This window comes from Trachypithecus francoisi, unplaced genomic scaffold (assembly GCF_009764315.1).
Source record: "Trachypithecus francoisi isolate TF-2019V2 unplaced genomic scaffold, Tfra_2.0 Lachesis_group14, whole genome shotgun sequence".
Lineage (NCBI taxonomy): Eukaryota > Metazoa > Chordata > Mammalia > Primates > Cercopithecidae > Trachypithecus > Trachypithecus francoisi.
The window spans coordinates 11,145,567-11,217,655 of NW_022681459.1; the positions used below are offsets into that span (position 1 = coordinate 11,145,567).

The 72,089-nt window shown below is 35.3% G+C and overlaps 1 long non-coding RNA gene across 1 annotated transcript; it reads left to right on the forward strand.

The window, feature by feature from the left end:
- The first annotated feature begins 7,070 nt into the window (after positions 1-7,070).
- LOC117096673 lies at positions 7,071-46,075 on the forward strand. Its single transcript, XR_004442582.1, has 3 exons — positions 7,071-7,275; positions 26,226-26,368; positions 45,795-46,075. It is a non-coding gene; the product is annotated as an uncharacterized LOC117096673 (long non-coding RNA).
- The last annotated feature ends 26,014 nt before the right edge of the window (positions 46,076-72,089 follow it).

The window sequence follows — 72,089 nt, forward strand, 5'->3', positions numbered from 1 at the left end:
GCTGGGAAGTCTCACAATCATGGTGAAAGGTAAGGTGGAGCAAGTCATGTCCTGCATTGATAGCAGCAGGCAAAGAGAGAGCTTTTCCAGGGAAACTCTGCCTTATAAAGCCATCAGACCTTGTGAGACTTTTTCGCTATCATGAGAACAGCATGAGAAAAACCTAGCCCCATGATTCAATTACCTCCCACCAGGTCCCTCCCACAACATGTGGGAATTCAAGATAAGATTTTTGTGGGAACACAGCCAAACCATATCCCATGGCAATGTCAGGCAGTTACTCTGCATGGTCTTAAAAGGGGAGTCATGAATAATCCAGCCCTTGTTTAGCATCTCATCAAGAAAACAACCATAAAAATGGGCAACCAGCAGTTCTCGGGGCTTCTCTGCCTAGGGAGTAGCCATTCTTTTAGTCCTTTGCTTTCCTAGTAAACTTGCTTTCACTTTATGGACTCCCGCTAAATCAGCTTTGAATAAAAATCAGTGTGTTATTTAGAACAGAATGGATTATTTTATTAGAGAGATTTCTCTGAAAGAATTCTTCTTTTTCCTGTAGTCTCTTAATATACAAAAGCAACATTCTCAAGAGTTTTCTGAGTTGTTTTATACTTACTTGCCACAAAGATTAAGATTATTCTCTTTAAATGAATCTTATGAAACTCTCTTCTTTTGAATGAGTTTTTTTCTGGCTGCTTTAATTACCATGAATTTAGTGTCTAAAAAATATGAGTGGATTATCTCACAGTTCTGTAGTGTCTCCATGGGCTTAAATCAAGGTCTTGGGAAGACTTATTACTTGTTGTAGAATTTAGTGGGGCATGCATTATCTTGTATTTTACAGTTTCTAGAGGTCTCACACATTGTTTGGCTTATGACACCATTATTTTATCTTCAAAGTCTGCAGCACTGCCTTTCTGTGACCATTCTTGTGCAGTCACAACTCCTCTGACTTCCACTTCCACTTTTCAGGACTTCTGAGTTTACATTGCACTCAGTTAAATAAGAAAGGATGATCTCTCTAGTTAAGGTCAACTGGTTAACAACCTTAATTTTATCTAAAACCTTAATTTCTCTTCCCCGTGTAAGCTAATATATTCATGAATTTGAGGATTAGAACTTGCACTTCTTGCAAATTGATGAAATCCTTATGTGCATTTGTAGTTAAGAACAGCTTTCAAGGTAATTAGAATATGAAGTCAGGCTTTTGTTTTGTTTTGTTTCCTGGCAAATCCTAGGATTGAAAGAAAGAAAGAAAAGGGAGGAGATAAAGGGAAAACAGTGGATGATTCTTACACAGTGTCACAGTTCATGGAAAATTGAAAAGACTGTCTTTGAAAGAGTCATTGACCTTAACTATTCATTATTTTTCTCCCATCTCATTTTGGTATAATTAAATATAACTTCTTTTGCTGTATTTGATGGTTTTAATTTTGTTAATATTGATTTTCATGTGTATGGTAAGACAAATTTCACCAAATTTATGTTTAATTATCCAGTACTTCTTTCAATGCTGTATTTCTTATTTTGTTGTGAGTTCCTTGAAATAATGTCTATAACTTATCCATCTCCATGTTTGTCAAGGCTGGCACATTAATGATTATGTTGCACATTACAGATGCTCCTTGAATAGTTGAGTGGATGGAGGTATGAATGATTGCCAATCAATAAAGTTATTGCCATGTCATTTTGTCTACTAACAAGCCTTTAAAGCTTTGGTCAATATTTAACACTGATTACAATTGCATTTTTCTTTTTATTTTACAAGCAACATTTCAAATTGCATTTATTTTAGAATAACTTAGAAAATGTTAAGCCAGCCATATTTATTTTGTATTCCAAGTTTATAATCTAAATGGAAAAGAAGAAACTAAAAAAATATTGCTGACTTTGAGGACAGTTGCCATATGAATTTTTATAAAATTTATTTTATATTACCTCACTGGGTGATCACCTTTTGTTTCCAGTCATTTAGTACATAATTTTAACGTCAAAAGACCACACTCACATGTAGGAATGGAGAAGAGTAATAGCTGCCAAATTCTAATGTAAAACTGAGATGCTTATGGGATCAGGCAGCAACATTATTTATCATAGCATATCCAATTGAATAGGAAGAATCTGCTGAGACCATTCCACCATGTCAATTACATAGTCAAAAGGGGGTATCTCAGACTGGAGAATAATTAAGCCTGGATGAGTTAGGCATTGGATTTCAACAAAGGTTCATTATCAACCCAATAGCTGTTCTTTGAAAAGGGATATGTCTCTCAGTTAGTCAGACCTCAAGTTCAGAACTCCAAAAGGGGGTATCTATAGCTGCTTCCATTTTTCTTGGTTAGGAGCAAAAGAGATAGAATTTGAACTGCCAGACTGCCAGACCTTAGAGACTAGAGGCACTTGTATTAAATCCAAACTACCTGCTGGTTGTAAAGGGCAGAGGAGTGTGTCTCACTTGTGTAATTACAACTTTCCCCTATTGCTTTATTGGGATAGTCTACTCTGGAGCTTATGAGACGGAAAATAACAAGCAACTAACATAACACATCAATTCCTAACATACACTCAAAGACAGAAGCAATGAAACACTACAATAAAACATTTAATTATTTTTTTCTCCGCAACAATTTTTGCTCAAAGCCATTATTTTATTGTTTTAGAGATAAACTCACAGCTGCCACAAGATCCTGTGATCCTGTTATTCTCCTGTTGTAATGCAAAGGTGGAACTGAAGTGGCAGAAGCTCTCCAAGAGATCACTTAAGCAACAGAAGAGTGAGCGTGCTTGTACGCTGTCTTGGGCACACATGCTCTCTTTCTCTCCTTTTTAACTACTTGACACAGAGTTTTTATCCCTGTGCATCTGGAGTAACCAGGGCCCAAGGGATTATTTACTGTGCCCTGTCAGATCCTACCATGGTTCCAGCCTACATTTCTTGGCACCTTTAGCCACCTCTGTACCCACTACCCATAAGAGAATGGATATTCGTGTGCCAGTATCCAAAAGAGCCATAAGAATTAACATCCTTCTTTGCTTGAAATTTCCAAAGATGGGCTATGATATCCACAGTGAGACCTTGGACTCACCCCTAATTTTTAAAGTAGTAAAGTCCTCTGTAGAAGAGTAGCGAGAGATCAGGTGAACATGGAAAAACTTGTATCTGTGTCAGTGAATGAGACACATTTCCTTTCAGGTTGAAGAACAGCAGCTGAGCTTCCCAAAACCATGTTCCAGCTGTAGAAATTAAATAATCTTTCAATTCTCTTTAGAGGAGAAAGTGAAAACCAGCAGCAACAATTCAGCTCCTTGTATTAATGCTACTTCCCACATAACAAACATCTCAATTCCTCCTTAAAGAAAAAGGAGGAGAACCACATATTACCAATTAGCTAAATGATTTAGTCAGTATGCTTGCTTACCAATATCTATTAGCTAACAGGCCCTTGTTTTTTTTTATGACAAGATTCCACCTTCTTTACCTAAATTGATTTTTTAATATTTATATTTATTTTTTAAAATCTGATGGTAAAAACAAAGTTTATGAATCAGAGGTTAAAAATATGATTTACTTATAGAATATCTTAACACAGGTTCTGCATGTTTCATTTCTACAGAAGTAATCTGCATATATAGAAGGCATCTGCAGTACAGGATTGGAGCTCCACACTTACAAAATCTCCAAAGTTATATGGGGCAGTATGTACATATTTTTTCTTCCCTTCTTGAGAAAGAAGAGAAAGCTTTGTTCTCAATGTAAACAAATCCCCTCTGGAAAGTGCACAAAAAGGTCCCTAAGTTGCTTCAACTCTTTAAAATGTAAATGAATGGGTCAGAAATTGATTACCTGTTGTTATGTAAATGAATGGCTCTAGAGATGATGAATTTGTAAATTTCCCTAGGGTTTTTATCTTAATTTCCACGACTTGTTTGTCTCTTCCTCATTTTTTTTTTCAACTTGGGTTGCCAGTACATTTTGCCTAGAAAGTCATGATCATGCAAAAATGTAGAAACAGTCACATTTTGTTTTAACACAAATTGATCTCTATACTGATGGTGTTATATTTATGGCAAATAATGATTTTCTCAGTACATAATTATTAAACATGTAGTAATGCTAATATACAGGATAAGGCAGTAAACAAGGGGGGGGAATATCTTTGCCCTCTAGACATGGGGAAAACAAATAAGCAAAACAAATGGTAACTTAATAATAAAAGCCAAGGGAAAAAATAATCAAAGAAACATTGAAATCATGGGGAATTTGGGATTTTCGAGAGGATGTTCAGAGAAGTTCACATTAATGAGAAGATAGTATCTGAATGAAGAATCTAAAAAGGAGAGTGTGAACCTTGACAATGACAGAGAGAAGACGATTAGGGAGCAGGACCAGTGAAAGCAAAAGCCTTAAGCTGGAATCATGTTTGGCTATTCAAGAAACAACAAGGATAATAGCATAGCGAGGACAGAGAAAGTAGAAGAGAGACTGGCTATGACAGAGAATATTCACAGTCAGGTCATTAAGTAAATTAATTTAATATATAATTGAATGCTAATATATTGCATATGTTACGCGGTAAAATTAGGAAACGTATCATGGAGAGATTGGAAATTGGATTCCTTCTATTAAAAAAATACATTTTATATACACAGAGTAAAGATTGCAAAGGAATTTAGGCAAAGTGTCTGTGGCTAAAATCCCTAAGATATTACCAAATTTTATCCTTTTTATCTTCAGCAGAGATAATTAGCAGAGATAATTAACATGACTGCCCAACTAGAATACATGTCTCTCCCTTTTTTATAATTAGGTGGGGACATAGCTACATTATCACAAAAGGCAAGTATGTAGTATTAAGTAAGCTTGAGGCAAATGGAATGGCCTGTCCCTCAATATTGTCCACCACGCTGAATCTAAAACACAAAATTGCAGGTGCTCCTGCTTTCTCTTTTCTGCCCTTCCTCCTTTTCACCTTTCTTTCTTTCTTTCTTTCTTTTTTTTTTGAGACGGAGTCTCGCTCTGTCGCCCAGGCTGGAGTGCAGTGGCCGGATCTCAGCTCACTGCAAGCTCCGCCTCCGGGGTTCCCGCTGTTCTCCTACCTCAGCCTCCCGAATAGCTGGGACTACAGGCGCTGCCACCACACCCCTCTTCTTTCCTCTTTTGTTTCTTCCTTTACTCTTTCCTCATTTTCTCCCACAAATGATTCATCCACGTCTACATGTCAGGCACTTTACAGGGTGTCTGTGATTCAGCTGTAAGTCGAACCAGAATCTCTCTTACCCCAGTGGATCTTATACTCACATACATGAAGAGATTATTATTAAAAAAGTTTCAGATATGAGTGTTACATTCCAACTTGTATAACAGGTAATGAAGAAGTATCATAAATTAAAATAATAATAAGGGAAATATGGCCGTGTAACATAGTGCTTAGAAAAAGTTCCATCACTTTCTGAAATTTCAAAGCCATATAACATTAAGTCAGTTACACAAACTTTGAAAATTTTAGCTTCTGTTTTAAAAGAATATAAAGGGAATGATTCATGTAGTTGGCAATTGGGTTTATAAAAAATTTTAGCCAGTCTAAGGATGATAACGATGATGCATGTGAAGTTTATGTAAAATGCTCTGAAACAACATTCTCTGAAGCATAGTGAGAGCTTAATGAATTTGAGCTATGGATATTTTGAATTACTAATTATTTGACCTTGGCAGAATCATTATGGAAGATGTCCTGAGGATGCACTGATGTGCTGAGAATTTGAGAGTAGGAGTTTAAAGTAATGTTAGATTCACAAAGAAATAATAAAATATACAAGGCCACATGTCTAGAGATCACAGACTTTTAAAAATAATCCGTGCTTTTAAATTCATACTCTGTTGTTAACAAATTCAAATGCCTTCACAGGAGGGGTAAGAACCATGACTATGTGAAAAGCTGAGCCATCACCTAAGTAATAATAGTTTTAAAAAATTAATAAGAATAATAAATAATCAAAAGCCTAGAGTCAACTTCCACATCCTAATTTAAAGATGAAATTATAAGGAGACTTCAAAAATTCATGGAAAAATTGACATAAAATATAAAAATAAAAAATATAAACTATTTCTCAACAGAAGCTCCATTAAGTTCAAAACACTTTTATAAGTGATTCCAAACATTTAGTCCCTCCATAAAGAAATGACAATGCTTGGAATTTAACCATGTCAATGCAGTCTTTTAAAAATATTATTACATAAATAAATGGCTGTTCTTTACATAATTTTAAAATTAGGAAACACAAAAATTGTCAGAAGGACCAAATCAGACTGTAAAGTGGATGCCTAATAATTTTTTGTTGAAATTCTCACAGTATTGCCCTTGCTTTAGGAGAAGAATGAGCAGGAACATTGTCATGGTAGTGAAGTTTTGTTGAGTGTTTCTCTGCTAAAGCTTTGGCTAACTTTCTCAAAACACTCTCATAATAAGCAGATGTCATTATCCTTGGCCCTCTGGAAACTCAACAAGTAAAATGCCTTGAGCATGCTGAAAACCTGTTGTGATGACCTTTGCTCTTGACCAGTCTGTTTTTGCTTTGACTGGACCACTTCTACCTGTTGGTAGCCATTGTTTTGATTGTACTTTGTCTTTAGGATTGTACTGGTGAAGCTTTGTTTCATCTCTTGTTATATGGTTAAAATAATTGCTTCAAGATCTTGGTCCCACTTGGTTTAAAATTTCCACTGAAAGCTCTTCTCTGGTCTGCAGCGGATCTCAGTGTAATTATTTTGGCACCTATCAAGTAGAAAATGTTCTCAATTTCAATTTTTCGGTCAGAATTATGTAAGCTGAACAAGTTGAGCTATCTATGGTATTGGCTATTGTTTCTGTTTTTGGTCATCTGTCTGCTTCAATTAGGGCAGAAAAGGGATTAATTTTTTTCCTTGCAAATTGGTGTAGATGTTCTGCCACTGCAAGCTTCATCTTCAACATCATCTCATCCCTTCTTAAAGTTTGCTATCTGTTGTAAACTGCTGATTTATGGGGGCATTGTTTCTATAAAGTTTTCTCTCTTTTTTTTTCTTCCACAGAATAGAAAATACGGGAAAATTTCCCACTCACTTTATGAGACTTTTATAACTTTGGAATCAACTTTATGGGGACTTCACAATTCAGGAAAATTACAAGCCATTTTTATTAATGAATGCATGTAAAATCCTACCTAAAATATGAAGACATCAAATGTACCAATTTATAAAAGGGAAACTGTGATGGACATTACCCAGAAACTTTTTATAAGGTATTAATGATGTCATCATTCTTCCACCTAAGGATTACCATAAATTTGTGTTTGTTCTTTCTTCAATTTTCACATAATTCATGTTGCTCTGATAGGGCTTTTTTTCAAACCGGTGTCCTCTCCTTGGTGCCTCAAACTAGATCATATTGAGACAAGTTAGGAAAAGTTGCAACCGGCTGGGTGCGGTAGCTCACGCCTGTAATCCCAGCACTTTGGGAGGCCGAGGTGGGCACATTGTCTGAGCTCAGGAGTTTGAAAACAGCCTGGGTAACATGGTGAAATTCCGTCTCTACTAAAATACAAAAAATTAGCCGGGCGTGGTGGCAGGTGCCTGTAATCCCAGCTACTTGGGAGGCTGAGGCAGGAGAATTGCTTGAACCCAGGAGGCGGAGCTTACAGTGAGCCGAGATCACGGCTCTGCACTCTATCCAGGGCGACAGAGCGAGACTCCATCTCAAAAAAAGAAAAGAAAAAGAAAAAGAAAAGTTGCAACAAATTAGTATAAGTTTATTTTGGTACAAAAAAATGTTTAAAATTGATACTTTTTAAATAATACCTGTTTTTTATGAACATCTTGAAGAACCCTAGTTTGAGAAGGAAAAAAGAAGTATTACATGGATACATTCACTCAGTTAAAAATAATGACTATTAAGCAAAGGTTCTATGAGAAAGGTACTATTAATTTGTAACAATAAAGAGCCTATAGATCATCTTATATTTTTAAAACTGAGGGGACAACAAGAAAGTTTACTATAGAGCTATTATAGCACATTCATGAAAAAGAGAATCAGAATTTAAAAGGACAATATTGGCAAAGATTACTTATTATACTTCATGTTTGTGACCAAGATTTAGCAATAGAAAAGGACTCTTACTTTACCTAAAACTTTTAATGCTCAGAGATCTTGACTATGTTATATTGCAATTTTCCTAAAGACGGCCAAGTAAAACATTTGTAGGGAAACATTGTACTCTGGTTTCAACTAAAGTCAGAAACACTATACTTCAGTAAAGCATACTTTAATTAAAATTTAAAGAATTATTGAACTCTCCCAATATCTGATGGATTAAATTTGGCAAAAGTCAGAAAGTATTCGGCATGGAAAAAGCTCCCTTTAATGGTCAGATGTAATGAGGCATTTTTTTTAAGTGTTTTAGAATAACCCCTGGGAATACCGTCACTAGAAATACCAACTGGAGTATTTAATGAGTAAGCAAATGCCACATTCCTGGGTACCTACCAAAAAAATCTCACTTTCAGAGATGCACAAATTATGCATCTTATTAATGTACGGAAATAGATCTACAAATGGGCAATCAGAAAAAAACTGAAAATCCTCAAAAAGCTAAGTTCTTAGGAGAAATGAGTATATTGGGGGCAATAGTAAATAACTCCTTAAAAGAGGTAAATACAGTCCTCAAAGCAAAAGGGCGAGTCTGAGAGCAAGAGCCCCAAAGAAAGACGCCCGAAGGAAGCCATAGATATAGGAAGTGACTGTGGGTTTAGATGAATGGAAAATGAACTTACCAGTTCACAGCTATGTCCTTCCCAATTTGGGAGATTAAGGGCAGGAAGAACATGAGAAACTCTTTTGAGAAGCTGCATAAGCTGACATTGAGGATCAAGGATTTCAAAAGCTTTGAATATAAAGAGATGAGAGTTTTTTTTTGTTTTTTTTTTAACTATTATTCTGGTCTGTTGGTTGAGCTCTGAGGTTAGCATCTTACAACACTTTAAAGTAAAACTAAAACAAACACATTATTTTTAAAATTGGCCATATCCGGAGCCCAGAAAAATATTAAAAATAGTAACGTGTCCTTTAGGACACCTCATAAAAATTTGGGGAAGAGATATATGGAAATAGCTTTTAAACACTTGGCAAATAGAATAGGTTTCAGTTACATCAGATTATAGTTTTTAGTCTGACAGTTTGTGTCTGGATATACAATGGATTAATTTCATTAAGTTTGTTGGAAGAGTTATTGAAACAACAGGTTTCAATTATTTTGTTCTCACTGAAATCTGGTTCACAAAATGGACCACTGAAATGAGAAAAATTGCTTCCGTTTATTTTAATGTGATTGCCTGAGCTGAGGGCATTTTCTACATATATATGTAGAAAGTCAAGTAGTTGCTTATGAATACAGCATTACTTTTCAACCATTCTATTAAAATAACATTATCTTAGATTTCAATAACATGTAATGTACATGTATTACACACATGAAAAGTCAATTCACGTGGTCACTCACACTAAGGTGAATGAAGATATTATTGTTCTCTGCATGTGATGCCCAGGGTATCACATGAAAATGTACAAATTGTCATAAATGGAATTTCCCATCACTGTCTTCTTAGCATAAAAATGATGTGGTGATTATGGTGGTAAACATAATAAAATTGTCAGAGATCTAATTTGACATATCACTAACCATTTAAGGTACAAAATAGCTGTTGATAAGAAATTTGGAAATGGATATAGCATGATCATAATACAGTAATTACAAATACTGCTACAAATTACAATTTTTAGAATTTAAGATATTTCATTAACACGAAACAGGCTTCAAATGCCTACTGAACTGATAAATCCCATTACCAACTGATTTGTTTCAATATGATGTGTTCATTGCTTCTATTTGGACCCGTTAATAACTCACAGAGCTAAGAAGTATGGGCTTTCCTTGCATCTTTATTGTACTCAAACTCTTTATTCCCTGGAAGATAGTCAAGTTAAAACAATATTAATTTAATACCTATTTAAATTTTGCTTTATAACATTTTCAGTGTATATGAGAAGGTAATTTCTTTATGGACTCTGAGTTAAAATGAAATTTTAAGATTTCTAAGTTTATTATTGTTATTTCAAAAATTACGATTAAAATTATGCCATAGAAATCAAACTTAAGAATCATAATGTTCTAATATAAAAAGAAGGAAAACAAGGGAATAGGTGATTGAGCTGACCATAGAATATCATACAAGTGGAAAGTAAAAGCTCATGGCAGTGTAGAGATAGAACTTGTTAAAGCAGTTGCAGTTCTGTGTGTCATCTTCTTAAATAGATATGAGATTGGAATTCACATGTTAGTGATATTCATTTCTAAAAATATCACAGAACACCAAAGTTAGAAGATTAATTTGGTTGTGATCCCAAGTTCATTGAATAGTATTTTATCTTACTGTGTGTATAAGTAATATGATAATGGTGATGGTCAAAATAGAAACCTTACTTGATGCCATGCATGGTACTAGTAAGATATGAGCATTATTTTATGTAATTCTAACAATCTTATGATGCAGTTATAACTATTATATCATGCTTTTATTTATTAATTTAAGTGATATTTATTAAGTAAATTTGGTCTGCAATTTTATAGATGGTATAGCTATCATAAATTAAACCAATAAGCTCCTTGGAGTTGTAGAGTTTATTCAGGTTTAAAAGTGAGCAAAAACACACAAAAATAGTAAATGAGAAAATGGAGAAAATAGTGTTTTGGAATAAGTCAACAGATGTAATAGGCAGACATTTTTCTAAAGCAGTAATATTTAAACTGATTTCTGAACTTTTGAATCAGTCATCTGCACAAAATGCTTGTGGGGATAATTTCAGGCAAATGGAACAGACTGCAGTTATCATGTTGTGAAAAATAAGTGTATATTTTTGACAAATCAAAGATACAGGGGATAGTAAGAGAAATCTAATGTCTGGATTACCAGAAGAAAAATACAGAATGTAGAATAATTTATAGTTAATGAATAGATAAAGGTTCAGAATGTTTCTATACTAATGAAATAAATGAAAACAATAAAAATATAAGAAATCCACAAAGCTCTAAGCAGCATGAAATATGTAAATCTACCACTGTTATTTCTGCAGAAAGCAAAGGCAAATAGGAGATATTTTAAAAGCCAGAAACAAAAAGATAAAAAATTCTAATGCTGAAAATGCTGTATACTGAATGGAGTCTTCCATGTAATAAAAAAAACTATCTATAATAATACTCTTTTGTAATTAAGGTAAAATGTATACATTTGAAAGCCAAAAGAGAGAGGGAAGAGAACAGAGAGAGAGGATAAGAAGGAGAAGGAGGGAGAGAAAATTAGTAACCAGCATAATTATACTGAAGGAAATACCAGAATGTACTGTTCAGGCAGGTGAAAAGTTAAAGATAAATATTCTATGTTTAAATACATTTTGACTATATAAAACCAAAAGAGCAATATTATTTAAAATGTATCATATAGACCTAATTAAGGCACAGCAAAGTAATAGTATATTCTTGTAGAGGGGGAAAAGGAGACTAAAAGTGCAGTTCATTGTTTAGAGAAGAATAAAAAGTAGTCAGCAATGTAAGACTCTTATAAGTCTGAGATACTTTAATGTGTTGAAGTTCCTCATGGAACCATTACTATAAACGGTAATAAATACTGTGTATAACATCGAAACAAATAGAACAGAAGCAGAAAAAACAAAAAAAGATACAGAATAAGGAAATCAAAGGGAGAAAAAATATATCATTAGAGAAACAAATAGAAAGCACTTATGTTTATATATAATTACGTTATATACTTATATGCATAAATATACATGTATACACACACACATATATATATATAATTACATTAATTGGCCAATGAAAAATACTTTCAAAATAGAAAAAAAAACTAAGTTATTTAGAAGAGAAACACTTAATCATAACCACAGGAAATTTGCAAATAAAAACAATGTAAAAGAATATTCTAATCAAACATTAACCTATATTAATGCCAGATGAACTAATTTTAAGAATAAAATACATTGCTAGAGATGAATGAAATGTTTAATATTGATAATAAAATCAATTCCTAAAAGGTTGTAAGAAATATATAAGAAGTTAATAATACTATTTTAAAATGCAGACTCACCAACTTACAGAAAACCAAGGGGAAATAGACAAATCTACAATTTCAGCAAAACATTTCTTAGTAGCTAATAAAAATAAAATAGTAACAAATTCAAAATGTCAATGTATGGTTTTTGTTCATAACTTAGTTGATAAATCAGTAATAAAAGATAACTAGATTATCCTTACAAACTTGGAAATCAAAGACTAAACAATCCATTACCTATAAATTCACAATAGAATTAGAAAATATCTTTAACTGAATTATACCAAAGTAATACAGGTGATGACTTGAAGAATGCACAAAAGCAGTATAAAGACAAAAATACATAGCAGTAATGACCAGTAATATGTGCGCAGCGTAAATGAGAAAATTAATCTATCCTATCTATCTCAGAAAGTTAGGATTAAAAAAACTGACCTGCAAAATGCAGAAAGAAGGAAATGATATGATGAAAGCGAAGTAAAGAAACAGGGAAAAACAAAGCACACAATGGAGAGAATGAATAAAACAAAAAAAAAATAGTTATTTGGAATGGTTTTAAAGTGTATAAAAATCTGGTGTGGTTAAATATAACCACATCTTTACCTCCCATTTTTTTCCTTCAGAAAGAGCACATCTAAGGTTTTTCTTTCATGGGATTAAATTAGTGACAAGATTCTCTTTCTCCTTCCCTCTGTCTCTTTCTATCTCTCCAATACCTGTGTTTTCTAACCCTGTCTTTTTCTACCTCACCAATACCTATGTTTTCTAAATGGAACTGGCACTGTTTTGTGCCTGAAACCTTCTCATTTTAAAAATGCACTGGTGATGTATCCTATCTGAGCCACTAATACCTGGAAGCCAGATAGGAGAATGCAAAAAAAAGTTATTAATTGATTGGTGGACAGTGAGTAGGGAGGAAGGAGATAGATGGGAATGTTAATTCTAGTTAATAAACATGAATTCTGGAAACAATGACAAATAGAGAATGCTTTGGTCTGGCTTTGTTTCATGCAAGGGTTAGGCCTGGTTTTTCCTTTGGATGTACCTTATGCTTGCTGAGCAACTGCGGTTCATAATTATTTCTCCTCCTTACAGAGAAAGGCTTAAATTAGATTTTTCATGAAGTGATTTCTAGGCCTAAAGCTCCATGAAATAAGCTAAACTCATTTTTAAGTGTGTACAGCATGTGCATGTTGAGTGTCCTCAAATTACTAGTTATATTACTATGGCCAATTATACTTGGCAATTGTGCTTAATTGAAGGTGAAAGCACATTAGGTTTTTAATTTAAAAGCCATAGGTAAAACCACTCTAAAAATCCTATTTGGATCTCAGACCTGGTGATGCTTTTCTCTATAGACTGGGATTTTACGGTACATTAACCTGTTCTTTCACATAATTAGAACAATAACCAAATGAGCTGTTGTATTAGGTAATACATGATAGCAATTCCATTCATCTCTACTAAGATTTACATTATGAACATGAAACCACCTTTGGAGAAATGTAGAGAAAAATATATGCATAAAACATATGTGGTGGCTCATGCATGTAATCCCAGAACATCAAGAGGCCAGAATGGGAAGATTGCTTGAGGCCAAGAGTTCGAGATCAGCCTGAGCAATATAGTGAGATACTGTCCTTATCAAAAATAAATAAATAAATAAAAAATAAAATTAGCTGGGCATGGTGGTGCACCTGTTATCCTAGCTACTGGAGAAGCTGAGGTGAGAGACTTGCTTAAGCCCAGGAGTTCCAGGTTACAGTGAGCTATTATGTCACTGTACTGTAGCTTGGATGACAGAGCGCGACCCTATCTACAAAAATAAAAATAAAAAAATGCATAGGAAATATTTTTTCCTCTTGAACACTTTCAGTAAGATTGTGGTTATACAAATCATCAAAACATCAAAGACAGGAACTGTTAGTTTCTGTAGACTCCCTTTTCCTTATTTCCTGCAACACTCCATACTTCTACAATTTGCCACATCCTGTTTCTAAAATAGTTCTCACATCTGTCTCCTTCTCTCCAACACTGCTGGCTCACTATGGGTCAGTTTCTATTTCCAGTGTCAGGTCCCTCATATTCATCTCTCACACTGTTGATAAAATCGTCTTCACCGGGTCATACCCTAGTTCAAAGGACCTCTAGTAACCTTCCAATTTTAGGCTAACTCCACATGCTTGGTGCCATCTCCAAGCATTGATCCCTTTGGTTTCTGTCCTCAGATGTATTTCTTACAAGCATTGCGTTTCTTTTTTTTTTTTTTTAACTTTTGTTTTAAGTTTAGGGGTACATGTGAATGTTTGTTACATAGGTAAACACTTGTCACAGGGGTTTGCTGTACATATTATTGCATCACCCAGGTAGTAAGCCCAGTACCCAATAGGTATCGTTTCTGTTCCTCTCCCTCCTCCCACCCACCACTGTCAAATACACCCCAGTTTCTGTTGTTTCTTTCTTTGTGTTCTTAAGTTCTTATCATTTAGCTCCAACTTATAAGTGAGAACATGTGGTACTTGGTTTTCTCTTCCTGAATTAGTTTGCTAAGGATAATAGCCTCCAGCTCCATCCATGATCCCTCAAAAGACATGATCTCATTTTTTTTTATGGCTGCATGGTTTTCCAATCATAATAGGTGTTAATATTGCTCAGGTTGTGACTATTATCAACCCTAGTTCTGCATATCAAGGAGAATACATGGAAAGGCAAAGATCTTGCACTAGCCTATTTAATTTTATACCTGATGAGATTGTAGGATCCAGGAGAAACTCATATTAATATTTGATACGGGCCAGGCGTAGTGGCTCATGCCTGTAATTCCAGCACTTTTAGAGCCCTAGGCGGGCAGATCACATGAGGTCAGGAGTTCAAGACCAGCCTGGCCAACATGGTGAAACCCCATCTCTACTAAAAACACAAAAATTAGCCAAGCATGGTGGTGCACGCCTGTAATCCCAGCTACTAGGGAGGCTGAGGCAGGAGAATCACATGAACCCAGGAGGTGGAGGTTACAGTGAGCTGAGCTTCCACCATTGTACTCCAGCCTGGGAGAGAGACCAACACTCCATCTCAAAAAACCAACCAACAAACAAAAATACTTGATATCATTTGACTGTGTCCCTACCCAAATCTCATCTTGTATTTTAGCTCCCATAATTCCCACAGGTTATGGGAGGGACCTGGTGGGAAATAATTGAATGATGGGGGCAGTTTTCCATGAAACTGTTCTCATGATAGTAAGTAAGTCTCACGAGATCTCATGGTTTTATAAGGAGTTTCCCCATTCATTTGGTTCTCATTCTGTCTTGGCTGCCACCATGTAAGATGCACCTTTCGCCTTCTGCCATGATTGTGAGGCCTCCTCAGCCACATGGAAGTGTGAGCCCATTAAACCTCTTTATCTTTGTAAATTACCCAGTCTCAGGAATGCCTGTATCAGTGGCATGAAAATGGACTAATACAATACTTAATATCAATACTGAAAAAAACAGTGATTCCTGCTTCTGGGTAACTGTCTCATATATATTTCTATCATCTGAAAAGAAGTCAAAATTACTGTAAGTCAAAACTCTCTTTGCATACTCTTTTCATCAAATGCATTCACTGAGCTCCTTAGGAGGGATGAAGTGCCTCCCAACATCTCAGAAGCAGAATAATGAAACATGTTGCTTATACGATTTTCTCTACATCCATCCCATACACATACACAAGAGAACAAAAACATCTCAGTGGTTTAACACTATGTGTTTCATTTCTCATTCACGGCACACTTCAACGAAGATTGTGTATTTCACATGAGTGGCAATCCCTGAAGTAATAACCTGGTTTTACAGTCTCCTTACCTCTTTGATGCCACTGTTTCCAGCATGTGACCCCCATGGTCACCACAGACAGAAAAGAAAGAATATAAAATGTCTTTGAAGCCCAGTGGAAACTTCAGACTGAACCTGGGTATTCTATTAGGTTGGTGCAAAAGTAATTGTGATTTTTGCTATTGCTTTTCATTGCAAAAACCGTAATTACTTTTCCACCAATCTGATATTATAAAGGCTTGGTATTCATATTCTATGCAAATTTACAATATAAAATCTAAGAAAAAAATCCTCTATCAGTTTGCAAGTTTCCTCTTTCTCTTATAACAGGTTGCCACAAATGTAGTAATTTTAAAGAATGTAGATTTAGTATCTCTCAGTTCTGTAGGCCAAACATCCAAGCTGGCTCAGCTGGTTTCTTTGGTCTCAGTTTCACAACGGCAAAATCAAGCCGTTGGCTGACTTGGCTCTTTGTCAGGAGACTCTTGGAAGAACTGGCTCCTATGCTCATTCAAGTTGTTGCTCAAATCCAGTGCCCAGTGGTTGTAAAACTGCAGTCCCTGTTTCCTTAATGGCCAGCGGTCAGTCTTAGCCTACAGAGACCTCCCACCTCCTCACACTTCAAAACTCTCTCACCTTCCTTTCTTCCTCTTGTCTTCTGACTTCATCTTCTGACACATTTCTCAGGCCCTAACCAAAGAAAAATTATCTGTCTTTTATGACTTCTGTGATTATGTTGAACACGTCTGAATAATTCAGAATAATGTCATTATTTTAAGGGGAGCTGATTAATCACTTTAGTTACATCTGCAAAGTCCCCTGACAGCAGTACTGAGATTTGTGTTTGGATTAATTACCTGAAAATGGGAATCTTCAGAACTCTGCTTACCACAATCAGTAACACTAACTTGAACTACAACCACACAATTTATTTATTTATAGTCACCCTAATCTTTCATAACAAAAACATACAAATATTCTATGGTTAGGCACAATGGCTCATGCCTGTAACTCCAGCACTTCGGGAGGCCAACGCTGGAGGATTGCTTGAGCCTAGAAGTTCGCGATCAGCCTGGACAACAATACAAGACTCCACCCCTTAAAAAAAAATTTAAAAATATATACAGATGTTTTAAAACAAATACAGAAGCTTAAAGTCATTAATGTAAATACATAAATTTAAGAAATAAATTTAAACTTTAAAGTGATGGTCGCTGTTGAGATACATATTATTATGAAACTTGTGGATGAGTAAATAATCATAATATATGAGCAATTAGCAGGAGGCAGAATAAATCCTCTGTAGTAATATATAACAGAATTGGGGATATAAAGGAAAGTCCCCCTTAATACTTACACTTTAAAGTATCAGCATCTAAAAGATAAATAGACAAAGATAAGACAGAAAGGAAGATACCAGTAAAAATATCCAAGAATGGATCATTTAGAATCCAAGCAGAAAGGATGTTACAGTAAATAGCACATTTGAAAAAAAAAATAAAAGTTCAATTAACTGTTGTATTGTTACTACCCTTTTCCCTTGGGTAACGGTAATATTATTAAGGTATTTATTTACATACCCTATGACCATATTTTAAGAACCAAGTTTAAAGTCCATAATAGACAGGACTTTATTTAAAAGACTCACTTTTGGAATTGGTTAAATTCCTTCATATGTAATGTTAAAAGGTAACAGAAGAAAATGGTCCAAATAATTGAAATAAAACAATTTGTATGCATCCACTAGAAAAAAAGCAAAACAACAACAACAAACTGTTTAAAGTTTCAATCAGCTATAATTATGTTTTACATTCATCAAATTAATGGGATAGTTGTTCAACCTATATATTTAAAAGTCTACATTTGCAGATAATGAATGAATTATTGACTTTTTGGATATATGTAATTAATTCTATGAGTAGTAAATGCTGGGATTGAGCGAGGTGTCCAAGAGGCTTATTAGGGGTTAATACCTGTGAAAGATAAAATGAGGACAAATTGGAGTTGGAGAAAGAAATTCTTCAACCGCAATGCATATATGATACATGTAAGGAAAGGAAGAAGAGAAGAAAAGGCAAAGAGAGACTCAGACCACAGTGCAGAGGTACAACACGGAGTTCCAGAGCAAAGACTGCCTATTAGAGAAGTCCCATGTTGAAAAGTAATGGGCAGATCCAATACCAGCTCAATCATTGGCTGGGGCTTCCTTGAAGGGGTGTGGCCTCAGTTTGAAAGATGTGTCTGATCCAGAAGTCTGTAAGAACTGAAAACTGCCAGCTAGCTACACTCCTTACATGTTCTTTTGTGAATTAGTATGTTCGTTTGTGAACAGTTATCTGAACTGTACAAATTACTCTCACCATCCACAATTTGCACATCATAAAACTTCTTTTTCATATATAGGTGAGGTCCAAGATTCCTGTGGTCCTTTTTCTCTGAGGCTGGTAGGAAACAAACGTAAGATAGAGGTTAGTGGAATTAACTACAGCTCTTATCAATGAAGATAACTTCAAGATTGATACTGATCATTTTCCTACAAAACCACACCTGCTACTCATAGTATTTGACTTGTGGTGTGGTAAAAATTCTCATTCCAGAGACGTCAGAGCCCTGTTAACTATGCATCTCTTAGAAAGGTGACTGTATATATCCATTCACATTCACAATTATGACACACAGAGAGAGAGTAAAAAGAGTAATGCAACAGCATCATTTGAGTCCAAAAGACATTCCTGCCTGGGTCCATAATGTTAATAGCAACTCTATTTCTTACTGCCTGTCATGGTTAATTATAGTGCCAAGATGGTGATACTTTAGTTTTGGTCCTCTGATCTCTGGCCAGGGAGAGTGCAAACAGAATACATATTTTATATTTGCCCACATATTTACTGCTTTTGATTCTCTCTGTAACTTTTAAGTTCAGGGGCACATGTGCAGAATGTGCAGGTTTATTACATGGGTAAACATGTGTCATGGGGGTTTGTTGTACAGATTATTTCATCACCCTGGTATTAAGCCTAGTGTCCATTAGTTGTTTTTCCTCATCCTCTCCCTTCTCCCATCCTTTGCCCTCCCATAGTTCCCAGTATGCATTGTTCCCCTCTATATGTCCATGTGTTCTCATCATTCACTTCCCACTTATAAATGAGAACATGTGGTATTTGATTTTTTGTTCCTGTCTTAGTTTGCTAAGGATAGTGTCCTCCAGCTCCATCCACATCCCTGCAAAGGAGATGATCTAATGCTTTTTGTAATGGCTCCACAGTATTCAATGGTGTCTATGTACCACATTCTCTTTGTTCAGTCTATCATTGATGGGCATTTAGGTTGATTCCATGTCTTTGCTCTTGTGAATATTGCTGCAGTGAGTAAACATGTGCATGTGTCTTTATAATAGAACAATTCATAATCCTTTGAGTATATGCACAGTAATGGGATTACTGGGTTGAACGGTACTTCTGTCTCTAGGTTTTAGAGGAATTGCCATATTGTCTTCCACAATGGTTGAACTAATTTACACTCCCACCAACAGTGTAAAAGCATTTCTTTTTCTCCACAATCTCTCTAGCATCTGTCATTTTTTGACTTTTTCATAACAGCCATTCTGACTGGTGTGAGATGTTCTCTCATTGTGGTTTTGATTTGCATTTCTCTAATGATCAGTGATGCTGAGCTTTTGTACATGTGATTGTTGGCCACATGTATGTCTTCTTTTGAGAAGTATCTGTTTATGCCCTTTGCCCAATTTTAATGGGGTTGTTTGTTTTCATAAATTTGTTTAAGCTCCTTATAGATGCTGAATATTAGACCTTTGTCAGATGCATATTTTACAAAATTTTTCTCCCATTCTGTAGTTTGTCTCTTTACTCTGTTAATAGTTTATTTTGCTGTGCAGAAGCTCCTTAGTTTAATCAGATCCCATTGTCAATTTTTGCTTTTGTTGCAGTTACTTTTGGATTCTCATCATTTTTTTCCCATAGATTTAGATTTGAACCTGACAACAATTTGTCTCAATGTAAGATTGTATTGTAATATAGGTCTGCTGCTGATGAATTATTCTAGCTTTTAAATGTCTGGAAATGTCTGTAATTCACCTTTAGTTTTGAAAACTATTTATGCTTAGTATAGAATTTTAGGGTGACAGTTTGAATTTTTGTTGTGAGGCTAGAAATATGTGTTCTAGTTTCTTTTAAAGAGATGGCAAGCTTGCAGATGTTTTCAAGCCACCAGGGTAGATTGCAATATAGTAGAAAGTGTGTGTGTGTGTGTGAGTGTGTGTATGTGGAAGAGATTCACTAAAGTTTAGCTTAAGTAAAATCATAAGAAAGTAATGGAACTTACCTTTGTCATTAAAGTGATCAATAGTTCACTGAGCACGAGAGAGATTAAGGCCTGATTTAATTTTTTTTTCTAATTTTGAAAATGAGAAGCCTCTCCAGGCGTGGTGGCTCACACCTGTAATCCTCGCACTTTGGGAAGCCAAGTGCGGATCATCCAAAGTCGGGAGTTCGAGACCAGGCTGACCTACGTGGAGAAATCCCATCTCTATTAAAAATACAAAATTAGCTGGGTGTGGTGGCAGGTGCCTGTAGTCCTAGCTACTCGAGAGGCTGAGTCAGGAGAATCGCTAGAACCCAGGAGGCGAAGGTTGTGATGAACTGAGATCGCACCAGTGCACTCCAGCCTAAGTAATAAGAGCAAGACTCCATCTCAAAAAAAAAAAGAGAGAGAAAAAAAAGAACGAAAATGAGAGACCTCAACTTAATATAGTATAAGCGTATATTTACATCAGAGGGGAGTACTCCGATAACCCAAGTGTGAGTGAGTGCTCCTTCTATTTTGTGTTCTAGATGATTCACTGACTTTAGTTTTGGATCCTGATTTATAAATCAATTTAAGATGTAAATCTCTCGCTGGATGCCAAATGTGCCGTATTTCTGATGATATTGCTTAAGAAAAGATGTGAATAGTATAACTCAGGAGCAGACAATTTGCAGAAGTAATCAGCCCCTTCATAATCACCACAGGATGTCATCAACTCTCCAATTTAAAGTCAACTCTGAAGAGGGGAGGAGAAGAAAAATCTCCCTCGAGTATCTGAGTTTACCTAAAGATACTGTCAATTTGTTTTATGTTGCTGTAACTGAATACCTGAGACTGGGTAATTTACAAAGAATAGAAATATGTTTCTTACAGTTGTGGAGACTGGAAAACCCCATGTCGAAGGGCCACATCTGATGATGGCCTTCTTGCAGTGGAGACTCCCTGCAGAGTCTTGAGGCAGGGCAGGATATCACATGGCGAGAGGGCTCAGGACAGAAAAACTGGCTTTTATAACAGATCCACTGTTGTGCTAACTAACCCACTCCCCTGATAACTTATTACTCTTTTAATCCATCAATATATAAATGGACTAATCCATTCCTGAGGGTAGAGCACTCATAACCTGACCACCTCCCAAAGGTGCCACCTCCTGCACTGGGGAACAAGTTTCCGAAACACAAACTTTTGGTAGATATTAAGTTGGTGCAAAAGTAGTTGTGGTTTCTGTCATCACTTTCAATGACAAAAACACAATTACTTTTGTACCAACATAATGCATTCAAACTATATCAGATGCTTAAGATTACATTTTCTTTTTCCAGGTGGAAATGAAGCTCAAAATAATCACTAGATTTATAGAAAAAAAATTTCTAATCTTAGCATACATGAGATTTTCTACTGAAAATCTTATTTTAGAAATATTAACATAAATATTTTTTATTTAGAGAATAAATATTTGAAAAGGAATGATGTTTCTTACAAGTAAAAATGAACATTTTAGAACAGTTATGAGTTTTTTTAACAGCATTTGTAAAAAATAGTGTTTTATATTTCTGAACCAGGACTTATAATGCCAGACAAGAAGATTTCTAACAAAGGGTATCCGAATTTCACATGAATTTTGTGAAGGGTGCGTTGTGAAAGAAAGGGATCCTGACAAGACCAGGAAGACTTCAAATGAAGATTTGACTAGAGAGGAAATAAAAACTAAGATGAGGAAGGACATTGGGTGTAAAGAAAGAAAAAGAATGAAAAGATTTTTGCATTTAGATAATCTTCAAGGATCTTCCTATAAGAGAGCTAATCATTTCATCTGACTTTCATAAAGCCACTTGGCTTTTGTTTTAATACATAAAGAATGTTTCAATAAATTGTATAGATCAGTGTTTAGCATGTGTTTTTAATTTTTTTCCTACCAAGATAGCTTTTAAGATTTTTTCCCCTGAGTTAACTCTGCTAATGAGATTTAATGCCACAAATGTACTATATGTTCATTTTATCTACTTTGTATTTTTATAATAAAAATTTTAAGATTTTTTTTTTACCACCTCCAAAAATCTACTGAGGTCATATTGTCCCCCATTAAGAATGAATACTAGTAGTCAATAATTTTATTTTTATGGTTGTTACTTTGTGCATTTTTTACTTTCAGTGTATTTTGAAGATAATCATTTTGAGAAAATAATTAAATATAGATCAAATCATGTTAGTTTTGTTAAAGATTACAAAAATATGCTCTAATGATTGCAGCTCAGCTGAAAATTAAGAAAGTGCTTTTATTTGCAGAGCTACTTGGAACTTAATGATGGATGAAATGCACACAAAATAAAGTATTATTATAAAGTAATAAAATGTTCTTAGATTTAAGACTCCTTCAAGGATAAATTTCACCTCTGGCCTTACTGAGAACTCATTTTGCTGAAAATGACCACAGGTGGTCTCTGATCCTAGTATCCCTATTCACTCAATTAACCACCTGTGTAATCTTGTTCATGTCACTTAACCTTAGGGTGACTGTAAAGATTTTTATCTAAGTATGAACACTCTTGAAAATGCAAGTGGGTCATTTCTACTATTTTTGGTAATATTAGCTTATTGTGGGACTGAGCACATAAGTAAGTTTGTACACCGCCATCAGAAAACTAAATTACACTAATTATTCTCTCATAGGCTCTCTAGTCTATTAATTGTAATTTGTGTCCACATATATTCTAATCCAAAACAGAGAACCAACTGGCCAAAGGGCACCCAAGTTGACCCAGCTTAACAAGTATTGTTTTCATTTTAAATGAATAAAATAACTTCTGATTTTATATCAGTTTCTACAATGCTTGATTGCTAAATGTTCATTTCCAAGTAGTGTCTGATTCAATTCATGTTGTTGTTGTTTGTTTTTTGAGATGGATTTTCGCTCTTGTTGCCCACACTGGAGTGCAATGGCACGATCTCGGCTCACCACAACCTCTGCCTCCCCGGTTCAAGCGATTCTCCTGCCTCAGCCTCTCGAGTCACTGAGATTACAGGCATGTGCCACCATACCTGGCTAATTTTGTATTTTTAGTAGAGACAGGATTTCTCCATGTTGGTCAGGCTGGCCTTGACCTGAGATGATCCACCGGCCTTGGCCCCCTAAAGTGTTGGGATTATAGGCGTGAGCCACTGCGCCTGGCCTCCTGTGTGTTTTTAAATTATGTGACTGGGGAACAGAATTTGAACCATGTTTAACTTACCAAATCACTTATCCAGTCTCAAGATTAATGGCATCCTTCTATGAAACTTCCATTGAAAACATTCGAAGTTTGCCTCGCAATTCTTTCTAAGTGTTACGCCTTTCTGTTCTGTTATTCTGTTATTAATGATATAAGCCTAAGTATGGTATCAGTGTGTAGCTCATTACTATGAATCAAGGCTAACATCCTAAACATCAGGAATGGATTATCTTTTCAACATCCCTATTTCTCTAGAGTCCTGCAAAAACTGTGGGATAAGTGAATGTATCAATCACAGATAAAAATTTAAGGTGAAGTAAAACATTTGTATTTAAATAAAAACCCTAGTAAAAAATTGAATGACTGTGTTTGTAAACCTCAGAAATTATTTTTTAAATCATTAGAATCACACTCTCTGAATCTTATAGTTAACCAAGTCTTCATGACATAACCAAGAAGTTGAGAAATACACTTTAAAATATCACTAGGAAAGACTGCTGGCTTCCCCATTGGGCTTTCTGTGCTGTGCAGAAATAAGTAAACTAAATCTTATTTGAACACACCTAGAGTAAATAAGACTCTATTTGAAAGTAGGAATATGGTACACAAAACAAAACAAATAGTTCAAAAACCGAGTTTCAGGATGTACACACGTGAAGCTGACTTTCAAAGACCTCTTGGATTCGTAGGTCCTCTTTTTGTCTTATTTATCACATTGTTTAATTCTTACTCATTATGTATATACTGTCCTAGAAAGTGAAGAAAATGACAGCTTCCAATATCTATAAATGATGATTATTGCAATTGCAGAGAAATGGAAGGACATCATTATTTCCAGTAAAAAAATTTCTATGGAAGATTTTTAATAGCCTAAATTACTTGAATCTCTACTACAAGACAAGTAAATGAACTGTGGCTGAAGAACAGGGATTGCAAAAGCATTGCCAAGCCAATGTAAAGAGCTTGATATGCTGATTGGTGCAAATTAAATTCAGTGCCTATACCTGGAGCAAAAGAGGTTAATGGTCAAAAGTCTGTACAAACTTAGTTGCTACCATTCACGTGATTTTGGAATAAGGTGAAATGCTCATCCAAGAAAATAGAGATCCTGAGCAAAGAACAACATAATTGTCCATTTTACCTTTTTTTTTTGAAATGGAGTCTTGCTCTGTCACCCAGGCTAGAGTGAGGCGGCACGATCTCGGCTCACTGCAACCTCCCCTTCCCGGGTTCAACTGATTATCCTGCCTCAGTTTCTCCAGTAACTGGGATTACAGGTGCCCATCATTGCACCTGGCTAACTTTTGTATTTTCAGTAGAGATGAGGTTTCACCATCTTGGGGAGGCTGGTGTGAAACTCCTAATCTCATGATCCACCCACCTCGGCCTCCCAAAGTGCTGGGATTACTGGTGTGAGCCACTGCACCAGGCCAATTTTACCTCTTAACAGTTAAAATTGTACCAGGACCAGGTATATATTATTTACATTAAGCAGAATTTGTTTATATTTATAATTTAATTGATTTTAATTATCTCTGGAGTTATGCAAGTCAAGTTTTTATAATATTCAAAATATTCCAAAAATAGATGTCTAAACATTTGATTCAGTTAACATTATACTCTAGCAAGTTCTTTCAAATATATATATATGTCATTCTGATTTGCAATATATGTATGATAATATGATATAAATAATTGAACAAGAAAGTAAAGAATGAAATGGACTAATTAAATTTACATAACAGATGACATTATGGTTCTATTATTTTTTAGCTAACATTTTATCTTTAGTAAAGATGTAAAATGTCATTTCCAAGATCTTATTAAGTGAACACACCTCTCACATCAGAAGGAATTTTTTTGCCTTTCATTTGTGGTGCTTATTGTTTATTTTAAATTCTAGTCTAGCAACTGTTAGGAAATTCCTCTCATTTTCTTCGTAAATTCAAAATATGATGCTTGGGAACTCATAGTTCAGAAGTGGTTTAGGTCGGTTATCGAAGTTTACATTCTTCCAGTGATAATATTTAAGTATTATCTACTAGATACATAGCTAATACTTAGGAAATACCGGAAACTTAGATAATATTAGATACCTACCTAATAGTTAGATACTATCTACTAGGTAAAATACAAAGGAAAATTTCAACACTCAACACAATTTTATCTATTTTTAACACAATAACACTGTGAACTCTGTCTGGTATTTAAGATAAAGAGTGGTGTATATTTTACTGATTAACCAATAACCATATTTAATAAAACCATTTATAGCTGTTGAAACTTTGCTGCATCTTAGTAATCACCTTTTTTCATTATTATTAATTTTTTTATATCCAAGTCATTATCCAGCCAATTGAGCTTTAATATAAGAAAATATCCTTGTTTTATTTTCTGGGAGCATGATCCCCTCTCCATTTTTGACCAGCTTTCCCACATTCCAGATACTGTGCTCACAGATATATTTTAAAACCTGAGGATGTAATGTAACTTGGTTACAGAAAACAATATACTAAGAGAGTTAAATAATCTCTATTACATTATTCCCTGAATAGATTTTTGAATTATTTTTTTGCAGTGAAACTTGTTATAGATTAAATTGTGTCATCCCAAAAGATCTTGAAGTGTGTATTCCCTGTACCTGTGCATATAACCTTTTATGGAAACAGGATCTTTGCAGCTAATGAAGATAACCAACCCAATGTCACTGGTGTCCTTCTGAAACAGACAAACTTGGACACAGAGACAGACACGAAAGGGGGAAGAATGTCAAGACACACAGAGAAAAACAAGAATAAGCCAAGCAATGCCAGAAGCTACCAGAATGTGGAAAAGGCCTGGACCAGATTCTCCCTCACCATCCTCAGAAGGTACTAATCCTACCTACACCTTGATTTCAGACTTCCAGCCTTCAGAACAATAAAACAATGCATTTTTCTATTGTTTAAGTTACCCAGTATGTGCCACTTAGTTATGACAGTCCCAGGAATCTAATACAATCCTCCTTTGAGATTCCAGATTTTTGTCACCTCTATATAGATTTAATGTAATTGAATGTGTTTATCACAGTGTATATTTCTTCAGATATGACACCATCCTGTAAAATATAAATAACTTATACAACATAAATGACATCATGCTAAGCGTTTTATTCTCTATTTTGCCCATTTTATTATTTTTCATTGAGTTTTTTATTGCTTATGGCTATTTCAGAATGAGTAGACATTTTGGAAATTATCTTTTTCTTATTAAAACATTGTAATATATGCAGAAATCCTTATTAAAATTTGGAGGTTTCTAGCCATTTTCCTTTAGAGTTCAGCGAATTTAGTTAGTTCTTTACCTTCCTATTATCTTCCATTTAATTAAAAGATTTTATACTATCGTTAATTTTATAAATTTTGGTTCATTTTAAAAATTCAGAGAATGCTCAATATAAATTCAATATTATAGCAATATTCTGGGAAGTAGAAAACACATCTCTTATTTCTATTACTATGAAGACAAGTAATTTATAGTTGACCACATATTAAAACTCCCATAGGTACTTCATGGGATGGAAAAAATATAAAATAGATAAATGACAAAAAGGTAATTATTATATAAAATTTTAATCAAATGTAATAGCAAATAGTAGGAACTAACCAGTCATTTTGTTTTAAAAACCTAAGTGATGCCAATATCTACAAGTCTTTAGTAATTTTTCTCCTTTTTGTCACAAAACTTCTGATGCCTTTTGAATGCTGCAAAACTATTCAAGTGAATTTCTTTCCTATTTGTATTAACAGTATTGCTTCTTTTTAAAGAAATGATTCCATCACATTCTCCGAGTACATTTTTCAACTTATATTCAACTTATTCTCTAATGATTAAAAAATACTGCAGTATATTTATACTTTCTAAATAAATTTAGCATTTAAGCAATCTTTAGAATTTAAATATTAATACAGCTTGTTATTCCATTGATTCTTGCTAAGTGCTACTGTACCTCCTAGTAAGTCAATCAAAAGCATTTATGAATTATAATATACTAATACCAGAATTGTGGCTACTTTACAGAAATCCCATCACTAGCTCAGGCTAGCTTACTTATCATACTATGTTTAGTCATAATTTTTACTTATTTCTCAACAATTTCACTAAGGAATAATTTATGTACAGTCAATTTTATCCATTGAAACTGTACAACTCAGTATCCTGTGGTAATTTTATAAACCTCTGCAATCACCTTAATGATCAAAATCCAGTGCATTTCTGTCACTCTTCCCTTTTCCATGAATTCTGCACACCATTTTGCAATGCATCTCTTCCACAATCCTTGTACTCGGGCAATGGCTGACTTGCTTCTTGTCACTATAGGTTAATTGCATTCTCCGTGTACTATTTTGTGTCTGGTTTCCTTTATTCCACATAATTTAAGGATTCATCCATGCTGTGATGGGTATCAGTAGTCTGTTTCTTTTCATTGCTGAGAAGTATTCCATTGAAAGGACATAATGTGTTTTATTCATCTGTTTATGTGTTCATGAACATTTTGGCTTTTTCCCATATTTTGCTATTGTAAATTTTGCTGCTATTAATACTCATGTATATGTCTTTGTGTGGACATATGTTTTCATTTATTTTGGGTAAGTATCTAGGAGTAGAAAGGCTATATCATGTGGTAGGAGTATATTTAAATTACTTAAGAATCTGACAAACCTTTAGCAAAGTGGTTGTTCAATTTCGTGTTGCTACTAATGTATGAACATTTCAGTTGCTCACAATATTTGTGATCATTCTAGAGTGATCTTTTTGGTAGAATCTTGTTTTTGGTTTTAATTTAAATACTTCTTATTTTAATTTTTGCTGAGGATTGTTTTTGGTGCTTAATGGACAGCTTTGCATTTGTTTTATCTAGAGCCTGTTGAAATTGCCTATTTTAGTCAGTTGTTTTCCATTTTATGAATGAATTGTAAAAGTCCTTTGTATATTCTGCTTCTGAGTTATTTATTAGATATCTGTGTTGAAAATATTTTCCCATTATGTATCTTGCGTTTTTATTTTCTTAAATTTGTCTAGCAGTTTTATTGTTTTAGCTTTTTCATTGATGATTATGATACATTTTGAGTTAATGTTGTATAGGATGTGAAAGGAAGGTCAATGTTCTTTTTATTTCACATAGATAGATCCTATGAAGATATAGAGTTATCCAAAAAGTATGTTCAGAAATGTTTTCTTTTCCCTTTAACTGGCACCTTTGTTGAAAAACAATTGGCCATTTTGTGTGAGTCCATTTCTATATTCTGTATTGTGTTCTGGATATTATGATGTCTTGATTACTGGAACACTACTGCAAGTAGTAAATCCTCCAATATCTTTCTTCATTCAAAAATTTGCTCTAGGTAGCTGTATTATCACTTACATCCAAAACAACCTATTTTTTTTTTTAGTATTGCTTTGAATCTGTTATCAATTGATCACTTTTGTGGAAATTGCCATTTTAATTATATTAAATATTTCAATCCATGAACGTGGTTTATTTCCTCATTTCTTTGGGACTTCTTCAATTTCTATCAACAATACTGTGCAGTTTTCAGTTCAAGATCTTTTATGTCCTTTATTCAATATAAACCAAAATATTATATGTTGCCATAATTGTAAATACAATTTTTAAAAATGATTCCATGACATATAATGGAATGTTATTTGCATCCACCTATATAATTCACTGAAACCTACAGTGTGCAGCCTGCATGGTACAGAAAGGACTACAGGCTTTGTAGTCTGACAGATTTAACTCAATTCTGAAAAGTATTATGTGTACATTTTATTCAACTCTAAAATTATTATGATGATAATATGTGATTCAGTTAATTGTGAGGATTAAAGCAGATTTCATAGTATATAAAGAACACCACTATATTTTATATCTCTAAATGCAATTACAGAAAATCTTTCCTTTATAACTTTCAGAGTATATAAATGCACTTTCTTTTTCTATTTCATGAAACAACTCTCAACCCTGCCAACACACTTTCTCTTTTCACACCCTATATATGCTTTCTTATCACTGTTAGAAAAAAATCAGAACACTATCCAAAAAGCTGGAGAAATACTCCCTTTGGTCTTTGATTCATATATAATACATTTTTTTCCAACTTCATTTCTACTGCAGATATTCTAAGCAAATATTTTAAAATAATTTTAAAAATTTGATTTTAATGCCAGTAGATTATGAAACCAAGAAGTATAAAAGACAAATCATAATACATACGATAGAAACTAAACCCTAGCCCTTTACATCAATTGTTGATAAGAAAAATAAAACATTCTTACTGATTTTATAAATGGTGTTCTTTGAAGCAACAATGAATTGAACCATTAAAAAGGAAACACTCCATTAAACTGAAAAACAAACAGTAAATGTGAAAACCAATATCCAAGGAAAACACGTTTTCTAACCCCTGCTTTTATGCCTCCTTTTTTGCCTTTGATGGATGATGAAAAGCTGAATTGTAAATATAAACAACACAGAGATCACAATGCTAGCATATCAATCTATTTTGCATACCAGAAGAGGATACAAATAAAATAAATATAATATATGAGATGCTGCCCAAATGCAAAATGGGAAGACTGAGACAAGCAATATCATTGAGTCTATTATTATGCAACTAACTCCTTTTCTAGTGGCAAATGAGACATTTGTTTTATAATTATTCCATTCACTTAGCAAATGAATGCTAAAATATGATCTGAGGCTGGTCACAATATTTTATCATTAGTTTCTAAGCCTTTACTGGATTCTTCTTCAGCTTCTTCAAATCCTGGGCCGTGTGTGTGTGTGTGCGTGTGTGTGTGTGTGTCTGTGTGTGTCTGTGTGTGTCTGTGTGCATGCATTGGCTCCATGATAAATGGCCTTGGGTTTATTCAGGGCCCGCACCCTACTCAGGTCAGAGGCAATGAGATGAGAATTAAAGGAGTGTTCACCTACATCTGTGGGCTGCAGCTCACACTTGTGGGTACCAGTTTGTTCTTGCTCCGGCCATCCATATGTCTTATCTTCCTGTCCCAAATGCTTGTCCTATGATATTTGAGCTTTACCATAAATCAGGCAGGAAGACAACATCCTTACAGAGACTGCTTAACTGGCTCTCACAATTGCCTGTGGTTAAATCCCCCTACAAATCCCTTACTAAACTCTGCCTGAGACACCATACTTAGCTAATCATATCCAAGAAAATAAGCAATCATAAATAAATGTATAACTTTTTTCTATGTCATTATCGAATAGACCTTAAAACCCTTTATAATAATTAAATGATAATTCTTATGGGTATAAATCTATTAAGATGTAAAAGAAGGCAGAAATTGTTCTTCAGTAATGTAGACATTTTACAAAAATTGTATAAGGCCTGATACACATATGAATGGTAACTGTATCCAAAAAGTTAATAGTTCCATTTAACAGATTAACTAGAGCTTATTGACAAAGTCTTAAGAACCAAACTTTGAGTGGTCATAGAAAATATATATCTTTTCTTTTTGCTTTTCAAATAAAGTGTTATCCATTTCTTTCCTTCTTTTTCCCTGGAGAAAAAAAAAAACTGTTTTGATTTTATAGTGAAAATGTAAGGAGGCACGCTAGAAAACAATGATTTTTGACATGCTTTACTCTCAAGAAGAATTTAGACTTTAGTAGCACTGAATCTTATCAGAACTGTTCCCTGTAGAAGGTTAAACTATGAAATTGAGCCACGATTTTGAAACTCTAGGTTTGAGGAAATATGATATAAGGAAGCCTCTAAATATTCCTTTGCTAAGACGTACTTTTACTCTGTGTTAGTGTGTCCTTCACTAACTGAACCAAAAATAAAAACCCAGTAGAATAAACTGTTTCAGGTAAGAAGCTCTTCAACCACCTTTCAATACAGCTAAAGAAACTAACTAAGGTTATTCACTTATACCACTAATAAGTCAGTCCTAAAAACTTAGAAACTTGGCTCAACTTGGAAACTGTAGGAAAAGAAATGGATGAAAACCACAGAAGAGGGTTGTCTTCCTTTCTCTTCATTTCTCTCTTCAGCCTCTACACACGTAACCACACTGTTCTGAACTGCAGGATAAAATTCTTTTCCCAAAGTATAATAAAAAGTAGGCTAAAGTAACCCTCTAAAATGGAAGATTACTACTGAGAAAAGTATTGATCACAGGAGGAATGTATTTAATATGAGGAGGAAAAGGCATTAAATTTAGCCGGTTACATTAGTAAATTTAAGAGAGACAGTTCAGTTAAACCATGCCTTGAAAGTAAAACATACAAAAAGGAAATCAAAGATGTGCAGTGGATTTTATTCTTTTAATGACAATAATAAAGATCATCAGGGGACGATTCCTATTCAGAACAAATAAAGTGTCTCAATCAAAATTGTACTGTACATAGCAGATTTCCCTGTTGTCTTGAAATCAGAACCCTCAAGGTAAATTTTTAGCATTGCAGTGACAACGTGCATGTGAATTAGATAAGCACTACTTCGGATCAAAAACGCAAGTTCATTGTAGCACGTTAAAAATCATTCAAATAAATTGAAGGATATGCTATGTTTAAGAATGAAAAGGGTCAATAATGGCAAAATATCAATTATCCAGAAATAAATCTGTAATCCAAGCATTTCAAACAATGGTACCTGATAAACTGGTTTGGAATATCTTCAAAAGCTTACAGCGGAGGTAACATGGTAATTATTTTAAAAAGGAGACAATATTTTGCAAACTGACATTGGAGCAGGACTAATATGTAGACATCAATGGAGCAAAATAGATACTTCCGTATAAACCAAAGTCTCTGACACGTTGCTAAAGAATATAAATCACATTCAATATTAATTGATAAAAACGTGTTCTTCAAGAACCAGTATTGCCCAAATTCCATTTCCATATAAAAAATTATTACTCACCTTATATCATAAGAATAAATTATAAAGAAATACTAATAAAAAAAGAGGAAAATAAGAGGCATATTTTTAAAACACGGTACATGCCTAAAATATTAGAAAACATTCTAAAAAGTTCAATCAGAAAAGGACAGATGCATTTATATCATAATGTAATATAAACCATATAAAAATTTGTAGCAGAAATTAACAACTTATGAAAAATACTTCTGTCATCTAAAATAATCACTGCTTTAATGTCCAGAACATAAAGTCAATTATAAATCAAAAAGAAGTTGATAAACAAATTAGTAGAAATTACAAGTTATATAATTAAAATATCTGACACGGACTTAGCTTTAACAATAAGGCAGATGTTGCGTTTTAAATTCTATCTTATTATCGATTGTTATTATATCTTGTTATATCAACTGAGCTATTCCTCACACTGATACTATGAGGTAAGTACTGTTATTATCCCCATTGTTTGGGACACCTCTGGCACCACATACAATTGTTCTGTTCCATGCTTGTTTATGTCAGCCCTTGCTAAGGCATCCACTTTTGTGTCAAGAGACTTTTCAAGTCTCACTAACACTGTTGCAACCCAATAGTGCCATACCTGAGGCCGTGGTTTGTACTTTTTTCCCATCAGTTCTCCCTGATGTTTAGGTATGCTACAGCTGCAGGAATGCTGTAGTCACAGCTGTGCAACCTCTACATGTGAGCACCTTACTGATGTGCATTCAGTGGAGGCACAGCACTGGGTAAATGCTTTTCTTGTTCCAGGAACTACAGGTAGACAAGTAGCAAAATCACTAAGAAAAGGGGATGTGTGGAATAAAATGAAAGTCAGGATGAGAAACCAGGATGTGCACGGTTTTTGTAAGACTATAAAAAATGTAGATCTTTAGACTAAAAGCAATGGGAAGCACAAAGATAGTCTGAAGTTCCTTGGTGACATTATCAGGTTTGTGTTTTTCTAGAGATGATATTATTTGGATGGAGAACACACGAGGGAGATTTAGGGAAGGAAGCATGAACACTGATTTAGGGAGAAAAAATATTGAACTAAATAATATAATAGAGTAAATAGAAGAATAATAATGTGTTGGATGAGAGCAAAATCAGTTGAAATGGAGGAAACTGACAGATTCAGATGAAGATACTACTCAAAACAATACAAGTATACCTAGATATAGATAAATAGATCATAGATGGTTAGACAGCTTCATAATGGAACTACCAATTAATGTTATTAATAAACCTGTATTTTGTTTGTTTTCTATAAATTATTTGAATAAAATAGTCTTTAATGATATTAATTATATAAAACCATAATGTTCATAATGTCTATTTGAACGGCAAACTGTGATTTCTAGTGAAAAATTACCAAAATTTAAGGGCAAAACACTATCGTATTTCCAAACAATACAATTTCTCATGTCTGAGGCAAAACAAGCAAAATTATGGCAGAAATTAACAATGTTCTGTTACAAATATACTTTAAAAATACATCTTCCATGACTAAACTGCTTCTCAGTAACCAGAATGTTTTTATGACAAATGAAAATCATTGGCATGCTTTAGGGCAGTGTCTAACCAAGCTCACTAAAGTGCTATATTTTAAAAAGCATTGCTCAATAAAATCTTTCCCAGTGTACTATTCTGTTGTGGGATGTCACTGTGAAACTTTTTTTCAGTTATGTGATAATATCTTGCTTCAAGACATTTTTTGGAATAACTCAGAAATTCTGTTTAACAAGTAAGTCCTACTAAATAGTTTTTAGGCAAAAATTATGCATTACAATACTTTTAAAATATTTTATTAATAAAATAGCTATGTCAACAATTTAGAAAGATATTTCTCCCCATTCACTGGGATAAGATGGCCACCTCCCACTGTGAAATGTTAAAAGACAGGAAAGCTGGAAAGGAGGATTATTTTTCAAAATGGCACACATGATCACCAGGGCCATTTTCATGTCAGATTCAGTGGTACTGAAACATGTTCACCTTCCTGGGTGGGAAAACATATACTGTGAAATTTTACTAAGAATTTCTACTCTACTGCCTTTATTTCTAACACACAGGCATTAATTGGACAGGCTGTTTACATTCAGAATGTAGCTATAGTAAATGTAAGCTTGAGGCTTACAGAATCAATTCTAGTACATCATGTCTATACAGAGAAAAAAATACTGCATGGATGGGTACAATCTAGGCACACACACACATGCACGCACAAACACACACATGCTTCTTGCTAAGTTTGAAATATTCACAGCCAAAAAGAAATATATCTTTCGTTGCACTTTGAAAATGAAATAAAATAGGCTGGGCATGGTGGCTTACGCCTGTAATCCCAGCACTTTGGGAGGCCGAGGCGGATGGATCACGAGGTCAGGAGATCGAGACCATCCTGGCGAACACGGTGAAACCCCGTCTCTACTAAAAATACAACAACAACAACAAAAAACCAGCCGGGCGTGGTGGCGGGCGCCTGTAGTCCCAGTTTCTCGGGAGGCTGAGGCAGGAGAATGGCGTGAACCCGGGAGGTGGAGCTTGCAGTGAGCCGAGATCGCGCCACTGCACTCCAGCCTGGGCGACAGAGTGAGACTCCGTCTCAAAAAAAAAAAAAAAAGAAAATGAAATAAAATAGAAAATAACAATAAGTAAACTTACCCATTTTGCCACCTACCTCACACCCACATCAACTATTATTGACATGTAAACAAGGTGCCTGAGCTTAGAGAAACTGAGGACAGCTTCCTGCTCCAAGGTGGCCATATTTCAATGCCCGTTGGAGAAACCAGCAGCCACTGTGCCTGCTGTCGGATCAACAGTCTCCTCGCAGGTCACTCCCTTCTCCTCCATCTATGACAAGTTGGTTCATTTATTTCTCGGTATAACAAAGATAATGTATAAATATGCAAATAATCGAACTGCTTTTATAACAGCTCACGTCTCCAATACAAAGCAAGGAGCATGTATGAGACTCTGGTATTTTCTTCTTTCTCTGAAACACCACTTTCTTCTGGTCTAAACCTGAATGCCTGGGAACAAAAGATCTAACAGAGCATGATATATTCATTCCAATAGTGCAGTTACCTTTAGTTTATTTATTTATTTTTAATTTTTAGTTTTTATGGATACATAAAAGTTGCAATGCTTACTAGATGCATGTGATACTTTGATACAAGAATGCAATGTGTAGGCCGGGCGCGGTGGCTCAAGCCTGTAATCCCAGCACTTTGGGAGGCCGAGACGGGTGGATCACGAGGTCAGGAGTTCGAGACCATCCTGGCCTACACGGTGAAACCCCGTCTCTACTAAAAAATACAAAAAACTAGTCGGGCGAGATGGCGGGCGCCTATAGTCCCAGCTACTCGAGAGGCTGAGGCAGGAGAATGGGGTGAACCCGGGAGGCGGAGCTTGCAGTGAGCCGAGATTGCGCCACTGCACTCCAGCCTGGGTGACAGAGCGAGTCCGTCTCAAAAAAAAAAAAAAAAAAAAAAAGAATGCAATGTGTAATGAGTAAATCAGGATAATTAATATATCCATCCCCTTAAACATTTATCATTTCTTTGTATTAGGAATATTTACACCCTTTTAATTATTTTGAACAATAAATTATTGTTTATAATAGTTGCCCTATTGTGCTACCTAACACTATATCTTATTCCTTCTAAATGTATTTTTGTACTCATTGACTAATCCTGGTTTACCCCTTCATCCCCACTACCCTTCCAGCCTCCGATAACTGTCATTCTGCTTTCTAACTCCAAGAGATCAACATTTTCTGCTCCCACATATGAGTGAGAATATCCAACATTTGTGTTTTTTGAACCTGGCTTACTTCATTTCACTCAAGTTCTATCCGTGTTTCTGCCAATACAAGATTTCATTCTTTCTTATGGCTGAATAATATTCCATTGTGTGTATATATCATATTTTTATATCCACCTATTTGTTGATGGACACTTAAGGTTGATGCTATATCTTGGCTATTGTGAATAGTGCTGCAGTAAATATGGGAGTGCAGAGAGCTATTTGATATTTTGATATCCTTTAGTTTGGCTACGTATACCCAGCAATGGGATTGCTGGATCATATGGTAGTTCTATGTTTAGATTTTGAGAAACTACCATACCATTCTCTATAATGGCTGTATTAATTTGCATTCCCACAAACAGTGTATGAGAGTGTGTCTTCATTAACATTTTCATCAGTATTCATTGGAGCCTTTTAGATAAAACCCATTTTAACTGGGGTGAGATAAAATCTCATTGTAGTTTTGATTTGCATTTCTCGGATGACAAATATGTTGAGCATTTTTTCATATATTTGTTGGTCATTTGTATGGATTCTTTTGAAAAGTGTCTGTTCATATCTTTGGACCATTTTTAAACTAGATTGTTTGTTTTTTTTGTTATTGAGTTATTTGAGCTTCTTATATATTTTGATTACTAATTGTCAGATGGGTAGTTTGCAAATATTTTCTCCCATTCACGTGGATTGTCTCAAGTGTTTTAAGCTTGATATGATAATATTTTTATGAATGAGTACACATCTGTGCTTAACTTAGAAGTAACACAGATGCCTGAATTTTTTGCAAAATACTTCCTTTACCTTTAGAAGCTAAAATAAATAATAGCTAATTTGTTTCTGACATAGGACAGTTAGTGATTCTTTACTGAGTAAAAGTTTTCATAAACAATGTATGTAGTTTTACAATTAGAATGACTAAGTCAGAATTAATAGGTGATATTTCTGGAATTATGAAGATCCAAAGATATGTCTTAAAGGGTTGAACTTTTTTCCTTTTTCCTTTTCTTTAAATCTTGAACTAAGGGGCATCAAATCTTTAGCACATACATAAGACTCAGCGTTATTTGGAAAATACAAAGGCTAATTCTCATCTTAAAACTCACTTTTTATTTTGGGTATATTTAGCAATCTTTACATAAAATGAGATTCAAATTGTTCAAAATTTCTGAGTCTTGTTATCCTAATTCCTCAAATGATCCTGTCCCCATGTGTAGTATATCAATGCCCCTTCATAAATAAAATATATTTTTAGTTCTTAAAATTTGTAAATAAAATCCCTAAGTGGATACACACACACACACCATCTGTTTATTGATATTCCTTTCCTGTTTGAGCCAAGTAATATATTATTGTTTCTAATATACAACACTTTATTTGGTTCATGTTTCAATATAAACCAAATGGTCAGTGTGTTTTTGATCCTTGTTTCTATTGTAGAATGAATTTGGTGGTTTGGGAGCAGGTGAAAATTGTTACATAATAAGTAAGTCTGAGCATGATCTTTAAGAGAAAGCATGAGCCTGAAAAAGGATGAGTTTACGTCCTTTGCAGGGACATGAATGAAGCTGGAAACCATCATTCTCAGCAAACTAACACAGGAACAGAAAACCAAACACCGCATGTTCTCACTCATAAGTGAGAGTAGAACAATGAGAACACAGTCACAGGGAGGGGAACATCACACACTGGGGCCTGTCGGGGGGTGAGGGGGAGGGGAGGGAAAATAATAAGACAAATACCTAATGCATGCAGGGCTTATAACCTAGACCACGGGTTGATAGGTGCAGCAAACCACCAGGGCACATGTATACCTATGTAACAAACCTGCACGTTCAGCACATGTATCCCAGAACTTAAAGTAAAATAAAAAAGATTAAAATAAAAACAAGAGAAAGCATGAGCTTCATGATTCAAATAAAGATTAAATATAAATAATACAATATCATGTTAAAAACAGCAAAATGGTAATATTGAGGAAAACAAAAAGTACAGACTCATATGAATACATTAAAATTTAATTGTGAATAAAGATGATATCACTGATAATTGTAGATGACATTGGTTGTTTTCAAAATGATGCTGGAAAAATGGACACATTACATGAGCGTAAAAAAATGACCCTCTAACGCTAAATAGAAAGATGGTCTCTAAATGGTTACGAACCTCGATGACAAAGTAGAACTATTTATTTAGCAGAGGAAAATGGAGACTCTGTAAACTAAGTAAAAGGACTTCATGAAAATTGTGTTCAAAAGTATAATTCAAAGAGCAAAAATAATGATTACATTGGAAGTCATATTCAATAAAGAATACCATAAATAAAAGTTACTGACAGCCGACAACAGAAAAGAAGGTATTCGTCATGTCTAAAATTGTTTCTGAGAATCATACCTGGGACATAAACTTCACAAATCAACAAGGCAAAAACACAACATGCAATTTTCTAAAATTATAAAGAGGAAATGTAAAAGGTGAGGAATATTAATTCTTTTTTATCACTATGAAAATGACCACGAACTTAGTGATTTAAAACAATAAAAATGTATTCTTTTATAGTTGTGGAGTTCAGAAGTTTAAAATTACTCTCCAAGATCGAGACCATCCTGGCTAAAACGGTGAAACCCCGTTTCTACCAAAAAATACAAAAAAACTAGCCAAGTGTGGTGGCAGGTGCCTGTAGTCCCAGCTACTCGGGAGGCTGAGGCAGGAGAATGACGTGAGCCCAGGAGGCGGAGCTTGCAGTGAGCTGAGATCCGGCCACTGCACTCCCGCCTGGGTGACAGAGCGAGACTCAGTCTCAAAAAAAAAAAAAAAAAAAAAAAAAAAAAAATTACTCTCCACTGGCTAAAATGAAGGTATGAGCAGGCCTGCTTCCTTCTGAGGCTCTGAAGGGAAAATCCATTTCCTTGTCTTTTTCAGCCCCTACAGGCCTCCTGCATTTTCTGGCTTGTGGTCCTTTCTCGTACCCCTCCAATCTCTTGCTTCTGCAATCACATCTGCTGCTTCTGATTCTGATCTTCCTGTCTCCCTCTTATGAAGACCCTTGTTATTACACCAAGCACAACCAGATGAGCCTGGATCATCTCCCTACCTCAAAGTCCTTAATTTAACTACATCATTAGAGTTCCTTGTACCACGTAAGGTAACATAGACCTGGTTCCAGAGATAAGGCACGGACGTCTTTAGGGAGAAAGAAGCTTTGTTTAGCCTACTATGGAAGGGGAGCCCAAACAAGAAACACTGAGATAGATGTCCAGAAGTTACTAGCAATAGAAAAATTCCAACAACAATAATGAGATGCTTAGATATTCAAATAAAGTCAAGCATTGGTGGAAATTTGAGGCAAAATGGATGTCCAGGCCTTGCTGGTAGAAGGGTAGAGTGGCATAGCCATGCCAAAGAACCATTCAACATCTCAAAGTCAAATTGCATATGGAAATGTGCAAGGAACTCAGCCATGTCACAGCCAGTAAAAAAAAGTTTCACATAAGTCTATAAACTTGTGTGAACTAAAATGTTCATAATAATACTGTATTTGACAGTGATATTTGAGGTCAGATATAATATTTGGAGGCATCACTGGCAGGGAATAAGATATTTTGGAGTAAAACTATGTGTGGAGTATGATGCAACAGTTAGATGCAATTGATTAGATATTCACAGAGTTACTTGATGGACTGTAGTACCATAGTGTATAGGGAACCAAAATATATACATGGACATACCACATACACCCCTCACATAAATGTGACAATGTATGTTCATGCATATATAATTATGTATATGTTGACATATGTACATACAATATTCCATATTTTAGAAAGCACATTTAAATAAAAATAACATGCAAAAAGGACATTTAATTGTATCTATGATGTTGAGAGAAACAAGTATGTGGTATGAAGAGGAAAGAGAATAAACAAATGAAGGACTGCATTGTACAGATTGTTGATAGTAACATGCCATCAACTGGGTAGCAGTGTTAACTCAACCCTGTGCATCTGAAATGGAAAACATTCATGAACATATAGGCCAGACAGGAAATATCTCTGAAATATTCTGACAAGCTAACTTATTTTATTACATTATTTCAAATTTATTGAATGCATTTTCTTGTTGTTTTGGGTTTTTTTCCTCTCACCATTTAATAGTTACTTTCATGTTGCAAGAGGATATTCAAAACAGTGATTAAGCTATATGGTTTAGACACCAGCCAATCAGAACAGATGCACAGTGTAAATTGACATACTAAGGTAAACCTATTTAATAAGAGCATCACAGGTACATTATAGTATAATAACCACTGCAAACAGATTAAAATATTGGGTGAATATCCTGCCAGTCTCTTAAATTCAATTGTACAAAATATTTAAATTTGAAATGTGCATCTTCCCAGAAGGTAGATGTCACATGGTTACAATGATCATAACCATGACATAGGGAATATTTCAATATGCTTGGATGGAAAATAAGAATGACATATAATGTTGACTTTAAAATACACGACAGGGTTTTTCCCACTGTTCTACATGAAAGCATTGAACTTAGTAATATTTATTTAACTTCATAATTGAATAAAATGATATGAGAAGTCCAGGATCCAGTTGTACTTAACTGTTTTAATATACTTTCCCTCAATTGATGTCTTACTGAAGAAATTGAAAGATGTAGTTTATGCAACTTTAAACTGAAAAATACAAGTGAAATCTTGCAATTTAAAATACTCTGTTTTAATTATTTGAGCAATGGAAAAAACAAGTGAAGTTTTTCAACATCATTTAATAGCAGGTAAGCTGTCCTGTGTGTGGGAAAGGGGTTTGTAGGGTGTTTTTTTGCAGGAAGTGCTGGAATTCATGTGTAAAGATCCCATGTAGGCAAATGGAGGCAAACGTGAAAGGAGACAAAAGGATTTGTCGAACATAGATGAAGTTACATAGCTTCCAAAAGGGAGCCAGTGATTATCCAATAAAAGGGGCAAAAGAGGTGGACGGTGGGAAGAGCCTATGATCAGTTGCCAAATTTCCAGAGGAGGAGCACGAGGAGCACAAATTGGTGATTTTCCTTTGAGGTCTGAGTAGAAAGTGAAATAACAAAGGCAAGTGTTTTTCAAAGGGATTCAGTTACATGGGCTAGAAAGCATTGGGGAAAAGAAGTTCCCCATGACTCTGTCACTTACTGGAGTACAACAATTACCCTCCACATGAGGTGAAGTGGTGGTTAAAATAGTTAACTACTGGGTTTTTGGATGGGGGAAAGCTGATTTGTATTATCTGTCAATTTCCATGGAAATATTACCAAAATGACCAGTATCAAGCTATCAATGTGATGTTACTGGCTAGCAACATTTCTGAAATCTAACAATTGGCCCTTGTATACAAGTAGAAGCTAGTTCTAATACATCATTGCATAAGATTGTTGTGAACTTTAAATTATTAAACTGTGTAAAGCTCTTAGCACAGTGTTTAGCACACAAAAATAATACATATTAGCACTCTCTTAATTTCTTCTTCAGTGCAAGAAAGGATGCTTTATTCTCCTATTAGTATCAGATATGTGGGTGAATATAAGTAATAATAATATTCATAACTATATAGACAAATATGACATGAATAAAGTTAATCTTGAAGGGCAAGAGAACATCATAACATTCCTGTAGTTGTACATCACAGACCTATTAGATGTTGAGAGGAAAAGGCATATGTAAAGAATTACTGAGCAGGCCTGTGTTGTCCAAATTCAGCACATTCCAAAGAAAACTGGTTCCTTTATCAGGTTCTTGGAGATGATCTCCAAACTCTTGGCATATCCTACCTGAGAAGAATGTCTTTGTTTCTCTGTGACTTTGTGCCAGGCCAGATAGTCTAGGATAACATTTTGAATTGTGGTGAGGGCCTTGGATCATGCAGTATTCATTGACCTAAAGAGAGAATGGAGATTGAGTAACTAATGTCAGCCATGAGAGTATGCCTTTTCTATATGACCAATCCCCAATAAAAATGCGGAACACCAAGAGTCCAGTGAACTTCTCTGGTTGGCAATACCTTTTGTGTATTGTCACTCATTATTCCTGGCGATTAAGTGGTGTCTCTAAGACTCCACTGAGAGAAGACAATTGGAAACTTGAACCTGGTTTTTTCCTGTGCTCTGTTCCTTGTACATTTTACCTTTGCTGATTTTAATCTGTCTTTTCTGATATAATAAACTCTTACTTGGAGTATAACAAAATAAGCCCAGGTAGTGAGGTAGTTAAAGTTTAAATTTCACAGCTTCTTATTTCACTTTTCCAACTTTTCTCCACAGTTTTCATTATCTGGCTCTTTTTGTTCTATATTATGTTCCAGTCCTTATATTATGTCTTATTATTTTTTTTTTTATTTAAGTTCTAGGGTACATGTGCATAACGTTTATATCATGTATAACTCCCCAATGCAATCCCTCCCTCCTCCCCCCTCCCCATGATAGGCCCCAGTGTGTGATGTTCCCCTTCCCGAGTCCAAGTGATCTCATTGTTCAGTTCCCACCTATGAGTGAGAACATGCGGTGTTTGGTTTTCTCTTCTTGTGATAGTTTGCTAAGAATGATGGTTTCCAGCTGCATCCATGTCCCTACAAAGGACGCAAACTCATCCTTTTTTATGGCTGCATAGTATTCCATGGTGTATATGTGCCACATTTTCTTAATCCAGTCTGTCACAGATGGACATTTGGGTTGATTCCAAGTCTTTGCTATTGTGAATAGTGCCGCAATAAACATACGTGTGCATGTGTCTTTGTAGTAGAGTAATTTATAATCCTTTGGGTATATACCCAGTAGTGGGATGGCTGGGACATATGGTACATCTAGTTCTAGATCCTTGAGGAATCGCCATACTGTTTTCCATAATGGTTGAACTAGTTTACAATCCCACCAACAGTGTAAAAGTGTTCCTATTTCTCCACATCCTCTCCAACCTCTATTGTTTCCTGACTTCTTAATGATTGCCATTCTAACTGGTGTGAGATTAAACTAAAGAGCTTTTGCACAGCAAAAGAAACTACCATCAGAGTGAACAGGCAACCTACAGAATGGGAGAAAATTTTTGCAACCTACTCATCTGACAAAGGGCTAATATCCAGAATCTACAAAGAACTCAAACAAATATACAAGAAAAAAACAAACAACCCCATCAAAAAGTGGGGAAAGGATATGAACAGACATTTCTCAAAAGAAGACATCCATACAGCCAACAGACACATGAAAAAATGCTCGTCATCACTCGCCATCAGAGAAATGCAAATCTTATTGTTTTTTTAAAAAAAAATTTTGTGGCTTACTAATCTTCGCTATGAAGTTAGCTAGTGACAACGTACTTGCATGCTTTCTCAGTCACGCTTGTATTTTAAAGACACTTATTAAGGTTTTAAAAAGTTCTTTGGACTAAGTTAATGATTACTAAAAACGAAGTTCTATCCACTGAGATGGACAATGAACACAATGCTAGAAATGAATTATTCTATATCAGTGGAGGATTTGGCATTATCTAGAGAAATTTTTGGGTGACAAAACTGGCGTGGGAATACAACTAACCGCTGAGGGCGGAGGCTAGAGATTTTACCCAGCATTCCACAATGCACAGGACAGACCACCACAGCAGGGGGTAGGTTGCCAAACATGTCAATGCAAAGTTAAGAGAATAGCTGCTTTAGAGTTAGCTTTAGTCATTCAGCCTGAAAGCAAAGAAGGAATTCCACATTATTTCAGAGAACTAAAAATATCTTAGTAGGAAAAAGTCAGTCTGTGAGGTTTATAATTTCTAATGAATAAGCACAAAACTATAACCCAGGAAACTAAAGACATTGAAACTACATAACGCTTAATCTCAATTGTAATTAGTGAATAGGGTTTGAAGCATTCATTTTTTAAATATATTTTGAGATATTTTTTATTTAATATTGAAATTGCAATTGAAGAAAAATTTCCTGCTTACTAGGTGGTAATTTCCTGCAGTTCATTATTGATATTCAATTTAATTGAAAAAACATCACATTTGCTTTTGTACCTATAAATTTATAGTATTAATAAGCTAATGCTTTGTATGAAAATAAATATTTCAGTTATGAAAATATTTATGCCACTTTAAGTCTGTCTCTTCAATATGTTTCAGTTAATTTAACTCTAAGTTTTCAATTACAAATAAAGTATTCATTTTAATTTCTACATTTTAAGATGAAAATAGCATTGACTATCATATTTAGAGAGCTGTTGAGCTTTTGAGACTAAGAGTCTCAGAAACTAAAGTCAGCACAGCAGTGAAATTTCAGGCAATTTTTTTAGTCATCAAACATATTGTTGATTATATAAACGGTTATCCTTTGCCCCCAATCCATGCACATAAAATTCTGATTGATGTCAATGGGAACCACGTGCAGCTTTTAAGGGCACTGAAGTTTGAAACTTTATGGTGTGTTTGGAATATTTTTGAAGTCTGGATTCTGAGGAGAAATGCACTGTTTGAAAGTAGTTCTTCAGGGCTTATTCTTATCCACTGAGAGCAAGTTCACATTGCCTATTTTACATGCAGCGTTAGGCTGGAATTGCAAAACACAATATGGGTAGTGAGAAGATGATTTTTAATGGATTGTTTCAGTTGACTACAATTCCTAGATTCACAGCCTTTAGGGCCCCCATGGCAAATTGGCCACCTCTTTTTGTGAGCATTAATATTCATGAGTTTCTTTTACTCAGCGGCAATGGTGGTACGTATTTATTTTATTCACAGTATTGCTATAAATTAAGTGCGTAACTTTCTTTAGTGTTGTCTACAAAATTCATCAACAACAGATAAGATCACCATTATGTCAACAGAGTCATCAGTGAATTTCACTTTTAAGTTATGATCAAGCAAGCATTTATAAGACCCCTTTATATTTTTTGGTGCTTATCTTGATAAATATATTTAAGTACTCTACGAAAAAACTCCTTGAATGTATTCCTAAAGCAAGAGATCAGGCCTTAACAGGGTAAATACAAAAAACTACTCAAATACAAGTGATGGTTTGCTTAGGAGATCCCAAGTACATAAATCTGCTACATAGCACATGATACAACATTTATCAATTATAACATAAAGTTAAGTAAAATAAATTATTTTAATATAAAATAGAATTTTAAAGTAACCTAGATTTCTTATGTAACAGGATTAAAATCACCTAAGCATTCAAATACCAAATGAAAATGAAAATAATATAAAGAAGAATTACCTATTTCCATTCATCAAATATCAAATTATTTACTTGGATTAGCAGATTCTTGAATAAAATGCATATCATATATAGGAATAATCACACTTTTTAAAAAATCTGAAACAGAATTGCTAACGTTATCTGAAACTTCCACAGTTCCCAATTTGAAGATATGAACGATATAATCCAAGTTATATGTCCTAATTTTGTCTTTCTTAGCTAGATCTTGTTTTCATTTTGGAGCCTAATCAAGTTGCGCTTAGAGCCGCTGAAACTGTGAGGCTTCTTAGAGACATCTTTGTGATCTTGCTACTTTTTGGTCTTAACAGCTCATCCAGCCTGAGCCTGATAATTCATCTCAACTACACGTGAAGGAAGTGCTTAATCAGCAACTGAGAGAGAGGACTTCTAAGAGAAGAAAAATAAACGACAGCCTTTCAACCAACAGCAAACCTTTACCTTTAGGGAGGTTTTACGATGAGTATGCAGAAGTTATGATGAAAATAATTGAAGGTGAAAAGACAAGAAATGGAACGCAGAAAAGAAGCCAAGAAAGGGAAGGGAAAATGTAGGAGGGACACAATTTGGTTACTTTTAAATTTTATGTATACAACAGAAACTTACTGCTTCTGCTACTCTATGGCTGTCATAGGATCCTCAAAAATTAGTCACATAACCAGAGAACACAGTTTCCAAGCTCATTTTCCATCATTTCTTGCCTCTGAGGTTAGGTTAAACAGTTCCATTGGCTCCACCAGACCTACTCCCTCTTCTCTATCCTGCTCTGTGCTCCTGGACAGTATCCTTGCATCCATTGGGATCTGGCTTCTCATCAGTTTGAGCCAACAGTAAGAGATCAAAGAGTGGGAGGAGAGCTGGGTACCTCCCCCACTCTGGGAGTGACTTTAGCTGGTTACTAAAAGGTCATCTTCTGCATACAGGATTTGATAGCCAACACCTCCTGTTGTCTCATTTATTCTAAAGGTTGTAAGCTGCTGCCCAGAGCTCTACTTTCTGTCCATGTCATGCTCTTACCAGTTACTCAGTTTTCTCTACATTCTTTTGACATCATTATAAATAGCCTCTTTATTAAACACATCACAAATTATCCAACTTGAGAGCACCACTTAATTTCTGCCAGGACATGACAAATTAGAGGTTGAGGGTTTTGTTGTTCTGTTCTCTCCAATATCTCCCGTAACAGAACCTATTTATCTTGTGCTGAGAAAAGAAGGTAAGAGGGAAAATACTAGTAATAGACAGAAATTACATAACACTGATAAATTACTATGGGATGACAAAATTTTTCTGCCTATGTTTCTCAACGGACTATAGCATTTTATTATTGCTTAATGAGAAATTAATTATGAAAACACGATTGGTCCTGTTCCACTTGAAGAAAGTACAACTTACCCTGTAAGCTGTGCCAGATGAAATTTCCATGTGGAGTGTGGTTGTGTCCATAAACACTGTTTTTGTATATACAAAATTGGAAATTACCTGGAAAGATTATTCTCTCCTTACAGAATCTGAAAATGAATGCAATGGCTTTCCCACTCTCAAGTTCAACATATACTATTTGATGAAAAATGTTTTACTTTAAGGGAACAATACACACTGGGGTTTATTAGAAGGTGGAGGGTGGGAGGAGGGAGAGGATCAGGAAAAATAACTAATGGGTATAAGGCTTAATACCTGGGTGATGAAATAATCTGTACAACAAACCCCTGTGACACAAGTTTACCTGTGTACAAACCTGCACCTGTACCCTGAACGTAATACAAGCTTAGAAGTTCTATTTTAACATTGCATCATAATCAATATGTAAGATGACAGGATGACGGTCTCTGCTCTTACAAAACAAAGGTCAGACCAGACTATGTCGTTGTATTTTCGGGTTATTGAAATATTTTGGCTATAATTCTTACAGGCATCACTATTATTAAATACCTGTCAAATTTAAAAGCTTTGCAAATTCCTCTTTCGATGTATCCATTTACTTGCACTTCCACAGAACAAGTTTGCATCTATCAGCTTCCCAGTTCTTTTTTAGTGTCCTTGTCTCTGGGTCCCCATCCCTTATCACATTATCCACAAGTGTGTTGTCAATCATATTTTTAAGTTAAGGATCAATTTATATATGTAGTTTCCATGCAATCTTACCAAGACCACATTTTTAAACTTATGCTTTGTAACTGTGTGTAAATATATACAAATCCTTAAAAAGCCTAAATGATATCAGTATTTTCCAAATATTTACCAGTGAACAAATGGCATTCGTTTTCCTAGGTGTTTTGACATCCAAAGCACACAGCTAAAAAGAAAAGCCAGTTCCCAGATCCCAGACAGGTTTTCTCATCCTTGGCACTATTCACATTTTCAACTGTATACCTCTTTGTTATAGAGAATTGTAATATACACTGCCAGGGTGTTTAGCAACAGACCTGGCCTCCAACACATCACATGCTAGAAGCACCATCTCCCCACTGTCAGAATCAAACCCCCCCCCCCGACATTTCCAAATTCTTCCTATTGGGGGCCTGGGGCAGAGGGGATGACCACCTCTCGTTGAGAACCACTGGTACAGGATGAAGACACCATTAGTGCCACCCTGTGGCCCCTCAATTATATAATACTTGAATGAAAATATTAAAATTCTACAAAAGAAAAAGCACATAACTGGTCATTTTTCCGGTCTATTGAAGGTCTTCTCATGGTCTAAAATATTACAGCTTTCAGTTTAAACATTGTTATCAAATAAGAGGCAGCATAGTTGAATAGTTGAAGCACCTGCTTTCAGGGTTCAGATTACCACTCTGGTGACTCTAGGGAAATTATTCAGCATCTCTGTTCTACAATTTTCTTGTAGGATAAATGGGAACAATTTATACTATTCTATAATACCTTTAAAGGATTAAGTCAATTAATACCTCTAAGGTAGTTAGAAGAATGGGAATATAGGGTGCACTCTTATTGTTTACACATAGAAGAATGGGCCTTGGAGAGGAGGTTAGGTTAGTTGACATAGAGTACAAGTCCTACCACCATTTATATAACCTCAGAAGAAAAATCATATACTTTCCCTCATTTTCAATTTCTTCACACATCAGACATGGTCTTGAATGATGTGCAAAACCATAGGATTTCAAATTCTGAGGCTGTGTTCATGAAACCACATGTTGCTAACAATATTCAGGACACAAAAGAAAGAACTGAATTGTTAAACACACCATAGTAGAAATGTGTGTGTGTGTGTGTGTGTGTGTGTGTGAGTGTGCATTGTGGCTTTAATGCCCTGTTTCATTATAATAGGCAGCATTTCTAGATTTCTAGTCACACAGAACGTGGCTCAGCTGTATTTACCACTGACGTACTTTTTTTCTGTTATTTGCTTTAATTTGCCTTTACCAAACAGGCCTTCTGCTTGTAATACTGACAGGAATACTAAAATGGAAAATAATGGTAGTATTTGAATTTTGTCCAAGTTTTTGGTAGCTTTTGGTCTTGGTAATATTTTAGGTAACTCGTAAACTGACAAGAGAAATGGAGAAGGAGCACATCTAGAAAAATAAAATTATAAAGAGAACTCTGAATGATATATGGGAATTTCTAAGTTTAAAGCAGAAACTCATTTTCTTATCTAAAAAGGGAATGGGATAATTATATCATTGCGTTTCTGGATAAAACAGAACATTTGCAGAGAGCAATGACCCAGGCAACTGGGGAGAAAATATCTAAGATTCCAGGTGGTATGGAAAAGATGAGGAAGCGACATTAATCAATCTTCTGCTCCAAGGGAAGCACTCTTCTGTGCGTCTTCAAAACTATTAAAAGCACATTAATTTTAACTAATTACTGGATCTTCCATCCCCCAACAAAAATCCCTGAACACAATTGGATTACCAGTTCACTTAAACTCTCCGTGAAGTCTACCAGATGCAGTCTGTTAGAGTAAGATGGTCCCAGACACTGCACCTCCCATGCAAAATTCCTGTCAACATTTCTGGTTTTCTGCCACGTTCTTATTCCCAAAACCGTCACTCATTATTCCTTAGCACAGAATGCCAACCAGTTGGTACAATGGATATAAAGGACAGGTTTGACTACCTTCTCTTAAGAGACTCCCTTTAAAAACAAAATACTAGCCTCAATTCTTAAGGAAGACAGACCCTAAAGGTCTACCGCTGAGCCATGGTGCCACTTTGGGGGCAAAGTGAACTTACATCCCCGATTGATGTAGGTCCCACTTGGGAGAGTAGTCACCACAATTATAAACAATATTTTATTTCCCCAGTGGTAATATTTTTGTGTGGAACCAGGAACTAACTAACATCCTTCCAAAACATAGTGACTTACCCCTGAGAAGCAGTCTTAAGAGACCCACAGGCATTTCAGTACAAACCACTAGAACATCATGTAACACTCAGATGAAGGCGAAGGTTTGTTTTTTTATTCTATTTTATTTTTTTGCAAACGAGACTATCCTAGGTTACATGGAGGTTGGAAAAGGGTAACTGAATTCTAATTTATGCACAAATGGTCGGCAGTTCTTACACTATGGGAATTATTCAATTGGAAATACTGGTATGAAATTTGTCTCTGACTCTAGTTGAAGTGATCAATGACATCCTTTCAGGTCAGGAAAGCCTGAACGAATGGGTCAAGGTGTTATGAAAGATAGCTTTGTCCTAGCCATTTTCCCTATGGGCCAAGGCAGATTCTATACAATATACATCCCTATACCTGGATGAATGCCTCAGGAAAGGTGGAAAGGTCAGTACTGAATCTCAAAGAGAAATCCACCTGGATTTCTAAGGTGTTCCTGATGGCGAGAAACTTTGTTCGGCTGTTGAGTTTGGGACCCTGTGGAACATTTTTAAGGTCACTACTTCAGGTTGCCACATCCTGCTGTTGGGAGTCTTGATAAGAATAGCCTTAATTAATTAAAGGTTGTATACAAATAACAAATTTGGTCACAGCCAATGCTAGTCAAATAATCTGAGTAGCCAATGGGGCATCGTATTCATGGCCAGAAGGTAAGACAGTTTAGAAACGAGGGGCAGTGTAGAAACTCCCGGGACCAATCTCCGTGAGTTTCTCATGTTTGGGCACATCTTGCAAGTGGAGGCATCACCCCTTGATTCTAGACTATCTTTCCAAGGATTTTGTAAAAATTCATACAGAATATTTTACACATTTACGAGGCATCTTATATTATGTCGCATGCATAGAATGTATAATGATTATGTCAGGGTATTTGGAGTATCCATCACTTTGAGTATCTATTTTTTTCTGTGTGTTGGGAACATTTCAAGTGCTCTCTTCTAGTTACTTTGAAATGTATTATACTTTTTGCTTCCTATAATCATCCTTCTCTGCTATCCACCAGAGCTTGTACCTTCTGCCTCGCTGTAGGTTTGTATTCATTGACTTATCTCTTTTCATCCCTCCTTTCGCTCATACACCCTGCCCAGCCTGGTATATATCATCCCACTTTCTACTTCTCTGGAATCGACATTTTTAGCTCCGACACAACAGTGAAAACATGCAAAATTTGTCTTTATGTGTCTGGCTTATTTTCCTTAGCGTAGTAACCTCCACTTCCATCCGTCTTGCCATTTTTTATGGCCAAATAGTATTTCATTGTATGTGTGTGTGTGTGTGTGTATATATAGTATATATATTGTGTGTGTGTATATATATATGGGGTGTGTGTATATATATCTATATATGGTGTATATATATAGTATATATATTGTGTATATATATGGTGTGTGTATATATATAGTATATATAGTTTGTATATATATTGTGTATATATATGGTGTGTGTGTATATATAGGTGTATATATACACACACATGCGACATTTTCTTTATCCATTCATCCATTGATGAACATGTAGATTGATTGCATATCATTTCTATTGTGGATAGTGATACAATAAATCTGTGAAGGCAGATATCCCTTTGATATACTGCTTTAATTTCCTTTGGATAAATATTCAGTAGTAGCATTGCCAGAGCACATGATAGTTCTATTTTTAGGTTTTTGAGAAATCTCTATACTATTTTTCATAGTGGCTTTACTGTTTACATTCCCACTAACAGTGTGTTAGAGTCCCCTTTTTTCAACACTAGGGATGTTTTTGTAGTGAGCAGCCTTGATGGTACAGAGATAGTCTCTGCCTCCAGAGATAGAGCATACAGGCCAGTTTAATAAAAATAGTTTCTTCTTCAGTGCCAAAGGTCAGGAAGATTTGCATAAAGCCAATGTTAATAGAATGGGATTTCCTAAACTCAGTATTCCTTTCCTGTAATGCAACCCATTGTGGATTCAAGTGTCACCTGGTTTTAGAGTCATCTGGGTTTAGAGTAATGTCACAAGAACATGCTGGTATCTGACTATAGCTACTGCTATGACTAGTAAGCCTACTCTATCACTGATCCAGCAGTCTCATTTTCTGACAGCATCAGTAAAACTGTAGCAGACAAATCTGTTCGTTGGCCACTAGGATAAAATTGCACACCTTTACCTTTCTTGAGACAAATTAGTATGAGTATACATGTTATCTCTCAACCACAAAACTACCTTAACTATTAATGCATTCTACCTTCTCTTCTAACATTGGACATTCTATGTGTATTCTTTCCTAATCATTCCAATGCCATGAGATTGTAGGGTCCAAGGAGATTATAAGTAGTCTTACCACATAATTACAAAATAATGAGACACTACCGTATAGCTCCCAACTTCACTTTCTTTGCCTGATCTTTTGTGTTTTATCTATTCTACCCATTTATCTTGTACTCCTTGCCTTGATTCTGTTACATTCTGCAACTTAAAACCTGAGTTAATAAGTATTAAAAGTAAATATAAAATAAAAAATAAAATATAAAATAAAAATAAGTTAATGTTTACAAATAGGATATAGCTTTTATAAATTAAAGAAAAAATTAAAGAAAAAATCGTCTCGTACAATTTTCCAAAATTTTACCAAGATTTTATAATATTTAATTATCAGTTCCTGTAACCAATCTCTGTGAGAAAATCAGTTCTTTGGGAAACGCCTTTTGGGAAGGCAGGTTTATTACTTTTTTGGTTGGTATTCATTACAGCAACAATTGAAGTTAATTCTTACTGAGGTTCCACCATGTATCCAGCTTACATAGGTGAAAGCTCAACCTTAAAGTCTTTATAGATTGTTAAATTTATATACCCAGAATCAAACCTACTTGAACTCAATATCAAATTGAATAAAATATTAGTTGAATATTGTTAGTGTTGTCAAATTTAGTCAGGTGAAAATATTAACAAAATTTAAAATGTCCCAGTCCTTTTCTTTTCACTTGTGTTTCATAATTCTACAACTTATTTAAATTGAACAGTAAGTAGACACAAATAAATATTTTTGCTATACTATTTGATCATACATACCATTTATATTCATTTATTGGGAATAGTTGCATATGGGAATTTAAACCATGTGGCTGAGCCTTTTTGTTTGTATCTTTGTAACTTTTTTTTTTAAACCAGTGATTTTAACTGCATAGCTGAACCTACAAACTGGTAAACCTTATTAAAAAAAAAAATACTATGTTCAATTAAATAGCAAAGTATCTGGAGCAGTGTGACTGGTTCCTCTATTCTTGATATAGAAATTGCTATTCATAAACCTCATATTTTTAACCAACTGCTTGAAGTTTAGATTAAGCAGATTGACTTATCCATACTTGCTTTAATCTATGCTTCTAAATAAATATAAGCTATTAAATAAAGATTTATGTCAAAGGAGCCTTACACGTTTAAACATATTGGGGAAAAAAAAACAAAAGAAAACATGCAATAATGTTAGTAATGATCTTATGCGGTGGTTTAATTATACTTTGTAAGATATTACCTTGCTTGTTATCTAACAGTTACAGAAGGGAGTCTCATGACCTTTCAAGTTTTTCAGAATCATCCAGCAAACAGCAATTTCACAAGCATTTTAATCTGTGACACTGCACAGTAAGACAAAATGGAAAATTCAGAAGTTACATACTATGATAAATCTCCAAAGAAGTTCCTTTATCACATTCATTGACATTTTCACAGGGCAGAGATATATTTATTAGAGAACTTTGCCCAGTAAAACTAAATTAGATTAATGGAAGGGAAAAAGGATCCTAATTCTGTATATTATGTGACTCTATTTCTATTCAACTTCTTTTTGATGGAAGAGTTTCTTTTTTCAAATGTCATGCTAAAAGTGGAAACAATTGGACTTTTTATATCTAGATATGTGCACAAGAGTGTTTTCTCACTTGTTTAAAATGAAATTTAATGTTTACTTGTATTAAAATTAACTGTAATGATATGATATCTAATTTAAGACTATTTTAGGCAAAATGACCGCATTTATTTTTGTTACAACATATACAAATGAAGTTCTTCCTAGGTATATGGTACCTTTGTTGATAGGATATTTTTAAACACAAGACGCAAAATAATATTATTCAACATAGATGTCTTTCCTTTATATGAAGAAAATCATTGATATTCATAGAATTGCCAAAGTCTCTTGATATTGTGAAAGAAGAATGAGGTTCGGTTATACAATTTGTCTAGTGACCCACAGATGGGAACGACAGAGGTAGTAATGGGTTGATTAGGGGAAACAATTTTTCTCACTAGTATTGAGATGCATTTATGAAGAAATAACTTGTTTACCCTTTATCCAGTGTATTTTAACATAATAGGAGGCAACTGGACAAGATCATGTCTCAGTAACTTTTCTGATCCACCGTGTGTGTTTGAAGCCAGTCTTTATATTAAAAAGCTTTTCCAGGCTTTATTTTTAAAGTTTAGGACACTTCTGTGGGAACAGATAAATGAAATCTAGAAGAACGGGACAACATTATTTCTTTATAAATACTCTATAAATATTATATATAAATATAGACTCCATATTAGGCTATGTTTTAAAAGAATAATCTGAACCAGGCTTACTGCTTTGCTGTCAAATATAGCTATTAAAATATTTGCCTTAAAAGCCTAGTGAGTATACTCAGTCATTTTTTTAAAAATCTAAACTTTTAAGGAAAATATTCCAATATTCAATAGTAAAGCAGTGAGCCTTGGAGTCTTCTATTTGAAAATATAATATAAAGATATTTTGAGTCAACTGCTCTAAAAAAACTCCTGTGTTCCACATATTTGTTCCTCCTTTCCTCCTCCCAAAGCCTTGGCAGAATCACATTTTTTTTTAATTCCCTGGAGAATCACTTGTGATTATATTTTTATATTTACACACACTATTAACCAAAATGCGCATTATTTTCTCAAATGCATTTTCTCTGATCCATCAGCCAAAAATTGAACTTTAGGAGAAATGTCATTAGAAGAATATTTGTTCTAGAATTGAAATTATATGAGAGGAATTTAACAAGCAGAAAAGAATATTAGGCTAATTGGGCATCAGATGGGATATGGTTTTTTTGCCAACGATTCCTCAGACCTGTGACATTCAAAAGGCAATAATGATGATAAAAGAAGAATTTCTGAAAAAAAAAAAAAAACTAGAAAAAGTAACTTCACTGGGCCCAGATCTTTTAAAAAGTAATTCATTTTTTAAATTACTTTACTAGCTTTGGATTCCTCCGCAACCCTTAAGAATTTGTAATTTCTGATTTTGCTAATCTATTTTTAGTTATGTGTTTTGTGAATAATGTTTTCTCTTTTTTCTGCACTGAATGTAAATCCCCTGAAAGCTGAGATTAGCTTTGTCTTGAATTCTGGTGTACCAGGCATATTCTACCTTCCTCAGTTAAGGTAGCAGTCTCCTCTCTGCATACATGTAATTTATAACCATACTTCTCAGAGCCTTTATTATCAAATTTCTACATGTGTATAAAACACGGGAAATCTAGCCAATTTGTTAAAGGTTAATTTTGGTAATTTTACAAAGGAAACTTTTAAAACATCACAGTAATGAAATGACAGTAGTCTGGAAGTATTTATAAAGAAATAATATTTTGATTGCTGACACCAGGAAATAAATTAGTGTCTCAAAGATGATTACAGTTTTCGGCTTATTTTTATATAAATTGGCAGTTACATTTTCTAGATCTGGACTCAGAAAGGAATGATAAACGTGAGAATTGTGGGGTGTTTTAGAAAATAATCTTTAACACAAAAGACCACACCAGCAGTAGTGGGTGCCCAGGGGATTCCTAGAAAATTTTGATGTTTGTCCTGTGAAAATACTTTCCTATTCTTAAAGCAGTGTAAAACATAGAAACTCTAACACTTGAACAGAGCCACACTTAAGACATAGTTTATATAAACAAAAATGAACAGCAGAAAATGTTGATGAGGATGTGGAGCAACAGGAATTCTCATTCCTTGCCAGTTTAAATGCAAGCTGGTAGTCACTTTGGAAGACAGTCTAGCAGTTAGACAACTAAGCATATTCTTACGACGTTATCCTGCATTCCTGCTACACGGTATTTAGCTAACTGAACTGCAAACTTATATGCACACAAATATATACAACACCCTTACTTATAATTTCAAAAATGTGGGAGCAACCAAGATGTCTCTCAATAGGTACATGAATAAATAATCTTTGTTACATACAAACAGTGAATTACTCAGAATTAAAAATAAATAATGTTATGAAACCATGAAAAAACATAAAGGAAAATTAAGTGCATCTTGCTAAGTGAACAAAAACAATCTGAAGAGGCTACATACTGTTTGATTCCAACTACATGACATTCTGGAGGTGGAAAACTACAGAGACAGTAAAAAGATCAGGGGTTGCCCGGCTTTGGGAGGAGGAAAGAAGGAATAAGGGGAACACAGGAGATTTTTTTAGGGCAGTAAAACTATGCTGTATGATATTGTAACAGTGAGTATCTTTCATTATTTATTTGTCAAAATTCATAGAATGTACAAGATTAAGAGTGAATTCTGTCCTTAATAATGTATCAAACTTGGCTCATCAATTGGAATAAATGTACCACACTTAAGCAAGGTTTTGTACTAGGAAAAGCTGGGATGAGTGTGAGGGAATTATGGGAGCTCTGTACTCTACACACAATTTTTCTGTAAACCTAAAACTGCTCAATAAAAATAAAGTTAATCCATTTTTATAAATGAGAAGTAAGTACAAATAAATGCATAAGATATTAAAACACGCTATTCATATCTTGTTTTTGTTTTTTGTTTTTTTGGTTTATTGTTTTTTGTTTTTGTTTTGAGATGCAGTCTCTCTCTGTCGCCAGGCTGGAGTGTAATGGCACGATCTTGGCTCACTGCAACCTCCACCTCCTGGGTTGAAGCAATTCTCCTGCCTCAGCCTCCCAAGTAGCTGGGACCACAGGTGCGTGCCACCATGCCCAGCTAATTTTTGTATTTTTAGTAGAGACGTGGTTTCATCATGTTGGCCAGGATGGTCTCTATCTCCTGACCTTGTGATCTGCCCACCTTAGCCTCCCAAAGTGCTGGGATTACAGGCGTGAGACACCACACCCAGGCCACATCTTGTTTTAAACAGTATAGTCTTTCTACTTGCATGATTCGATTAAAAATGAGTCCTAATTATTTTCTTTTCAAAGGTGTGAATCTGGGATCAGTTTGTGTCAATAAACTTTGAGCTGGAATAGATAAAACCTTTTTTTTTTTAGGCATGATCCACTGATATAAGAAGACAAGAAGCATGGAATTCTCTTCAATCTTTAAAAATGATTCAAAAAAAAGAAGACGCAACAAGAAACAGCCTTGCAATATTATAAACATTTCCAATTATTAACCATTATTACATAATTATAAGCATTGAAAGTACGGTCTTAAAATTGTTACTAAGAAGGAAAGTAAAATCTTGTTCAACTGTGAGGATTCTTCCCTAGCATTTTGCCAAGAGTCCCATTAAAACAGTTATAATATTTCAATCATCTATTGATCATATACTACAATATTCTGGATATATTTCAAAATAGTGTAATCATAAAGATTGTCTCTTCTTTTTAGGGAAAACTCTTTCATGGGGAAAAAAAGCATCCACTGGCTCTCATGTTAACTGTGCAAAATTCCTTCATCATTTAGGCCACCTCTGCACGTCCTTTCTGACTCTGAGGGGCCAAAATACAAAAAAATACAAAAAATTATTAGTTTTCTTTATGTAATTAATACTTACTACAAAGAGCTTAATAAAGTATATCTAATTCATGATGACATAGAGTTGTATATATAAGTAACATATTTAAAGGCTCTTTAAAAGTACATTTTTCTGTTCTTGGTGCAATTGGTACACACAATTACGAATGGAGTTTGTGTAATTAGCTTTATGCTTATGAATATAATTCATTTAATATACAGTTAAATTTCAGATTATTGTGTAATATGCTCTATCTATGAGTACTAAAGTAGATGATTCCATTTTTTCTGTTTGATTGATGACTGCTTTCTGCTTTTCTGCTCCACATCTAAGGAAGACAATAAGAAAGCCCAACTCCTGGCATGGCACCCACAGGTAAATTGAAAGCGGGTAAACTCACATACAAATGATGCCTTTGCAAAATATCATTCTAACCACACCCTTGAACCACACACACCCATGCAAAAGAGCTGCCATCATCACTTCAGCCTCCTTTGTTTTGTTCTAGCTTGAATAGGAGCCCTCCTGTTTGGAGAATTCCTTTGATGATTACACTGTGATTATTAAACTTTCTTTCACATTCATTTGTGCCAGTTCATCATTCACCCTGACCTCCCTAAGTTTCTGGATGGGTACTGCTCAATAGTGATTATATTTGTGATTTGTGTGATACTGATTATTGAGTAAGAACAAAATAGAAAGCTTTGTCCTCCCTTAAGATAAATTATTTATTCCTGAAAATAGGTTAACCTATACTCTTGCCTTTTTTCATTGTTTGTTCTTTCTTCTTTACTTGTTTCCTAGTTTTCTTCTTTCTTTTCTTGCATCCTTCCACAAATGGATAATAATACTAAATATATACATATATACAATTTACTATGCTAGGTGTTTGCATGTGAAATGAAGGGAGCACAGACATAAATCAAACAGCATATAAAACAGCACATTTCTCTTAGGGAACACAAATAGTGGAGAACAAATACTGGAGAGGGGTGGTTTATAAGAAAGAGATATTGGACTAAGACTGATATTTTAATAAATGCTGTATCAAAAGTGTAAAGTTGCTATGGTAGCCCCTAACAGTGAAAATATACTATTAATGGTGTGGCAGTCATGGAACATGCTTCTTGTACCTCGCATCAAGAGAGCACACTCTGCTGAATGCAGTGGGCAGCTCAATTGCTTGACTTCAGGAGTTTGACACTGCAGTGAGCTGTGATTGCACCACTGCACTCCAGCCAGGGTAACACAGGAAAACCTTGTTTCTAAACAAACAAACAAAAACTGCACATTCTGAAGTCCTTCAGCTGCTGCACCTTTGGGGACCTACTGCACCATTGATGTCAAGAACTTGCTCTTAGGACTGGCGCGGTGGCTCACACATGGAATCCCAGCACTTTGGGAGGTCGAGGAGGGCAGATCACTTGAAGTCAGGAGTTTAAGACCAGTCTGGCCAACATGGTTAAACCCTGTTTCTACTAAAAGAATACAAAGAAAAAAAATTACCTGAGAATGGTGGCATGCACCTGTAATCCCAGCTACTGGGGAGGTTGAGGCAGAATCTCTTGAACCCAGGACTTGGAAGTTGCAGTGGGCTGAGATCGCACCACTGCACTCCAGCCTGGGTGACAGAGTAAGACTCTGTCTCAAAAACAAAAACAAACAAAAAAGGAACGTGTTCTTAGTGGAAATGCCATTAACCAATGCCTCAGCATAGCAAGACTGAAAGAATTAAAATATTTTTGTCAAAAGTGGAATTCCTCTAATGGGTATTTTCTTCTCTTAACCTCTTTGGAAAGCTGGCAAAACCTCTCAGAGCTGCCCTGCTCTTCTTACGCCAATCTTTCTTCCTTTTCTCTCTCCCTTCACGGGTGTCAGACTTACATCCGAGCCTGAGACTTGACATGCCTATTTTTGCACTCTCTCCTCTTTCAAATTTCATAGGCATTGCTCCCTCCAAATCACCACTCTTCTAATTTTATCCTGGAGTGTGCATCCCACAGGACATAAGCTGACACAATTGGAAATTGAAGTTGCTTGAAAAAGCTGGTGGTAAGATTAGGTAAAATAATTGCGTTACCACCTTCTGAATGGCAATCAACATTGCATCCTAAGTAGCATGTTGGGTTGGGTGCAGACAGTTTTTGAAACTAGGTGGTGACCCAACTTACAAATATTTCACCAGTGGTGACTCAGGAAAACAGTCTGATATAAGAGAAAGCTCTTCCCAGTGAGATGGTTTAGACATTTGAAAGGACCAGGGCAATTAACGGGGTATGCATGTTAAGATAATGATATTAACTTGTAAAGGCTAAGGTGTATTGAGATACCACAAAGAAATGATTAAAAAAACTGATGCCGTTGCATAAATAATATTTAAAAGTGAAAGTTGGCCTCTTATACAGCTTATATGGAGTGTAAGAAAGTATACAGCTGAGAAGCAAGTACAGGACTTAGTAGAGTCACAGAGCTCCAAATATGTTGAAATGATTAGCCAAATTAGATCTGTCATGCTGTAATCAAGTCCTAATTGAGAAAATCTGAAACTCTAAAATATGGCATGCTATATCTATGCCAGCTTGCAACATTAACTCACCCTTTAAAAAAAATTGTTGGCTGGGCATCGTGGCTCATGTCTGAAATCCCAGCACTTTGGGAGGCTCAGGCGGGCGGATCACTTGAGGTCAGGAGTTCGAGACCAGTCTGGTCAACATGGTGAAACCGTGTCTCTATTAAAATTTCAAAAATTAGCCAAGTGTGTTGGTGGGTGACTGTAATCCCAGCTACTCAGGATGCTGAGGCCAAAGAATCGCTTGAACCTGAAAGGCAGAGGTTGCAGTGAACCAAGATCATGCCAATGCACTTCAGCCTGGGTGAGAGAGCAAGGCTCTGTCTCAAAAAAAAAAAAAAGTTTATATTTAATATGTGCAACATGTTTTTGGCCCACCCTTCTTAAGTAAGAGTTCACGTTCCTACCATGTTGTATTAGTCTGTTTTCACACTGCTATAAACATACTACCTAGGACTGGGTAATTTATAAACAAAAGAGGTTATTTTTCTCAAAGTTCTGCAAGGGGAGGCCTCAGGAAACATACAATCATGGTAGAAGGCAAAGGGGAGGCAGACACTGTCTTCATACAGTGTCAAAAGAGAGACAGAGACAGAGAACGCAGGGGAAACTGCCACTTTTAAACCATCAGATCTTGTGAGAACTTGTTCACTATCACAAGAAGAGCATGGGAAACCACTCCCATGATCCAATCACCTCCCATGAGGTTCCTCTGTAGACACATGGGAATTATAGTTCCAAATGAGATTTGGGTGGGGACACAGAGCCAAACCCTATCACATGTGAAAAGACCCTTTACAATTCACTTCCTCATAAGGCAATAGATGTTTCCTATAGGAACGTGGCCTACCTCGTGCCCTAGCTGTTAACCAATAATTACCATGAATTTCCAGTGTAAGCCATGTGGCAATATGCTGGGCCTAAAAGAGAAATATGACTAAAGTATATTTTGAGACTTCTTCATCAAGGAACTTAGAATGTAAAGTGGATAAGTAATAAATCACTAACTAGAGGCACTTTATGAAACACAGGATTTAACATTTGGTTTAGAACCTTAGGGTGTAGGGCAAATTCACTGCATAGTTAAGTAGAAGCCTAGAAAATGTAATAGTCTGTGCTGCATGAAGTTTAAATATATGTTTCTATGCCAGATGGTAGAGGAAGGAATTTTTAAAAAGCTTAGAAAAGTAGCTGTGATAAAGTGAAGGTTGTGTGAGGCCATGAAACCTACCAGATGATTGTCATATAGGAGAGGTCCCAGAAGACACACTATTCACTAAGACCATCAGAAATATGCTGTTAATTAGGGCACCAGCATCACAAAAGATGAGCTATCTTTTGCATATCAAGATTGATGGTAGAAGAGGTAGTCACAGGGTTTAGTTTGTTAATAGTGATCGAGAACATAAGATCCTGGATCAACAGAGACCAGATGGTGGCGCATAACCACAGAATTCATAAGAATTGGCAAAGTCAGAAAGTCAGACACTGGGAGTTGTAGTGACAGTGGAAGCTGCCTTCTTTAGAAGTAAAAAATAAGGTTTTGATTAGTATCTACAGTCAGAAGAGAGTAGGAGGGGGATGAGAGTCATACCAATAAAAATCGTGGTTCTTTGCTCTATTCCTGGACCCGCTACAATTTGGGTACCCAAAGTCTCATTGTGGACCCCCTTTTACAGTCTGGAATTACAGGGACCATATAATAAATGGGGTCCAGTAGGTGCGCTGCAGAGATTGATGTTCTTAGCAGTTAGAGTAGCCAACAGTAAGAGCTATGGTAGCAGGAAGGACTGGGAATATATTAGCATCTTAATGGGGATGACAGGGCCTGTAAGTACAAATACTGGAACTTCAAGGACAATGAGTACTGTGTTAGAGGCATATGGAGGCAGCATACATAACAAAGTAGACAACATGTTGTCCACATGCTGACTGTATTTAGTTTGTTTGTTTGTTTGTTTTGAGACGGAGTATCGCTCTCAGCCAGACTGGAGTGCAGTGGCACGATCTCGGCTCACTACACTCTGCCTCTTGGATTCAAGCAATTCTCCTGCCTCAGCCTCTGACTGTGCTTCTTTTTGGACACCCTGGGTCACACCAATATAAACAGAGTCATAACAGTGCAGAGATGGGGTTAAGCATGCTTCCAAGAACAGAGACTTTTATACTTACTGAGACCAATTTATTTACTAATGTTCACAATCCTTGCATATTTAACAGGGATCAATGTCATATACCACTATTTCTCAAAGATTATCTGGTCTCTTGAAGGCAAATCTACAATATTGAAATACTTGAAAGAGAAATTGTGTTTTGTGAGTTACACGACTACCGTTTGCATCCAAGGTCCCCTCTGTAATCAAGAGAAGAATGCAGAAACTACATGTCCAAGAATCTCTTTCCAGGTTAGAGTTTACCAATGGGATTTAATTGTGTGAATGTTGAAAGGGAGGGAAAAATAAATTCCAGTATTCTCAGGCAAGCACTGGGACCAGAGGTAGAAACTCACAGCAGCCAGATGAGGTGGCTGCATAGACTTCTTTGTAAACTCCCATTTCATGGTTGTATTGTTAAGAGTTCTACATCTCAAACCTTTTTACAGAGGATACACAGCTCAATTAAAAATTTTAAACCATAGTATACTGAACACATTTTCCAATAAAACATATTTTATTTTAACTTGAATTTCTCCAAATACAAAATTTATAGAGAATGGATATATTCTATTGATGACTATAATTTAACCTTTAAATAAATTATTTGTTAACATCTTGCATCTTGATACAAACATTATTCTTCATACAATCACTTTATGTTTGTATTTTATTAAGGCCCTATTGTTATAGGCTCTAAACAGCTTATATATAATTTGGACAAGGCAATGTGATGAAGAAATAATATAATTGTACGATCACCTCTGTCTAGTAGCTGTTATCCAACATCTGCATACTTAGATTTCTAGAGAGGTAGGTAAACTACTGTGTTAGAAAATACTAGAAGTGCATGATTGCATTTTTCATGTCCAAAGTCTAACACATTAAATAGAAAAAAGGATTCTTAAAATTATTTACTTGGAAAGTTTTAAACAAAAGTTAATTTTCTTGGTTAAATATCCTATTTAATTGCATTTCTAAAAATGACCTAAATGTGCATTGTTTGATATATGTGGTGATATATTTTTTAAAGTACTTAATTGTAATGTTTTATTTGTTGAGACTCGCTATTTGTTATTTTTTTTTTAAATGGAAACGAGGCAAACATACTTAGTAAAATGCAGAAATGATATTGGAAAATATTTTAAATGATTGCTAAGTATTTTAGTGAATACCTAATTGCATTACTTTGCAGAGGCTGCCATAACAAAATAACACACATTAAATGGCTTGAACAACATAAACTATTTACACACAATTCTGGAGGCCAGAAGTTTAAGATCATGGTGTCAGCAGGTTCGACTCCTCCTAAGCCTTCTCCACTTGGCTTGTAGTTGTGTACTTTCTCATTGTATCCTCACAATGTCTCCCTCTGTCTGTGCTCTACAATCTGATCTCCTCTTCTTACAAGGATACTAGTCATATTAAATTAAAACTGTGCCCTAATAACCCTAATTTATTTTAATTAGCTCTTTAAATATTTTATCTCCAAATCCAGTTACATTCTGAAGTACTACAGGTTAGGACTTCAACATATTAATTTTGGGGGGAGGGATACAATTCAACTCATAGCACTTGTGTTGTGCATCTCATAGAAGTATAACTTTCTATGGGTCTTTCACAACAATGAATGTTAGATGAATGCTATGGTTTGAATGTGTTCCTTCCAAAATTCAGGTGTTGCCAGTGTGATGATTTGTTTTGTTTTGTTTTTTTGAGACAGAGTCTTGCTCTGTTACCCAGGTTGGAGTATACTGGCGCCATCTCGGCTCACCGCAACCTCCACCTCTCAGGTTCAAGCAATTCCCCTGCCTCAGCCTCCGGAGTAGCTGAGACTACAGGCACATGCCACAAAACCCAGCTAATTTTTGTAGTTTTTAGTAGAGATGGGGTTTCACCATATTGGACAGGCTGGTCTTGAACTCATGACCTCAAGTAATCTGCCTGCCTTGGCTTCCCAAAGTGCTGAGATTATAGACATAAGCCACCTTGCCTGGTCCAATACAATGATATTAAGAGGTGGTGCTTTAAAGAGGTGATTAGGACATGAGGGCTTCTTTCCTCATTAGTTGGACTAAGGTCCTTAAACAAGAGGCTTCACACACCATTTGGTTGTAGCTGTGCTTTTGCCTCCTGCCATGCAAGGTCACAGCATTTCTCCCTCTGGAGGATTTAGCAACAAGGAACCATCTTGGAAGCCGACAGCAACCATTTCCTAGACAACCGAACCTGCTAGAGCCTGGATCTTGAACTTCTCAGCCTTCAAAACTATGAGAAATAATTTTCTGATTATTATTAGCTACCCAGTTTCAAATATTTTGTTATAGAAGCACAAAATGGACAAAGACAATGCATTTCTGAGACTGCTGACACCATCAAAGGAGCAACATGTTTATTGTGTAATCTCTTGAGACTTACTCAAAGTTAGAAAGAAGGAGGAATAAATTCTACTGCCCACAAAGATTCTTTCAACTTTGAATTTTGATGGATCTAAGCACAACATTTAACTGTGAGTACATGCTATTAAACTGAAGAGCAAAATAAAATTATATGTATTTATAGATGTTTGTGGAGAAAGATGAACAAATATTGATAATACTCGACCTGTACAATGCAGAGTTGGTGAAATTCAGAAAGTATGATTGCTGGAAAATAAAGCTAGTTGGCTTCCAGTTGGTAAAAGTTCACACTATGAAGAATTAACTATCTCACACTTCCTGTCCACATAGGCCTATGCCTTCACAAGAGCAAGTTCCCACACCAGGGTCAAGAAGGAAACCATAAGTCAAGACAAATTGCACAGTGAAGGCAGAAGATGAGGCGTCTCAGGCTGCATCTTCTGAAGCACCAGGATTCAAAGGTAAACAAAGCATACAGCACATCATTTGATGTGGTAAGTTTCACGGACATAGAAGTAAGGGGGACGGAAAGTCGAGGGGTGTGTGTGTGTGTGTGTGTGTGAGGGGACTTCAAATGAGATTCTGATCATTAAATAAACTTGAAACAAACTTGGAAAGGTGAAGTAAAACAGCAGCCATTTTCCTGACACTCAAGGATTGCTTCTGCAGGGGCAGAAAACAATGACAACTTCAGATATTCTATGATGTACAGATGCCATTTATCAAATTCTTTGGTTTCAAGTAATAATGGTATTGGTGCAGCCAGAGTTGCAAAAGAGGACTGTTGATTCTAACATAGTCTCAAAGATGGTTGAATTATGTGCGTCTACTAATGTGTCTGTTGTCCTCTATTTGGAAACCCAGTCTAAAAAATGTCTCTTAATCTCTATCTATGATATTGAAACTTTTTAATCCTTTTTTAGTTTGTTTTTTGAGACGGACTCTCACTCTGTCGCCCAGGCTGGAGTGCAGTGGATTTGCTAATTTTGATTTTAAATGACATAATGGTAACATTAATATCAGCCTAAGTGTAAATCAGCTATTCGTTTATGCTTTGTGAGCTGCATATAAAAGACAATACTCACACATTCCACAAGCCTTCTGGATTAGAAGATAAATTTTCCAAGTACGAACATACAAATCTTGTAAATATGTATTGCTTGATGAAAAATGCTATTATTATTAGTTTTGTTTTGTTTTTTTTTTTTACAATGGAGTCTGGCTCTGTCGCCCAGGCTGGAGTGTGGTGGCGCAATCTCAGCTCACTGCAAGCTCCGGCTCCCGGGTTCACCCCATTCTCCTGCCTCAGCCTCCCCAGTAGCTGGGACTACAGGTGCCGCCACCACGCCTGGCTGATTTTTTGTATTTTTAGTAGAGACGGGGTTTCACCGTGTTAACCAGGATGGTCTCGACCTCCTGACCTCGTGATCCGTCCACGTGGGCCTCCCAAAGTGCTGGGATTACAGGCGTGAGCCTCTGCGTGGCGCCTCATTGAATTCTTTACTTCTCCATATGTCTGGAGGCAGTACTATACATTAGAAGTTTGAGAAAATAGGATATTTAAATATTTATTTACGATTATTGAAGAGTGATTAATCTAGGGAAAGATTATAGGATTCCACGGAGGTATAGGGCCTACTGGAGGTCATTGGTAATGAAATCAAAATGATTCATTCATAATGATTGTTTTTCACCGGTCCTCAGTATCTCATGCCCACATGATGAGAAGATGTGAACAAGTAAATAATTAGATTTAACCTGTGCTTTTCCTACTTGCATAAAATAAGGATATTAATGGGATTTGTGGGTATGTGAAAGGTGAAGATTATGATGATAGGCTACAGAATTTAAGGTTAGTAAAATGGAAAATGAGAGCATTTGGTGGTTAGAGAGTAAAAAGGTAGTAGAAACTATGGTTTGGACAAGGCAATTAAATAGGACATTGTGAAGGAGAGCAAATAAAAGGAAACATTATTAAGGCAGAAAGTTGATACCACAGAATTCTGAGATAATAATAAACTATTGTCTGGAAATAAAATTTGTCTATTTATATTTGTACTTGCTTATTTCACTATCTCATTTTTTGGTTAAAGTTACAAGAAGTAAAGTTATGTGCCAGTTACCAGTGACAATACTAAAAACAATAATTAATTGAGCACATACTATTTTGGAGAGTATTCTATGTGATTTTATTGATTAAATAATTGACATTTAAAACAACTCTATGGAAAAGGAGATATCATTAAGCCTATTATAGATGAAAAAGAAGAGCAGAGAAGCAAAGTGTCACAGGGCTGGTAAATTGCAGAGCTGAGATTAGAACCAAGTAGTTTGACTTTAGAGCCTGTGTGCTTACCTGGACTTTTCCACTTTCTTGACTAGAATCTAGATCTGATTTCTAGCTATCTTTCTTTTTTCCCACATAGCCATTTTATCTGACTGAAAGATTACAGATGTATGTGCACAACTGGACTGAATACTTGATTGTATACTTAATTCATAGTGATGCCAGCCTCTAAAATGGCTTATATGATGAAATGAAGAAGTATCTCTGCTATAAAGACTTTTGAGTAATGTATTTGTGACCATATTTGTTCATGTTTATAACAACGTCAGACTAAAATGGAGAGTTCTCATCAGGTATAAAATGACCACTGTGCAAACATCCAGCAGAGTCATAAAAATACCAAAAACAAAAAAAATCCACGGTAATGTAAGGTTATAACCATTTCAGAATATTTATTAAATTTAAGTTCATTGTAAATAATTCTGAATCTCATACCTCATTATCACAGACTTAATCTAGATAATAAATGTAAAAAGTACATTAAAAATTCTGTAAACTATAAAAAATAAAAAGGATTTGATACAGACTTGAGCTTTGTTTTGTTTATAATCTTGACTGTTGCTATATTGACCCTTAATTTCAACAGTCACTGAAAATCACAAGGTAAAATTACTTCCCAGTTTTTTTCTAAGTTTCTTAATTAGAATTTGCTTTCCCAGAACACTCAAAACAGCTTTATGTGCAATGCAAAGTAATTAGGGGAATTCTTATTACTCTTGCATCTAGGAGATGGAAGCATCAAAAATTAATTGAATAATAAATATCACAATAGGGAAACAACATTATTTGAATATCACCATCCTTCTGGTTTGAATTCCAGAACGAAGAAAACTGATGGATTTTCAGAAAGATAGGAAACAATGCACAGGTTTTGTTTTCAATAATTTTTTATTCAATTCTGTACATGAAGCAAATATTTTACTGCTAAAATATCAGTGATCATTTTGCAATTATCTGAAATTCTACAGGAAACTGCAGGAATGCAAAAGTGGTCATATGTGTGTTTGTGTTTGTGTGTGTGTACATATATTCATTTTCTTAAATGTACTATTTAAGAACCTCATTAATACTGAAGACTGCAAAACAATTCATAAAAATATTTCAGCACTGGTTCCAATTCAGGCAGAATAAGTGGTACACATATCTGCTGCATGTTTTATTTTATTATTTAAAATATCCACCAATAAAAAGGAAGAAGAAGAGGTTTACACATTTAATTTCCAGATAATACCTCATTTTAAAGAAATAAATGGGATATCACCTGGAGATTATGATTACAAAAGGTTTCAAATGGAAAAGCAAGTGTAAAACCTAAAATGACATTGGGAAGCCAATATTGATCAATAGGTGGAGCATATTATCAGGAAACAGGAAATTGTTACATTGAATGATTTCTCCATTTCAGCGCTTCATGGGCATGAGAGGCCATTAGAATTCTACCTTATGGGTCTCTTCCCCACTGCTAACTACATAAACTTGTGTTCTTGCACCTCTGAGATGTGATCTGATATCATTTCTACAATCCTCCATGTATTAGTTCATGTTCACGCTGCTTTAAATACCCGGGACTGGGTAATTTATAAAAGAAAGAGGTTTAATTAAGTCACAGTTCGACATGGCTGAGGAAGCCTCAGGAAACTTACAATTATGGTGGAACAGGAAGCAGACACTTTCTTCACAATTTGGCAGGAAAAAGAAGAGCAAAGGAGGAACTTTCAAACACATAAAAACCCATCAGATCTCTTGAGAACTCATTATCATAAGAACAGCACGGGGGAAGCTGCCCCCATGATCCATTACCTCCCTCCCACAACACCTGGGGATTGCAAGTCCCTCCCTTGACACATGGGGATTAAATTCAAGATGAGATTTGGATGGGAAATCAGAGCCAAACCATATCATTCTGCCCCTTGCCCTTCACAATCCCATGTCTTTTCACATTTCAAAACCAATCAGCCTTTCCCAACAGTCCCCCAACGTCTTAACTCATTCCAGCATTAACTCAAAAGTCTGCAGTCTGAAGTCTCACCTGAGATAAGGCAAGTGCCTTCCACCTGTGAGTCCGTAAAATCAAAACCAAGTTAGTTACTTTTATACCATGGAGAATCAGGCATTGCACAAATGCTCCCATTTGGGAGAAATTGGCCAAAACAAAGGGGCTACAGACCCCCATTAAGTCCAAAATCCAGTGGGACAGTCATTAAATCTTCAAGCTCCAAAATGATCCCCTTTGACTCCATATCTCACATCCTTGGAACGGAACGAGAGTGGGTAATTTATTAAGGAAAGAGGTTTAATTGACTCACAGTTCAGCATGGCTTGGGAGACCTCAGGAAACTTACAATTATGACGGAAGAGGAAGCAGGCAACTTCTTCACAAGTGGGTAGGAAAGAGAAGACTGAAGGAGAAACTTCAAACAGTTATAAATTCATTAGATCTCATGATAACTCACTCACTATCATGAGAACAGCATGGAGAAAACCATCCCCATGATCCAATCACCTCCCTCCCTTGACACTTGGAGATTACAGGTCTCTCCCTCGACATGTGGGAAACACAATTCCAGATAAAACTCGGGTGGGGACCCAGAATCTCACTCTACCACCCCAATTACTCTGCTATTTGTTGACAAGAAATATTTTTCTTCTTCAAAAAAGACATTTTCACCTGTTTTCCTTATTGCTATGTGATGTTCATTCACTCTCTCTTACCCAGTGCAGTTTCCCTAGACCCAGAGATTTCTGGTTAACACCTATTCTTGGCATCTTAGTTGGTTATCAATTTTTTTCCAGAATATATTTTTTGACCACTACCCCACTCCATCCGTTTTGATTAAATGTGTTAAGTATAACCATGAAACCAGTACTTTCATGGCAATCTATAGTTATCATAATAGAATTCTTCAGATTTTATTGAACTTGGTTTTGTGCATTTAAACCTCAAACGTGTACGCTTGGTGGAATTTTGGTTTGGGCTTCTTTATATATCTAGTACTTAGCGTTAAGCATGGCATAAGTTCTCAAGAAACATTGACATTGATTGGTTATTTGTTAAATTTTCATTTTTTCCCAAAAAGGTTCTTACTTCACAGGTTATTCATATACAGTAAAGTATCTTACATATAAAACCATGGATAAGTAATTTTTAGAATATATAGTATTATTTCTACTTCTTTAAAAAAGTAGTAACACATGTTTATCCCTATAGTTTCTCAGATATTAAAAAGTTGGCACATAATTGCAAGGCAAAAAAAGTTTAAAAAATTAATCATATTATTAACTAAATGTACTTTCAATTTGTATATGTTGCATATTATTAACTAAATGTATTTTCAATTTGTATATGTTCCATGTGGGTATTTTAAAATTATAAGCATAATGTATACATTTAAAGCAATATAGAAAACTTAGAATAAATCAGTATTTTCTACAAATTAAAAAAACTATACAAATAAGCTGAAAATATAGATTTTAGCAAATCTGAGTTTTTCGGGATCTGCAGGACAACAGCAGCTTGTTTGTGATTAAAAAGCACCAATGAAAATTAAACTCGAATCACATGAATAAGCAGACCCCCACTCAAGATTCAGGTACTGCAAAGTGTCTGCATTTCGAGACAACACAGGGTTTTAGTTACAGCAATTAGTCAAGATGTTAACAAGGTGTATTACTGTATATTTTTATGATGGTCAAATTATAAAATACAGCAGTAGAAAGAATATACAGACAAGCATCCAAGACGATTGAGACACTGAGGCATATCTTCCAGGGTTAACTGTCAATCACATAGGATGTAATTTGTCTCCAGATCATGAACTGCCAAAAATGTGTAATATCTTGGCTTGGGGAAGACTCATTCATACTCTTTTTTTTTTTTTTTTTTGAGGCAGAGTTTTGCTCTTGTTGCCCAGGCTGGAGTGCAATGGCACGATCTGGGCTCACTGCAACCACCGCCTCCCAGGTTCAAGACATTCTCCTGCCTTAGCCTCCAGAGTAGCTGGGATTACAGGCATGCACCATCACGCACAGCTAATTTTTGTATTTTTAGTAGAGATGGGGTTTCTCCATGTTGGTCAGGGTGGTCTTGAACTCTCAACCTCAGGGGATCCACCTGCCTCAACCTCCCAAAGTGCTGGGACTACAGGCGTGAGCCACCGGGTCCGGCACAACTCATTCATACTCAAGGGAGTGTTTTTTATTTTTTATATTTTATACCCCTCTGGATGCATGGCCATATTCAATAGCAGAAATAGGTCAAAACAGTCACCACATGCAAACATGCATTCTGGGTATATTTTGTACAGAATGGATTGGAAAGGTTGCATTCCTTCTGGGAGAGGTAGGGAAGAACCATTTCCTTGACTTTTCCAGGTTCTAGAGGCCACCAGCATGTCTGAGCATGTGTCTCCACATCCCTCCAAACTCTACTACTTCTCTGACTCCATCCTATATGACCTTGTGATCACATTAGGCCCATTCAGATAATGCAGGGTAACGTCTCCATCTAAAGATCCTCAACTAATCACGCCAATTTTTAATTTGGGCATTGGGCACTGGCAGAGGAACCAAATGTCAATTATATTCTGCTTCTTTAAATTCTCATAGATGGTGATATAACAATTGTCCTGTACATCGAATTATTGTACTTTTACTGATAAGAGACTTCAACTGTCTTTTTGAATATCTGCAGGAATATGTTTAATTTTTCACCTTGAATCAGTGTTCACGATCTTTCCCCAATTTGATCTCTTCTGACATGCTGTCCAACTGTTTGCTGAGTTTGTGTAATCTCAGTTTGTTGTAATTTTTAATCCGTATTATCTGTTCAAAGTTCTTGACACTTTTTAAATATCATCCCTTCTAATTAGCCAATGCAATCAACGTTTATTTCCTCAATATAACTCTTTTTTAGATTCACTTACCCTTTTTCTAGGAATCCTATTTTTATGTCAATTATATTTAAGTCTCTTTTTCCCAGCAACATTTAAAGGTATGATCATGATGTCATCTTTAGT